Genomic DNA, 72,089 nt, shown 5'->3' with positions numbered 1-72,089 from the left:
CGGGGCACACAGCAGAGCAGAGAAGACAGTGAACCAGGTGAAGTACTCAAGTTGAGAACAACTACACTCATTATTTTACTGTAAGTGCAATAGAAGGTTCACAAGTAAAAAGCCAAGAAGAGTAATTTATTAATGAACCCCGGGAAAAAGATGGACTGACAGACCAGAAAACGGTACTTAGAAAAATTATGAAATTTCATCGCACAGCCTATTGTATGGTAGGTCTCACATACAGTATTCCATAAAGAGAATAGGTAAACATACAACAGGAATATGTATGCCAGGTAATGAATTGGAGACAGTAGAACACTGTTTTTCAAACCTTTTTTCCCCAAATCTTTTTGAAAATTGCAACTTACATGCTTGTAGAAATAAATCCTACTTAATTTCATCTTAGTAAAAGTTGTTGTTTTTTTCATCTGGAGGAAATAGCAAACATTAAGCTTAATTCATGTGAATGCTAAAGAAGAATAAATGATCATCAGTTAGCATGTACATGACTTTCTTGAAGACATTACAAGCTTACATTATATGTTGCATACCTAAGTTAGGAAATACCTGGTTAATTTTCTCTAGCCAGTTAGTTGGCACAGCATCCACTGTGTTGGTGTCCAGGAATTTCACAACCGCAAATTGATTGTCAGCGCTCTGGAAGAAGAAAAATGAAATGATGTCACATTATAGTCTTCCTTCCATTGAAACTGCTTATATTTATATATACTCCCATATACTTACAGCTTGGACGTGTGGGATTTGATAGTGATTTATTTCCACACATTGGAAAACAGGAGCAAAAAGTATATTTGAGGAAATAAGGCATTACATGGAAATCTGGGGTGGCTTTCAACAAAAAAAAAAGTTGTAAGCCACACAGCCAAATGTGTCCTCTGAAACCACACTCCCTACTAATATTAAACAGAAAGCAATTACTCAAAAAATTTGAATAATGATACATAAACAGTAATATTAACACTATGTAACTATGTATTTACAGTTATATGAAGTCAGGGAACTCCTTAGAATGAATGGAGCAAGGTAACTACAATCCTCAAACCATTGTCTGCCTCAGTCATAAATACCCTCCTGCCCAAATGTCTCTCAGATAGTGTTTTCATGCGAGTGTGACTGTCTTTGGCTGTGTAGAAACCAATCAATCTTGAGTCACAAGGATGCATGAAGTATGGCTCAAGTCGATCATAGACACGACAGAGCAACATCTTTTCCCCATGCTCTGTCCCACCAGAGACTGCAACAACCTCACAGCACTCTAGTTCACTTAGAGTGAAGACATTGTTGGGTTTTTTAATTTCTACACTCTTTTTTAGTACAGGTTGCATCTTTCTCACTTTGTCTGCTTCCCCAAGCCGCCTCACAATCTGTGAGAGAGGATTTCGCCCAGAACAAACCAATCTTTTCAGCTGATGCAAGTAATTCTCAAAAGAGAAAGCACTGCACTCATCAAGACTGCCATAAAATTTTGCATCTGGTGTACCAAACTGTGGACATTGCAGACAAGGAACTCATCCCCATACAAATGCCTTCCCTGTGCAATGAAGTACACCAACAACTCCTTTGCACTGTGATTGTACTGTTTTGCCAGTCTTGGACACACAAGAATGGATAATGCCACACTAAAAACCAGGAAGTGCTCATAGAGTTGCTCTGCAATAATGCCTTTAAGCACAATTTTTCCTGTGTAGAGGGCAAACTGTCTCAGTTCTGTGGCTTTCCATCTGTCGATATGTTCCAAGCCTCTTGGTTTCCTTGCAAACACATTTGGAATGCATGTTCTAAGCTTCAGAAGCTGAAAGCTGACCTGCTTAACATGTCCAGATGACAATCTGACTCCCCGTGGTCCCCTCAGCCACAAAAGGATCATTTTGCGCATGACCCCAAGACAACACTGGTGCATATAATCTGCAGGGAATTGCTCTATCATGTTTATCGGGAGCTGGCAAAATGGGGACACAACTGAATGCAGGTGATGCTCCTCCTGAGACTGATCTCAGAATGTTTTATCAGTTCTCAGTGTTACATCAGTGATTTCAGGATAGATCATCCGATGGCCATCCCACAGTCCTTTTTGTGTACATTTGTCACACCCATAATAGCCCGAACATAGCTTTATGGACTTCACAAGAGCTTTGGCTGGGGCATCACAAGTAACACAACGCAGCTTCACCCTAATCAAACCACTGTCTGTCTCTAGTCTATTTTCCATAATACTGCGAAGGTCACCAACAACATCATCAAGAAAGTCAAGATTACTTGGCTTTGATAAACCAAAGCAGAGAGCCAATGGGAAAACTGAGGGAGGAGATAAAGTCAATTGGCACAATACCGGCCACAGAGTCTGGCTGCTGCTTTTGAAAAGTGGCAAGCCATCAATGTTGAGAGAAATGTCAATGATATCTAATCCATAAATTTCCTGTAGAGGATACATTTTCAAATACTTCAGGAGCTGATCTTTGCAGCCAAGGTAGATATACTGCATTCCTGATTTCAACTCAAACTCTACACTTTTGCGGGTGCCAAGCAGTGTTTTTGCTGTCCCTGGCAGCTCTGAGTGTCCATTTTCTATCAAAATCTTTAACAAAGAATCAACTGCATTGTGTTTTATATGAAAGTCATTTGCCCACCTCCTCCTTGAACCGTCACCTTACCGTGGTGGAGGAGTTTGAGAGCCCTAATGACCCTAGAAGCTATGTTGTCGGTGGCATTTTGCCCCTGGTAGGGTCTCCCAAGGCAGATTGGTCCCAGGTGAAGGGCCAGACGAAGAACGGTTCAGAAGATCCTAATGATAAAAAATATCAAGAACCCGAGTACCTGGTCCAGAGGGACACCGGGGCCCCGCCCTGGAGCCAGGCCTGGGGTTGGGGCCCGTGGGCGAGCGCCTGGTGGCCGGGCCTTGGCCCATGGGGCCCGGCCGGGCCCAGCCCGAACCGGCTACATGGGTTTGTCTCCCAGTGAGCTCACCACCTGCAGGAAGAGTCAGCGGGATACGGTGCAGTGTGGATTGGGCAGCAGACCAAGGCGGAGGCCTTGGCGGTCCGATCCTCGGTTACGGAAACTGGTTTTTGGAACATGGAACTTCATCTCTCTGGCGGGGAAGGAGCGGGAGCTTGTGGACCAGGTTGAGCGATACCGGCTAGATATAGTCAGTCTCACCTCAACACGTAGCGTCGGCTCCGGGACCCAAGTCCTTGAGAGGGGCTGGTCTCTCCTTTTTGCTGGAGTTGCTCCGGGTGAGAGGCGGAGGGCCGGGGTGGGCTTTTTGGTATCCCCCAGGCTCTCTGCCTGTATGTTGGAGTTTACCCCAGTGGACGAAAGGGTTGCGTCCCTGCGCCTTCGGGTCGGGGATCGGGTTCTGACTGTTGTCGGTGCCTATGCACCGAACGGGAGTTCAGACTACCCGCCCTTTTTGGAGTCCTTGGGACGGGTGCTGGAAAGTGCCCCGAAAGGGGACTCCATTGTCCTATTGGAAGACTTGAATACTCACTTTGGCAATGACAGCGTGACCTGGAAGGGTGTGGCCTGCCTGATCTGAACCCGAGCGGCGTTCAGTTATTGGACTTCTGTGCTAGTCACAGCTTGGCCATAACTAACACCATGTTCAAGCATAAGGACGTCCATAGGTGCACATGGCACCAGGACACCCTAGGTCACCAGTCTATGATCGACTTTTAATCGTATCATCAGACCTGCAGCCGCATGTTTTGGACACTCGGGTGAAGAGAGGAGCAGAGTTGTCAACCGACCACCACCTGGTGATGAGTTGGATCAGATGGCGGGGGAAGACGCCGTGCAGACCTGGCAGGCCCAAACGGGTTGTGAGGGTCTGCTGGGAAAGCCTGGCGGAAGAACCCGTCAAGATGATTTTCAACGCACACCTCCGGCAGAGTTTCGATCGTGTCCCGAGGGCGGTGGGGGACATTGAGTCCGAATGGGCCTTGTTCCGCTCTGCTGTTGTTGAGGCGGCTGTTGCGAGCTGCGGCCGCAGGGTAGCTGGGGCCAGTCGTGGCGGTAACCCCCGTACCCGCTGGTGGACACCAGACGTGGGGGAAGCTGTCAGGCTGAAGAAGGAGGCCTACAGGGCGTGGTTGGCCTGTGGGTCTCCGGAATCAGCTGACTGGTACCGGCGGGCCAGACGGAGCGCAGCCGCGGCAGTTACTGAGGCAAAAACTCGGGCATGGGAGGAGTTCGGTGAGACAATGGAGGAAGACTATCGATCGGCTCCAAAAAGGTTCTGGCAAACCGTCCGGCGCCTCGGGGGGGGAAGGCGGCAACTCGCTCACACTGTTTACAGTGGGGGCGGGGAGCTGCTGACGTCAACTGAGGATATAGTTGGACGGTGGAAGGAATACTTTGAGGAGCTCCTCAATCCCACCAACACGTATTCCGTGGAGGAAACAGAGTCAAGAGACCGGGGGATGGATGGTCTAATCTCCGGGGCAGAAGTCGCCGAGCGTAGTGGAACACATTTAACTGCGCGGATGGCGGAGCCCCGGGGTTGAATGCGATCGCCCTGGGGTCTCAAGGCTCTGGATGTTGTAGGACTGTCTTGGTTGACATGCCTCTGCAACATTGCGTGGGACATTGGGGGCAGTGCCTCTGAGTGGTCAAACCGGGGTGGTGGTACCCATCTTTAAGAAGGGTGACCAGAGGTGTGTTCCAACTACCGGGATATACACCTCTCAGCCTCCCCTGGTAAGGTCTATGCCAGGGTACTGGAAAAGAGGGTCCGATCGATAGTTAAACCTACGCAATCGAGGAGGAGCAATGTGGTTTTCGTCCTGGGCGTGGAACTGTGGACCAGCTCTTTACCCTCGCTTGAGGTCTGGAGGGAGCATGGGAGTTGCCAATCCAATCCACATTGTTTTGTGGATTTGGAGAAAGCTTACGACCGTGTTCCCAGGGGCTTCCTGGGGGGCGCTCCGGGAGTATGGGTGGGATGGTCCCTTGTTAGCAGCCATTAATCCCTGTACCAAAGGAGTGTCTGGTTCGCGTAGCCGGCAGTAAGTCGGACCTGTTCCCGGTGGGGTTGGACTCCGCCAGGGCTGCCCTTTGTCACCGGTTCTGTTCATAACTTTTATGGACAGAATTTCTAGGTGCCAGCCGGTGGTGGAGGGTTTGGGTTCGGTGGCGGGAGGATCTCGTCTCTGCTTTTTGTGGATGATGTGGTCCTCTTAGCTTCATTGAGCGCCAACCTTCAGCTCTCGCTTGGGCGGTTCGCAGCCGAGTGTGAAGCGGCTGGGATGAAGATCAGCACCTCCAAGTCTGAGGCCATGGTTTCTCAGCCGAAACGGGTGGATTGCCCGCTCCGGGTCGGGGGGGAGGCTCTGCCTCAGGTGGAGGAGTTTAAGCGTCTCGAGATCTTGTTCACGAGTGAGGGTAGGATGAAACGGAGATTGACAGGCGGATTGGGGCGGCGTCAGCAGTGATGCGGGCGCTGAACCGGTCCGTTGTGGGGAAGAGGGAGCTAAGCCGGAAGGCGAAGCTCTCGATTTACCGGTCGATTACGTTCCAATCCTCACCTATGGTCATGAGCTTTGGGTGACCGAATGACCGAAAAGAACGAGATCGCGAATACAAGCGGCCGAATGAGTTTCCTCCGCAGGGTGGCCGGGCTCAGCGTTAGAGATAGGGTGAGGAGCTCGGTCATCCGGGAGGAGCTCGGAGTAGAAACCACTGCTCCTCCATGTCAAGAGGAGCCAGTTGAGGTGGTTCGGGCACCTGGTGAGGATGCCTCCTGGACGCCTCCCCGGGGAGGTGTTTCGGGCATGTCCCACCGGGAGAAGGCCGCGGGGCCGACCAAGGACACACTGGAGGGATTATATTTCTCGACTGGCCTTGGAACGCCTCGGGATTCTCCCGCGAGAGAACTGGTGGAAGTGGCTGGGGAGAAGCTGTCTGGACCTCTTTGCTGAGGCTGCTGCCCCAACGACCCGGATCCGGATGAGCGGGAGACGACGACGATGACGACATTGCCCACTGTGCAATGGAATGTCTGAGTGTGGGGTTAGTTTCCAAATTCACTACTATTGCTCGCTCTGAGACAGTAATTCATCGTCATGTCTTTCATCTGCACAATTCTGTTCCACAGAAAACCTCTCTCTGTATGTTCTTGGAGTTGATAAAGCAGTGAAGGACATGAAGAGGAATGTTTGCCAGTAAAAACTCCAATGCAGCTTTTTGGTCACGTGCACTTTATTCTTCTAATTTTTTGCCGTTTTCCAGCGGGCTGAGTATTTTTTTCTAGACATGGCAACTTTCCAAAATCCTGAACACACCCCAGAAAAAAAAAAAAAATTAATAATAATAAAAAATAAAATAGAATGATCAAGATCAGAGGACAGGATAGGAGAGAATGAAGAAAATGTTATCCAAAAGGACATACCGAGCCCGATGTGAAATCCATGCTTTTTACACTGTAAGGAGAGAAGAACACAAACAATGCCAATATGAGTAACATTCATGTTAAATGAAATATCAGTAAATCATAATCATAATAATCATAATAATAATGGGCAAAACTACACGACACTGAAAAAGCGCATTTTATAGTGGTCACAAGAAGAAGATGGAGTATATGATCTACTTTGTCAAGTAGATTTTTACTTTGTCAAGTAGATTTTAATCCCTGGGGAACACTGATTTCTCTGCCATGTATACGCATAACCAGTTTACAGTTTACACAGTAAACAGTAACAGTTTACATTCAGACACATTCACGCTGTAAGGAAGAACTCCGCTCTGTCTGTCTCTCACTGCAAAACGGAATGCGGCGCAATAATCATTTTATCTCGATAATCTTACTTTCATAATCCTTGGAAGCCAAAATCGTAATAAATTCGATTAATGGCCCAGCCCTACAATCTCTGAAAATTACCGTTTTTAATAGCTTTTCTCCGATTTGAAAAAATTTTTTTGTAAGACCCGTAAAACCCCTGAATGGTGAGCCAACACTCTCTAACGTAAGTAACTTACCAGTACAATAATCAGCATGCGCAGACCTAGAGCTGAGCGCGACATTGAAAAGTTAGAGCGGGAATTATTACCTTTTTATTTATATATTTATTTTTTGGTAACGTTTTTGAATAATGTCAACTATAGCAAGTAATATATGTATTTTAACATGTAACATCGTATCATATTTATCATAGCGAACAAAATGCAGTATAATTTCCAACAATTAGGCCTACTTTTGCCTTCATTTTGTATACACAAGTGACAAGCTACTAAGTAAAACACATCACCCTGAACTAATCCTTTTCGCCCGCTCTCTCCCCGTCTCTCTGTCAGCCTCAAACTTGGACAGGACCCAAATGCACGACTCAAAAAGTTCAACAAAATGATATTTATTAACAAAGTACAAAAGAAAATCACTCTTATGAGGAAACAACAAAGTAACAAACAATAACGTGACTAAGCACAAAGTATCAAAGTAACAAACTAGAGGAGACAAAAGAAAATCACTCTGAGAGGAACAAATGGCAAACGCCAGAGAACCAAAAGACTCTTATGAGGAAAAACTAAACAAAGTAACAAGGAACAAGACCTGAATCAACAATGACATGGAGCGTGGGGCCGGGAGGTTCATGGATACAGAACAGGACGAACTGGCACAGAACAAAAGGAAACGCAGACAGATATACACAAGGTAATGGGGAACAGGTGGAAACAATCAGGGCGGGGAAGACAATCAGACCAACGGGAGACACCAGGAGGAAGGGCAAGTTACCTGAAACGAAAGGAGAGTCAAATGTCAAAATAAAACAGGAAGTGATGAGACAACATAGACACAAGACAGAAAACTAAACACAACCAGACACAGATCATGACACTCTCTGCACTTACTAAAAATTAATACCCCTCAGTCGCTATCACCGCTGTATAAGAGAACCGCTAAGATAAGCATTTCCCAGGCTAATTTACAGTTCACATCAGTGAACTGATAATGCTAATAACACGAAGAGCTGAAGGACAAGCTACTTTAGCTAACATTAGTTATAACGAAACAAGAACGACGGGCCTAGTAATAACTAATGAAAATAATAACTGCTAATAAATATGCGTCATTTCTGAATATTTACTTATATACATTTAAAATGTGGTGAGTTATATCATTATCTTACCGTTACGTAGCACTGTTAGTGTTGTAGCCCGGTAGTGGTCCGCCAGTTTTTTTTTCTTGAGACCGCGAAGTCATGACCCGCCCTACTATGCCTCTGATTGGTCCATGAAAGAAACGAAAAAACATTTGATTGTGTCCTTTTGATTGACATATCGGCGGAACCAATGACAACTTGAAACTGTGCTCAACATCCTCAAAACATCTTTAGAATGTTGCAGGGAAAACATTCTACTTTTGTTAACATATCACATTGTAGGAACATTTTATGAAAAATGTTCATCTCGGGCCTCAATAACATCCTAAAACATTTTCGGAATGTAACCTTGAAAATGTTCTTTCTTTGTTATCATGTAACATTGTGGGAATGTTTTATAAAAGAACATTCTATAATCTGTTACCTCAACAACATCCTCAGAATATTGCAGTTAAAATGTTATGTGTTAGTTAACATTTAACCTTATAGAAACATTATATGAAATGATAAACATCCTTAAAACGTTCTTTGAACATTACATTAAAACATTTTCTTTAAAACATTATTAGAACTTGTAGGTAACGTTAGCCAATGTTGTGGGAACGTTTCCCTACTACATTAACATTATATCCCCCCCCCCGCCATTAACATAACCTTGATGACCTCTACACAATAGGGGGTCATCGATTAAAAATCTTAAAACTTGGTGGTGTATATAACTCTCTCACGGCTGAGCCCCAACTGGCGAACCAGCCCCTCATCGATGATACTGGTGTCAGCTCTGGAGTCGATAAAGGTGGCAAAGGTCTGGGGCCCGTCAGGGAGGAGAAGCTTGACCTGGAATAGGGGTCAATGGTTGAGGGAATTTTGCGCGGAAGTCCGGCTCACCAGAAATTCCCTCTTTACTGGTGAGCCATGCCTTTTGCAGCGGGAGACAAAATGGCCGGCCTGGCCACAGTACATGCACAGGTTACCATTCCGATGAGGCTCCCGCTCCTCTGAAGTGAGACTGGCGCGGCCCAGTTGCATGGGCTCAGGACCTCCAGATAGCGGCCCTGCTGAAGCGCTGGAGTTGGTGGAGGAGAAGGAGACCCGAGGAGTAGCAGATGGGTGACGAGTTGGACCACTCAGCTTCTTTTCTCGTTTCCGTGCCTGGATCTGAAGGTCCAATCTCATCGCCAGCGCGATCAACCCGTCCAGCATAGATGGGAAGTCATGCGGCACCAGTTCATCTTTAATATATTTTGTTAGACCATGAAGAAAAGTGTTGCATATAGCTGCAGAATTCCAATCACTCTGACGAACCTTGGTGCGAAAGTCTATGGAGAAGTCAGCCACCGTCTGGTTGCCCTGATGCATGCTTATCAGACTCCGTGCTGCGTCAGAACCAAAAGCCCCCATGCCAAAAACCTTGCGGAGCTCCCCGGAGAAGAGCTGGAAGGCGGTGCAGGCTGTAGTCTGTCTCTCCCACTCAGCGGTTCCCCAGAGACGAGCCCTTCCCATCAGGTGGTTGATAGCGAAGGCTACCTTAGCCTCCTCAGAATCAAACGTGTGGGGTTGCAGAGAGAACAACAGGGAACAGTTTGTCAGGAAGGAACCACAGGTCTCAGGGTCCCCCGCATACCTTTCTGGGGTTCCCACTCGGGGATCAGGGACGTCTCTGGGCAGTGAGGGTGCAGGAGTCGGTGGAGCTGGGGAAGGATCCGGAACAGGAGCCCGGTTCAAGGCGGTCGTTAGCTGCTGCATCTGGGCGGCTAAAGCTGTTAGCGCCTGCTAATGGACCACTATTGAACGTCTTGCTTCAGCTTGTGAGGTGACAATCATGGCTTAATGCTGCTGGAGGGCGCTCTCAATCCTCTCAAAGCGGTTCGGTGATGAGAAGATGTGTGCTGGGTCCATGACTGGCCAGATTGTACTGTAATGGTGTGTGATAGGACCCAATTGCAGCACAACCAAACAGATGAATAGTTGGTAACGACCTTTATTGATAAACCAGCAGAGAGAACACACACAGGTGGGTATTAGGAGTCGAGGAAGGGGTCCGGGGCTGGAGAGCCAGGCGTCTGGTGAGTGGAGCGAGGTGACTGAGCTCACACACACAATGGAAAGTTCGTGGACCCAAAGGCTGGGGCTGGCGGTGCCGAGCGTTAGGGAGCAGGCTGGAGATGTCGTCGAGGGAGGTGGAGGACGCCAAACACCCACAGGGACAGGCAGACGGGGACCAGGAAGCGCACGGGCAGAACTCCTCGTCGGGGACAGAAGGCTAAGGTGTTTACCGGGCAGAGATGAGGCAGGATGGTCAGGGACGAGCAGAGTTGAAAACAGGAAGTCAGTCTGGAGATAAATGCTGGAAAGTCTAGCATGACACTGAGAACAATCTGGCAAGGAGCGAGTGTACTGGGGATGTATATATATTGGCCCAATTGGAGATTGAGTGTAGCTGGGGGCAACAGGTGAAGACAGTGAGGCTGATTAGGAGGTGTGGCAAAGTGGAGAGTGAGGCATAGGCATAGAAGGCTGTGACATAAAATATAAATATTTTGATAGTCCAGTGTCACGGTATGCAGCAAGGGTGAGCATCTGGGTCTTTCACCCTCACCACTGCCTCATCGGACCCTGACAGAATGATACAATCAACACAGGACTCAGCGGAGGTACCAATGTGCAAGAATTTATTTAAACAAAAAAAACAAAATCCATACATGAGACGATGACGAAACAGACACCAAACCTAACAACCAACAATGATACCACAAAGACAAGACAGAACAAGGGCTTTTTAAAGGAACGGAACTGATTAACAATGGAGAACAGGTTGGGAAGCAGACACAGGTGGGACACATCAGGTATGATTAACAAAAGGAAACAAAACTAGAACTCAGACACTGGGGTGACATGACTATCAAAATAAAACAGGAAGTGCACGCGGAAACAGAGCACAAGACAGGGAAGACTAAACTAAACACCAGAAACACCCAAACCAGAAACACTCAAAACCCAGAACAGAAACCCAAAAACACAGAAAACCAAATCAAGAAAATCCAAAAACCAAAAACCTGGAGCCTCCAGGCTGAGACCATCACACTATTATGACAGTGTGCTCATCTATATTAGTGTTATATATCCCTGCAATAAACAGGCAGCCTCAAGATTCTGAATGGGTTGAAAACATGACTCGATCAGTGGAAAGTAAATTTAATTTCCATCTGAAACAAAAAACACAAAACACTTTAAAGCTGGACTAGGTAATCTGTTTCGGTAACACTTTTTGAGATATTTCTTAAAATTCATCCTGATAGCAATGAACAAATTGAATGCTCTGACAATTAAACAGAAAATCTGTTATCTGTGTCAGTCACATGGCTGTAAAAGCTCCAGCCAATCATTGCATTCAGGCCGAATGACCTGTTTGTCAACCTCTGACTAGCGTGCCTGCGCGTACTCTGGCTGTGCACTCACGCTTACTGCTGCATGACCGAGCTACTTCAGAGTCAGACAAGTGGCAGCCACAGGTGAAGAAGAGGAAGAAGACGCACAGGAATGGCAGAGAAAGTTCAACCAGTTCCACCTAATGCTTTGCCTTCAGCAGCAGCTTCACTCGTCAAAGGAAGGCGGTAGCAGAGAAAGCTGCTACGAAAATAAAATTGGACAGTGCAAGAGGCCGAACAAGAGTCAACACTGACGTTGCTTTACAACGATGGCAACAACTGAGGGAGCAGAGGAGCTAAAAAATGATGCGATGGTGTCTGTATTTCTATTAGACAAGTAATTATCTTGTTTGTTTTGGGAACTGATGTCATTTGTAACATATCAAACTTCAGTCTTGGGTCACAGGGCTCAGACAGCACTGCAGTAAATGACGTGACTGTTCCAAGTCCAGTTCTTGAATTCTGGCCTGTGCAGCAACACATAACAAACACAATTACATATTATTATAGAACAGAGCTTTATTGAATTTTGTATTGAAAAGAAATATTAGCTGTACTAGTAGTATAGCTCATTTAGTATTAGTAGTGTAGCTAACTTTGTTGATGTTTCTAGCTTTGCCTGATATAAAACCTTACCGCAGGTGGCTACTAGCTAGTAGGGATGGGCATGAGTACTCATTGACGTCATTATTTGAGTAGCGTTTCACTACTCACACACCTGCACACGTGTTGTTTTTGGCTACAATAGTTCAACTCTGTTTGCATTACGTGCACCATGGCAGCTGTGACCAGGAAAAGTGATAATGTTGTGATGATACCAGAGCGGAGAAGATTAGCCTACTAATAACAAAAATGGTGACTAGAGATATGCTACCATTAAGTTTTGTGGAAGGAGAAGGGTTCCGCGAGCTACTGGCGTTTGCCACCATCAAGGCAAACAACAGCTACTAGAGTGGTAAAGATGTACGAGGAGAGTACTCTTTGCAGTGTGCAACATCAGCGATGTGTGGTGAATCTGCATCTCCATGGTGCATCCAGTCACCTCCAACCTACTGTCCAGGCATCTAAAGCCACAAGATGGAGAATCAGCCAAGGTGACTGAATTCAAGACCACAGTGGCCACCTCTCTGAGAAAATGTGTGTTCCCCGACAGCACAACTAACCCTGGTAATAATTTGATCCCTTAAACACCCATAAATAACAATTCATTGTAATGTAATGCAATTACGGATCTTTAGATGTACACTGCTACGATTAAAAAGATGTAATGAATCTGATTCTGTCTCATTATTTAACTCCCCAATTCCACGTATTACTGTTGTTCAATAAATGCATTTGAAATTGCACTTGGTTTCCATTGTTGGCTATTTATTTAACTAAAAGTATTAGACAGTAATGTTCTCCGACAGCCAAACAGAAGGCTTGGTCAGGGAGGTCCGTGTCCGACTGGAAAATCAAGGTTAACATTGGTTCCACTTGTGTTTCCAGTCAGACATGGACCTCTTTTTCTTTCTTTTTTTTTTTTCTTTTTTTTTTTTTTTTTTTTACACAAAAAATATATTTATATATAATTAGCGAGTAATCGAGTACATGTTCATAAGGCAATGAGAGTACTCGAATATTGAAATTACTGAAAATGCCCATCCTTTCTAGCTAGCCAGCGATAAGTTATTGCATCTAACTGTATTTCCAACAAGAAATTACCAAACATACTAGCTTGACAGCATTGAGTACAAGTATCATTCATGTTGGTTGATTACATTCATGATGGTATCACCGATACGTTCCGCTCAGCTCTCTCTTGTCCACTCCAGCAGTGCGTGTTTGGGTGTTGTAGGGGAGTGGCCTTGGAGGGATGCCTGAAGGGAGGGGTGGGAGTTTTTCGGTTGAATACTTACAAAATTTTAGCTAACTCAGGCTAACATCTCCCAGATTACCTACTCCAGCTTTAAATTTGTGTCAAACATTTAATGTTCAGTCAGAGTTCACTTCCACTGCTGGTCTGGGATAGGTGTTGAGTAAAATTTATTTATGAGTGAGATGGACCTAAACTGGCCTCAAAGACTGTGTTTTAACATTAATCATCCATTACAGTTGTTTTTACCAATTGAGCAAATAGAATCAAAGGATTCGAGGTCCTGCAGTTCAGCAAAGACTAGAAATATGATGCGTATTTTGGACAGTTTCAGTTCATACAGTACATAGTTGAAGAGCGGCTGGCATGTGAGAAAGTATAATGATAAAAATATGCACACCATGTTGAGTAAACTCACATTAAACCTGCTCTGTAATATTTTAAAGAAATAGCCGAAGGAGAAGTTTATGAGAGAAGCCACCTGAGGTGTGCAGGTACTGACAGCTTTCTCTCTGGTCTGTTTATAACCAGGAAAACACACTTTGAGAATCTTTATATGAGAGCGTGTCTATGTTCCCACAGCCCTATGTTAAGAAATATGGGACCATAGGGTTTCCTTTTGAGAAAAATCTTAGGCCTTGTCCACATTAACCCGGGGAAATATAAATATGCACATTCACAATGAAAATGATCTCCATCCACACTAACACTTTGCATCCACGTTCCACGGCGTCTTTACATTTATCCACCTCAGCGATCGTTTTTGTAAAGCATCGTTTTCAGTTTCGGAATTCACCTTTCTAATGTGGACGGAAGGGCTAACCGGATAAATATTACCCGGGTTAGTGTGGACATGGGCTTATGGGAACATATAAGACTGTGGGAAAATAGAGCCTAATTTTCAAAACATTCTTAGAAATGTGGGAACATAGGGCTGATCCCCTTTATATAAGTGTATTGAATTAAAATTAGAGAAAAGAAGACGACAAGACAAGTGCCAAAAAGTCCATAGATGTTATTCACTCTGGTGTCAGAGCAGGCCAGTTTGATGACAGAGTAGTTGTTACAGAATAATTTGTTAGTAATGTTCCCACACAGCTTTAAAGAGGAACTCAAAGAAATTGTGACAGTAATTGTCAGCAAAGGTTAAAACTTAAATATATATATAACTTAATATTATATAACTTAAAATATTACAGCAAAAGCATGGCGACCTTGTTAAATGTCATACATGTGTTATATTGTAGAGGATAACAGATAGCGAGGTATCTGTCATAAGAGATGATGGCTATATTACTTAATGCCAGGATCTGAACCAGCAGGAATAGAAACAACCCTGTACTACCATACAGTTCATTTACAAACAGGCTGCACAGAAACAGGTACATGGGTTCATGTAAGCTTCTGTTCAGACAGATAACCACAATCAAGAAAATGCAGAGATAATTAGAGCATATAAAGATGTGAGAATCATGAGATATAAATACTTGAAATCGCTGCTGTCAAAATAGCCCTTTAATGTGAAGTATAAAATCTGAGTTGGGTTTATCATCATGTGAGAAACTAAACACACCTAATACTGCATGAATCAGCTGTCCTGCTGAACTGAAGCTCAGACTCTTTAAAACTCTTCAAGTCAGGAGATACCCTCATCATGATTACAGTATCTATACATCAATGATTTGATGATACTTCTGGTTTCTAACTAATGGAAAATCAAAATTTTGAGCCCAACCCTGATCCACATGTTCTTTTGTTCTATTGACAAAACAACTCACTTTCCCACAATTCCTCACTGTTCACACCTGGAGATGACCCTTTCCCAGGGACCTCACTGACCAGTCACATGTGACCCCCTCAGGGTGTCACCAGACAAAACCAGATCCCCCTCTTTGTTCTGCTTCTTCTCTCCTTGGCTTGCTCAAGAGCAGCAGCTCCTCTTCCTTCTCTACTCTTCATGAAGCAACAAGGCTCCCAACCCAGGACAGCCCTACTACCTGCGACAACAGCTCTCTTGCAGGATTGCCTCAGGCAGACTACAACACTCTGCAGTGACGTGAGTGGACAAGTTTACTTCAGTGGGTACGACACAAAGTCTGCCAGTTGATTTTCGGAGCAACCAAAGACACAGCAGCATTGGCGTGGAACAGCGAACTCGGTAAGAAGACAAAGAGGAAACCAGCGGCTTCCTCTGCAACACAGAGACCACACAAAGCCAGACAGGATTTCACTCCACCAGGAAGCCACCCAACTTACTGGACTTTAAAACAACACCGGAAAGTGGTGGTACTTGTATGTTCACACACATACCTGTAGTACATCTCAGTTCTAGAATGTGCATACAGCTAACCTCTCTCCTTCTGACCTGGCACCTTTTTAGACTACATGAGCTAGGCTAACAAAGACACTCATCTTCCTTCTCATCCAGCCACTGAGACTTGGGTGGTCTCAGCGGCCATTTTGAGCAATTTTTTTGTCTACCGCCATCTCGTGTAGTCTTCTTTTCCAGGTCATGTGGTCACAGTGAACATTTTGAATCGGCCATCTTGCCTTTGTTTTTGTATGTTTTACTTTGTTACATTGTAAATAAATGTCTTTAATTATAACTACTGGTGTGTTTATAACAAGTTTGAGTATTGCCAACCTCTACTCAGTAGAACTTCGATCCTTCAACTTTTCCTTACTGTTAATTTTAGATATAGTTATAAAGTAAATCATTTATTGGAGTTCCAGATTAATAGTAATAATTTGAGAATCAATATTGGCTATTCTTGCCTTTTTATGCTGGTGCCCCTGAGGACTTTAATTCATTTTATGATCTAATATTAATGTTAATATTGATATCCTACTAATTTATAATAGCCAATAAATTGATAAACAACGGAAGGCCCAACAAGGAGAAGGCTGATGATGATTGTGCGTCCTACAGGCCTACAGTATAAGACGGTGAATACAGATCTTAAACTGCTTACCAAGACCCTGGCTCTGCGCTTAGAAACAGTCCTGCCTTCTATTATCAATAATGATCAAACAGGATTTATTACTGCCAGATATTCATGCAGTGATATAAGGCTCTGCAATGTTATTCAGCTTTGCCAATCTGGCAAAGTAAACTGTATAGTTATCAGCCTGGACGCAGAGAAAGCTTTTGATCGGGTTGAATGGCCCTATGTCTTTCCCACTCTGGAGATACTCATTAGCTAGCATTCATTAGCCCAGTGAAGTTACTATATAATAACCTGTTATCAGCTGTGTGAACTAACAGCAAGAGATCGCCTTATTTCCAACTGGGCCAGGGGACAAGACAGCGGTGTTCTCTGTCCCCATTATTATTTGCAATCACTATCGTGCCTTTGGTGGAAGCCATTAGACATGTTCCTTCAATTTCAGGTATCTCAGTTGGTAGTAAAATTCACAAAAGTACCCTGTATGCTGATGACGTGCTTTTGTTTCTTACTAACCCAGAAGTCTCAATACCAGGAGTTTTGGATCTGATTGGTTGCTTCAGTCAATTCTCAGGCTACAAAATAATTTGTTCTAAGTCAGAAGCTCTTCCTTTGGGTGGTCTTCATGATACCCACTCCCCCTTATCTTGCCCATTCAGATGGACACTGCAGGGCTTTACATACTTGGGAATAGTGATAACACCATTGCTTCATCAGTTATATGGAGCTAACTTCACACTTCATGCTGAACATATACAGGAGGACCTTGAAAGATGGACTTCCTTACTGCTATCTATGTTAGGAAGGATCTCATTACTTAAGATGAATATGTTGCTGAAACTTCTATATGTATCTCAGATGCTCCCAATCTTACTTCCAAGAAAAGTAATTAAAGAAATAAACAGTCAATTTAGTATGTTTATTTGGAATAGAAAAAAACCTTGTATGAGTATGGCTTATGAAGCCTAAGGAAAGAGTTGGCATATCAGTTCCAGATGTTAGGCTTTACCAGTTGGCTTCACAGCTATGCTACATTGCTGATTGGATTAAAAATTACAGTGAGTCTACATGGCTTGATTTAGAATCTTCTGAAGTTAATCAGTCAAAGTGTTCTCCTACTTTCTTCTAAACAAAAAAAGATTAAAACCTTTGTTGGTAACAATATAATTATAAACACAACTATTAAAGCCTGGCAGGATATAAGAAAATTGGAAGGACTATAGGGACAATTGTCATCCCTTTCACCAGTATGGGGCAACATAGATTTCTCTCCTGGTATCACAGATAGGGGCTTTGAGCTGTGGGATAGTAAAGACATTTGTATTGTTGGGCATAGATATGAAAAGGATGTACTATTTTCATTTGATCAAATATGTAGGAAGTATTGCATATCACAAAATGAGTTTTTTAGATATCTCCAGGTACAAAGTTTTTTTAAATAGCCGAAAACACACTGGGCTTTGTTATCAGCCTTCTCCAGTGAGGAACCTGAAAATAATCTCAACTAGTTGAGGAGGTTCAGTGACACCAGCTGGATAGGCAGTACTTTGTTTTATGTCTAGATACAGCATTGTCCCTGCAATAGATAGATAATAGACAAGCACCCTTTCTAGTTTGTGCAGGCTTCTGCTGAAAAGTAAATCCTGCAAGGTTGGATGGTGGGTCCAGGTGAGTGGGGCTTGGAGCATGACTGAGAGTAGTGACTGCTTTGTTGTGCCATCATAAAGTTGCAGAAGTCCTGACGGCTGGTTTTAAGGCTCAGTTTCTGAATATAGGCTGTGTGCATTTCTCTGTGGACCGAGCATTTTTATACTTTCACAGTATTAATATAGAGCTTAAACCTGCTTTATGATCAAACAACACATGCACATCTACCTTTATACTATATGGACCTTTAACACCAGTTTATGGGCTCATGACGTTTAGTGTTGTCATTGTGACAGTATGAAGAGGTGACATTTGAAACAAATCAAGCAGTCAACATGTCCTACTGACTCCTGACTGAGCTCACTTCATGTTGTCCATGTTTTCAGATTTATTGCTGGGTCTTTTTTTTTAGATCATCACATCATTAACAGTGAGACAACTGCATGTTTTCAGTAATTTCTGTGACATCAAACATTTTAAAACTAGATCATGTTAAATATCACACTTACACAGTATCACTGCAACCAGTCAACATTTTATAACAGAGAACATGTTTACATGTTTGTCTGATTTTGGACATCTGAAGTCCGTACACTACAGGAGTCAGAAGTGGCTGTATTATGAGAAAGTACAGAGAAAGGATGATGCGCAGCACACTGGGAACACTGGTCATATCAAATCTGCTCTGAAGTATCTCAAAGCAGCAGCCAAAAGAAAAATTGAGCAGAGACACAAGGTGAGGTGTGCAGGTACTGACAGCTTTCTGTCTGGTCTGTTTAGAACCAGAAAAACACACTTTGAGAATCTTCATGTAAGAGAAAAGGATTGGAAGCAGAGGAACTACAATGGTGAGAACAACACCAAACAGTCCATAGATGTTATTCACTTTAGTATCAGAACAGGCCAACTTCACTACAAGGTAGTTATGACAATACAAACTGTTGATGGTGTTTTCACAAAGAGGCAAACGGATGTTTAAGGATAAAGTGATTAAGAATTTCACAAAAGAGTACAACCATATTGCAGAGATAAAGAGAACTGCTTTGTTAGATGTCATACGTGTGTTATATTGTAGAGGATAACAGATAGCGAGGTATCTGTCATAAGACATGACGGCTAAATTACAAAACTCTACATGTGCATATGTGTATAAAGAGAAAATCTGCAGGAAACAAAAAGGCACAGAAACAGTGTGAATGTCAGAGAGGATCTGAACCAGCAGGAATGGAAACAACCCTGTACTACCATACAGTTCATTTACAAACAGGCAGCACAGGAACAGGTACATGGGTTCATGTAAGCTTCTGTTCAGACAGATGACCACAATCAGAGAGGAGTTGGCAATAATAATTACAAAGTAAAGCAAAGCAGTTATCATGAAATACAAGTATTTCATAGTTCCTACATGTATATATGTACTAAGAATGAAATAAGATAAAGTTGAATTCATCATCATTCTTGTTTTATGTGACAAAACAACAACAGTTTGCAAATTGTAAAAAAGTTTGCTGCTCATTTTTTAACCCAAACTGAACAATTAGTTTCAATTGAGGACATTATTCTGAATAACACAGACATTATTTTCACTCACAACACTGCTTCACTGGCTGTTAAAAAAAAAGCACAAACATTACACAGAGCTAAACATCTGTCGCTGCTGCAGTAGCTGACTTGAAGCTGACATGAAACCTGCTGCTTTATATCTCTCAACAGAGCAGTCCCATATCATTCATGTGTACCAGGGGACACCACAGATCTCCGTCTAACTTTCCAAAGTCCAGAAAATCAATGCCCTGCTGTTCAAGTGAACAGAAGAAAAATTATAAAGGGAAAATTATTTCTGAGAATTATTTGATTCGAAATGAAGTGGCAGTATAAACGGAAGTTAAAAAGTGAACAAGGAAATACAATTCTGAAGTGATAAGTACTGTAAACTCTATTGTACAGTGCGAGTTCCAACACTGGTTAGACTGAGTTTCATCAGTTTGACCAGTGATAAGAGCAGAATAATGAACACTAATATTAGTGACACAGTACTGTTAAAGCTTGTAATAAAACAGCAGTAGAATTAGTAACATTGCTAATCATGCAAGTTGTATTAATATTGTTTATATTATGAACAGCAGTAGTATTTGTATCAGTGGTGGTCACTCAGCTATTACTGTTAGCATGAGTATTAGCAGTAGTAGCAGTCACACAAGCACTAATGTTAGCGTTAGCAGACGCAGTGTAAGGACTAGTTACTATTGGCACTACACTGGAAAAAACGCCACTCCAAAAATGAGCAAAACAAAATTAATATAAGATATTTTTTGCTTGTAATAAGCAAAAAAATCTGCCAATGGAACAAGTGAAAATTCTCTTGGTAAGATTTCTTGAAATAAGACATTATATTTAATCCTTACAGGATAAGAGTGATCTTGAAATTAGCTGGGAAAACTCACTTTTAGCTATATTTTACTAGTATTCTGATGTTTTGTGTCTAATAATAAGCTTGTGATGTGCAAAAATAGTATTTTCCCCTCAAAAGTTTTTGCCATCCTGTTTGTTTCAAGTGTATTTAACTAATTTGTAATTCTATAATTGTGACACTGTTCTAGATTTAAGTCCAACACCTACTTGAAATAAGATGAGACAAAATGTCTTGAAGTTAGCATTTCTGACTCGTATTAGGCAGTGCTCTTTTGCCATAATAAGCCATAATTTACCATCCTGTCATCATCTCAAGTGCGTTTACCTTATTGTAAACCCTACAAAAGTAATACTGTCCTAGAGTCAAGACATTCAACCTACTAGATTCAAGACATTAACTACTTCTTATAAGACAGAAAAAATGAAAACTAGCATTTTGCATTTAACCAACTTTTCTTTTTTTTTTTCTTTTTTTTTTTTAATTTAAAGTCCCAGAGGACTTCATAAAAGGAAAAAAGCTTCATTTTGGCTCACAGTATGAAAACATAGCAGAACATGCCAAATATGTGAGTGAGTTAAGGTCAGGTCTAAACACCTGACCAATGTGCCCTTCAATACACATACAAAATCAAAATTAAAATTAGTGACTGCATCTGCAGAACAGACAGTTTAATTATTAATATTAACTGAAAAGTGAAAAATGAACATGGACTGTAGTACCCTTGGAAGGAGAGAGGAAATGCTATCCTACACCATATCTGACCACTGGTTTTATTGGCCAATAAAAGCTTTCCACTCAGCCATGCTCTTCTTGTAAGACGATGTGAGATCTTTCTCATGGATTTTGTCTAAGAGGACCTCCGTCTGTATGACTGAAAGCAGAGTGGCTACACACTTTGGATAAGTCAGGTGTAGGGCATAATAGTAGGCCATAAGGTATAAAGCACTCTCGGTAAGGTTGTCTTTTGGAAAGGTGGTTATTGGCACATCTCCTACTGCTAGGAGGCAGTTGGACAGACTGACAATCAGGACTGGGCAGGAGAGAGGGCGTTTCTTCAAGTAGGAATTGGGGTCTTCTTTTTCCTGTAACACAACACAGACATCTTTCTGTCAGGATAATGCATTTTGGTCATTTGGAACCTAGAGTAAAGGGTTGTTTAAAAAAACACATAACTTTACAAAGCAAAATTCTGACAAAAGTTATAGTACTGAGAAAGCTCCATCTGAAAGTGCTGTTTTTAACTATCCCCAATGCATTTACTGTTCACATATGTCTTGCCTTTCAAAAGAACTAAAACCCAAGGGTAGGCTAGTCTTACTTGATCATTAGGGTGATAAAACCTGCTACCATGTAATGCACCCATTTTTGTACATACTGTGACATAGCCAAGACATCTACCCAGTGAAAATCCTCTTTCTAAAAACAAATGTTTTAGGTGTCTTTGAAGGCTTGGAACATACAGTATGTGAATAGGAAATACATTGGGAGTCATCAGAGGCAGCACCTTCAGTTATAATTTTTTATGATACTGCAGTCAAAATGATCCTGCAACATTTTACACAGCTTACCTCAAGGACATGCACCAGAGCCTCACTTGCATCTCGTACCCTCTTTGGAGGAGCAGATGTGGAGGGGAACAGTGATGGCAGCACACGTAGGATCTCAAGAGCCTGTTCAGCTCTACAGGAAAAGATTCATTACTTAAACACTTGGACAAAGTGCACAAGGTCAAATCTGATCAAAAGGTATACAACAGACACAATGCTTAAAAAAAACAAACATTCAGCAAATAATGGGATAGCCATCATAGATGAAAAAGAAGGATGACAAAACACTAGCTCATGTACTTGAAGGTCCACCCTAAACCCTGATCACTAATAACACCAAAATATCATTCCCTACCTTTATCCATTCCCATTGGGGGTTTCAGCGTGTTTTTCCATACACCAAAAAACTGCACCTTCTGGAAGAAGTCATGCCATCTTCCCTTCAGTTCATCAATGAAGTTGGTATTATCCTTATCCAAAATGCGTTGAAGCTCCTCCATCACCTATGAAATATCAAATACACCAATACAGACATTTAAATATATCATTTAAAAGGAAATTGGTATTTTAAACATTGTGTGTGATACCATGGTTTTAATAATGCACAGTCAATAATGACTTACATGTCCAAGGTCCTTGAAACAAGGATATGCTTCTAGAACCTTCTCGTGTCTGTCCTCCTTGCAAATGGTATTTGAATCAATGAATGCTCTTCTGGCTACAAATTCCTAATCCAAGAGATGAGACATCCTGGTGGTTTGGATTTTTTCTTTTATACAACGTTTGTAGGGTCTTGTAGTGCTTGGCCAAGGTTGCTGGACTGTAGGTGTCTGGACTGTCAACATCTGCAGACTCAGCTGTAAGACACAAAAATACATAATTAATATGCCTCAGTTTAAAAAAAGTTCATCTCATGTTGTTGCATGACAAAAAATAGGTAAAAAAAAACACTATAAAAATCATACATTGTCACAACTGTAAGGGTTTGTCAGGGTTTGAGGGGTAAGGGCTGGACCCAAATGCAGCCAACACATGGGAGACGGTGCAGACAGGTTTATTAAACTAACACACGCACAGGGAACCACAGGGGATGACAACAGGTAACACGAACGGACTGAAGACAAACCAGACTTGAACAACTTGAGGAAGATCCAGAAATCAACAGACGTGAACAGGCTAAGGACAAACCCAGAGACAAAAATAACAACAGTGACAAACTGACCCAGACAAAGGGGAGCACAAAGACTACAAAGACAAGGGAGGCAAGGGAGATTGAACACAGGTGAAACACATTAGGGCGGGGCAGACAATCACCACACAGACACAGGACCAAGACAGGAAGCAAAAACACTGACACACAAGGAAACCAATTACAAAATAAAACAGGAAGTGCAAAAAGTCCAAACAAAACAAAAAAAAGGTGTCTGCCATAGCAAACCATGACAACATTAATATTAGATTAAACTTTCATGGAATTAAATCTTTTAACAAATATCAGCCCTGATCCTAACTACCAAATACCTATTCATTTTTGGAATTTTAACCATTTAAATGCCATTTTAAACTATTTGCTCGAAACTGATATGGTCATGCAATCACACACAATTGCATGTAGGCACACAAGTACACCCCTACAAAGATGCGCACGCGCCCACTACACACAGTCATGAGGCAGTTGGACAAACTCACCATCAGGACTGGACAGGGCAGAGGGTGCTTCTTCAGGTAGGCTTTGGGATCTTCTTTTTCCTTCAACACATAACACAGACATTTCTGATAGGATAATGTACTTTAAGGATCATTTCGGTATTTTGGAACCCAAGCCAAAATTACATTCAATTAAAAAGAGCAAAAATGCTGCTAATGAGACACATGGGTTTTAAATAAATAACATTATTTGATATGCTGGAGAGGTTATAGAAAGTAATGTTGCACAGTAGACTGATACTAAAAGGTACTGCTGTACCCAGCTGTTCAAATGATACAATACCAGCTTTTTATTAATACCAGATTTCTGTTAAAACTTAATTTCTACAATAATGTTAATAAATAGATAATAAAACAGTGCAAATGTAGTGTAAATACCTATCCTCTGATGTCCATTTTAAAGCCTTTTACTTCTGTCATGTCAGGACTGTCATCTTGACCAATAAAGTGGGTTTATTAGTTTATCTAAAATATAAACACCTCACAACGGCAAATATGTAAATGCAAAGTTGAACCTCACCTTCTAACTCACTTTCTTTACTGCCTGAGCTACGGCTGCCACTTCCTTCTGTGGACCAATCCAGAATGATTGTTGAGCCACTTGAATCGATTTCATCTGTGTCTGTTGGCTGCTCAAGACAGTGCCTCTTTGTAGAGCTGCAAAGATCATTTAATCTTGAAAATGATTAACAGATGAATCTTTGATGAAAATAATCATTAGTTACAGCCTCACCTCTTTGAATGTCTCCCATCTGGAGTTCTTTTTTGGGGGAATCTCACATTTTGCAATCTTTTGTATAGCTGTTGGTACACAGTGACCTGCACAAGACATTTAATCAATTTTTCAAATCGCTACTAAAAATGTCCAACATGAAACACAGTCATCAACTGGATGCATTTCACTTACCCATGTATGGAGGCCTTGGTCCTGCAGCATGAGGTAGTACAGTACTATTCTCTTTGCCACTGCTGTAATTTCTGGCTTTGATGGGTATCTGTGTGATTCTCCATCCCCCTTTGCCCTCAGGATTGCAATCATACTGGTCATGGTGTTTCGAATGAGCCGGCATCTGAGCTCCTTTGACATCTGGCAGTTGCCTTGTTCGCCTCTCTTCGACAACTCAAAGTACTGTTGTCGGACTTGCTCAAGTTCTGTGTCGGTGTGCAATACATATTCCGGAAAGGATAACTTTACAACCTTTTCAGGGGTTGTGTACTTTGCAGGACTTGCGTTCACAGAAGTGGATGTCTGTTGCATGGGTGACGCATTAAAGGAGGAACTGCCCGATAATTTTGAGTGTTCTTGGCCAGACTCCTGTAAAATAAAAGATAATGAACTACTGCAAAAAGCAACATTTTTGTTTTTTGTGACAACACAAAATGCAATGTAGCATTGACAGCTCTGCACATGTACAAATAAGCAATGTTCAATTTTAGGGGTGAAATCGCTTACATCAAACTGAACACCTATCAATTAATCTCAACTGAATTGAACATACATGTAGACTACCATGCCTGTTCCAAAAACACTGTGCTGTTAGCTCAATGTGCTGCTGCCAACTTAAATAGGTGGTTAGTTTAGGCCACTTAACTGAGAAACTGACCTCCTCCGACACACCATGACAGGCCCGCCAGACCGCTTTTCTCCGTAAAAAGTTCTCTGGGCCTGGGAAAAGATCCCACAAGTCTTCACGAGACAGGGTGCTCATCATTGTCTCTGTGATGTTTGCAGCTATGAAAACATTGGAAGACAAACATAGCAAGATGAAACAGTGCCCTAGAAATGAAACTGCATGAAACTATTAGAAGTTGACACTAGCTAGTTTAGCTAGTTAGCTAGTGCTAACCGGCTTGGTATAGAAATGTAGATACCTCATTGGCTGCTGTTGTGTCATATAGGTGTCAGTATAACTAGAGCTGCCACCAACTAAGAATTTTCCTGGTTAACAACAATTGTCATTTGTCACCATTAGTTGACTAGTCTCCACAGTTTATGAATTTAACAGGAACAAAATGGTGGGAGTAACGGGAGGCAAAATTCACTTTGCTTAGCGGGTCACATGTGGGGCAGCGCCAGGAAGCAATTAGTTTCTTTTTTTAGCTTCAATTAAGTATAAACTAATTTCATTTACACATCTCTGCAATTATACATACATATATGATAAAGAATAATATTTGCATACATTACCCCTTAAAATGGACACTGCGACATCATCCAATTCTTCCATGCTCATAGCTGACCTAGCTAGCTAGTTAGCTCCACTAATGTTAGTTCGCCTCACTGTCTCTGTTTGGCTGCAACGATACACAATAAACACTGAAAACACATTGAAACGTCGATAACATTGAAATTATTATTATCATTTAAATTATTATTATTACATTCAAAGGGTGTGCAATGTGAACTACAAAGAATGAGCACTCGATGCAGCACTTACTTGAAACACGTCAATCCAAGTTCAAATCAGTGGTGGGCGGATCGATCCAAATATCGATAGTATCGATACCAAGTCAGTATCGGTATCGGATCGATACTAGCCTGGTGAGATCGATTCTTTACTTTAAGTTCTGCTCTTGTTTGCAATGCTGCGGTTTCGGCAAAGAGGAAACAGCCAGGTCGCCAGACCACACTTTGCCCCCCCCCCTTGTGTTTAGATGTTGCGCCATCACGTGACGTGACTTAGACGCGCAAAGCAAACAATCAAGCAAGTTGCCGGCTCAGGTTCATCAGCACTCGCACAGAGAAAATACAACAGAAGAATGGCAGAGAGGAAGAGGAGCGCCGTGTGGCTGTATTTTCAAGCCGAAAACGAGACAACAGCAAAATGTGGGATTTGTAAAAAGCTAGTCAGGTATAGTGGAAACACTACCAATTTATATAAACATATAAAAAACCATCCAAAAGAAAACATTATTTATTTATTTAAGATTTTTCTGAAAAAAAATTGATAATAGAGCATTTTCTATTTAATTATAAACTTTGTCCTAATTCTGTCCTGGGTTTTAACTATTTAATAATAAAAAAGGAAACATCACAAAAAACAAAAATTAATTGAGGTTTAGCAATTCAATGACACATCCACCTTATTTATTGAAAAGTATCAGTATCGGTATCGGCGATACTGGCCCGTATTTGATTGGTATCGGATCGATACCAAAATATGCAGTATCGCACACCACTAGTTCAAATCCAAGTCGGTCCCATATAACGGTAGTTTAAGCCAGAGGACTTTGTTTACGCCCACATTCTCATTTGCTGCAGCTAGCTAGTGGGTGTAACCATAGTAACGAGTTTTTACGGCAGTATTGCTTTACCTACTAGGGATGGGCGTTACCACACTTTTAGGATTCGATGATACTTTTTCTTGCATTTTCATCGATACAGATACTGATAATTTCTTATTGGCAATTCTTTTCATTCAAAATATTATAACATTTAAGACAAATCACATGACAAATACAGGATCGATACGCCCATCCCTATTACCTACCTGTGACCAATTTACCGCCCTCCTGCCTGTGACATCTTTGCTTCCAACATGATTTCGCGTTGCTTCATATGCTACATATTTGTAGCATTGACTCTGAAACAACTTTTGAGTCACATTAACACCATGCACAGTTGCAGCCCTGACTTTCGCATCGTGTGCGGGATTGATGGCTGTCCAAGTGAGTACAGGGTGTATAACTCCTTTTACTATCACATGAAGCGGACACACGTGCATCATCTTCTCCAAGTTGAAGCGGCGGAGGAGGAAGGACCGACTCGCCACGGTTTACCTGGAGCAGGTGAAAGGACAGCCGCAAACGACCAAACTAATGCAAGCCCTGTGTCTGAAGCGGAGGGCTCAAGCATCGTCATTCCAGCGGTAAGTCTTTACACTACGCAAATACAACTAGCCTACTGAGATTTAAATCGGCTAGTTAATGGTTACATTTATGTTGACAAACGCAGCCTACCGCCCCACAGATTGTCCAATTTATGATCTAATGTCACCTGACATTACATTACAGCGAACATCAATTAACCTGTATTTGATTGCAAACATGAGACTCAGTCGTGATAAACTCACCTGGGTTGAAAAGTGTAGTGGAGTGCATATAGATATACTGGACTGTAGCTTTGTGTCTCTGCCTCCTCCTGCTGCTGCAGCAGTCCAGTCTGACAGTTTTTTACTCATCCATCCGCTGGTAAATACATTCAAACTAAGTACCAAGTCCCGTTAGTTAAAAATAGTAATCCAGTGTTGAAATACGTGTTGAAATCAGCAGTGTGAAAGCTAGTTAGCTGACAGAAGGAGGTTTACATATGATGTGTTCACGGTGAGCTCAGTAAAATGACTATTGGGCAAAGTTAAATAAAATGTCATCATGATGTGTTCAAATGTGTAACGTCAAGAAAAAGAAATTATTAATTTATTGGCAAGAGAGCAAGTGAAGGGATACAATTTAGTATGTGTACGGTTTTATTTAACTAACTACATTAATATAATAACTCCCACCGTAAAGGGTGTTTTGAACTGAAGAAACAGTGTCACACTCAAGCTCGGACATCCGTTTACCGTCTTCCACGTGTTTATTTTCGCATAAGCATTCCAGTATCACATATGCTATGCTAACTAGCACCTAAACAGTAACTGTGCCGTTCGCCAGGTAATCAACTGAAATGACACAAAATAAAACCAAAACCACAATATTAATGACACGGACATATTATCTACTGTAATCCGCATACATGAACATATAGTATTCAACATAAATTGTAATCACATTGTATACATCTCTTAACTCACCAGCTCAGCTTCACCAGTCAAAACAATGGCATCCATATAAAAGAAGATCTGGCAGGTTAATAGGCTACACGCACCCCAAATAACTTATAGGGGGATTACTACCACAAGAGGTCGCTATGAAATTACAGAATGTGGGATAACTTAACAGTATGTGTGTCAATCTTAACACTCATTAAGTACAGATTTTTTCTGATGCTGTCAATGTCATTGTTTTTTTGTAGTACTGTTTTGTTTTGTTTTTATTAGTTGTTGTTTTTGTTGTTATTTTATATACTCAAAATAAAGACACCAACCAGTAAAAATATACCCATCTTGTACCTTTTTATTGGAAGAAATCTAGCTAGCTAGCTTACTCAGGTAGTTATTGTCAGATTGTCTGGTGGTGCTACCTACAAATGCCAATATTTTCCCTGTTTTAGTAGATATGTTTGCTGTTAACCTCTTTCAGAGTGGATTTCAAGAAGATGGAGAGGGTTGCATGAATGTTGACCTTTCTAAACATGCAACTGCATTTCTTCTTCAAGCCAGAGAAACCCATCGATTGACACAGGTAATTTATGCCATTGATTTTCCAATTAATTGTATTTTAGTAGCAAGCTTAAAAGCAATAAGCTTAAACTGTAGAATGACTTAGCCACTGTTCACACCTGGCATCTTGGTTGATCCGATCACAGGTGGACAGCTAAAGGTATGTCAGAGAAACACCTGACATTAGAATGTGTCTCCACATGCTTCTTCAGTGACCACTTGTGATCGGATCGCACTTCCCCGCTATATATGCAAATGGACACATACTTTGCTTACAAAATCTGCCCATCCACTCTATTTGTTGAGCATGACCTAAGAATAGAGACAACATAATACAACCAACACTTACACTTTTATTTAGCACTGTCCACTTGTGATCCTATTGCTCAAAACACATTTTAAGACCTAGTGTAAACAAAGTCTTAGAGCTGCAGAAAGCAATATTATTTCATGATAGTTTTGCTGGAAATAGCCTATTTTGATCATTGCATGTCACTAACAATATGTAATTGAAGGGTTACTTTAAAAAAAAAAAAAGTGTCTGAGTTTGCATGTTGACTGCATTTTTATATGAATTTTCTAATGTAGTATTTTTTTTTGTTTGTTTGTTTTCTACTCCCCAGAGAGCTGTTAACCAAATGGTGAGTGGAGTCCAGCAATATCAGGCCGCATTATTGGAGCACCTAAAACAGCAAATGAGCGACATGATTGAGAGACATTCTGGGGACCTGGATCAACTAAAGAGTAATGCAATGGGGATATTTGACCAGTTTGACCCTTTCAGTCAAATTGCTTCCACCCATTTGCAGGATAAGACCATCAAAGAACTATTAAAACCAGTTGAACCAGAGATTGTTGTCGCAAAACAACAGTATGTTATGTGAAACATGGAGACTCCAGAGTTCTTACCATTAAGGACCATTGTTTTCATTATATACCGTTGGTGAAAAGTTTGGAGCAGCTGCTATCACATCCAAGAATTATTGCAATGATTGATGAGAGGCCACAGACATGCAAGGATGGATTTTTTCATGATTTCATTGATGGAGACATTTTTAAGTCGCACCCACTGTTTTAGAAATTTCCCACAGCGTTGCAGTTGGTTTTATATACAGATGAAATTGAGCTATGCAATCCTCTTGGATCTCGGGCAAACAAAAACAAATTGTTATTGATTTATTACACCTTAGGTAACATCAACCCTAAATACAGATCAAGACTTGCTGCCATTCATCTGCTTGCCATGGTAAAATCAAAAGATCTTTCTCATTGTGGTATTAATGAGATATTTGAGAGGATTAACCGTGACTTAACTGAGCTGTGTGATGGTGTCCAGGTTGTCACTGCAAATGGTGAGAGAACAATTTATGGGGCACTTATGTCTGTGTGCGGAGACACTCTAGCTCAGCATGAAGTGGCTGGATTTAAGACAGGAGTGGGGTTTGCCTACAGTAAATGCAGGCACTGTGAATGCAACTTTGAAGACATGCAGGAGCAATTTAATGAAGATGTGTTTGTTAAAAGGACAATGGCAAGTCATAACAGGCAATACAATGACATTGAAAAGGCAAATACTGACTTTCTGAAAGACAATCTAAAAATGACATATGGCATAAACAGGAGAAGCAAATTAACAGAATTTCCTCACTTTGATATAATCAATCAAACCCCACAAGACAGCATGCATGTCATTCTTGAAGGTGTTGCCCCATATGAACTCAAATGTGTTTTTAAGCATCTTGTGCTTTCGGGGCATATGGACTTAGACGCATTCAACAGTGCAATTATTTGTTTCCCTTATTCTCCTGTGGATGCAAGGGATAAGCCTTGCCCCATATCTGTCAATACACTGTCATCAAATGACAATAAATTTTAACAGTCCGCTGGGCAGATGCTGGTTTTGTTAAAGATCCTGCCATTTCTCATTGACAAAATTGGAGAAAATGATTACACACAAATGCTACTTAAGTTGTTAGAGATAGTCAAAATTCTGTTTTCACCTATTATTGCTCTCTCAACTCTTTCAAGGCTNTTAAGCATCTTGTGCTTTCGGGGCATATGGACTTAGACGCATTCAACAGTGCAATTATTTGTTTCCCTTATTCTCCTGTGGATGCAAGGGATAAGCCTTGCCCCATATCTGTCAATACACTGTCATCAAATGACAATAAATTTTAACAGTCCGCTGGGCAGATGCTGGTTTTGTTAAAGATCCTGCCATTTCTCATTGACAAAATTGGAGAAAATGATTACACACAAATGCTACTTAAGTTGTTAGAGATAGTCAAAATTCTGTTTTCACCTATTATTGCTCTCTCAACTCTTTCAAGGCTAAAGCTTTTAATAGAGCAACATTTAAAACATTTCAAACAACTGTTTCCAGATGCAAATATTATACCTAAACAGCATTACTTGCTGCATCTTCCTTCTCAGATTAAGGCACTTGGTCCCACAGTGAGGCATATGTGTATGCGCTTTGAGTCAAAGTATTGCTTTTTTAAGCAGTGGGCTTTGAAAAGTAGTTTTAAAAATATCTGTAAGTCTCTTGTGAAGCACAACCAACTTTATGAATGTAGTCAGAATGTGCACGAGAAACATCCAATTTGTTCAAGTGAAGTTGACATGGGCCCAGCCTCTGAGGTGAAAAATGTTAACTGTGTAGAAGGAAAGATTAAAGACTTCTTAGGAATAGAGCAAGTTGAACATATAGTTTTGGTACAGTGGATTATGCAACATGGAAATAAGCATACATGTGGAAAATCTTTGGTTATTTCTAATGTCATCAATGATACTCCAGTTTGCACTTGTGAAAAACATTTATATTTTAAATGCGTCAGTGTATTGTTTTGAATGCCAACCTCTCTCTACAGTTGGGTGGAATGATCATTATTTAGCTTACGAGGTAGAAGTTCCCGACTTAGCTCAAGCCAATATTTTCATGGATGCTGAAAAGCTTGTTGATTATACCCCATACTACTATGTAAACTTCAATAATAGCAAGTACATTCCACTGAAGTATGATCTCACAGACATCATTAAACATCATTCTTGAGTCTGTATTGAGTGTGGGTATTTGGGCTGATTTTTTTTTAAGCACTGACAAACACTGTAATTGATGACAGCATTTATTTTTACTTATTACTTTTGGAATAATGTGGTGCAGTATGTCCAGATGTCCAGAGTGCAACAGAACAGAGAAGGAAACATAATTCCAGCTTTTGCCTCTGTCTTTTTTACATATCACATGGACATGGTTTGATGGAAATGTAAGAAAAATAGCCACACTGTACTGTGCATTTTGAGTTGTTGTGAGTTGGGCATGTTGACCATGCAGTTTTCAATAAAGCAGATTTGTTGTCTCAATTCAAGTTAAGTCTGTTTCTTGAAACAAGACGATTCATCTTTTACAAATAACACAGCAGCTTAAAAACCTTATGACATGTCAAAAAAGCTTGTTTCATCTGAGATATGACTCAAAACAAGATGTTTTCAAGACTGTTTCACTTAACAAGATATTCAAGATGCACTGTCTAAAAACAAGCTCCTTTATCTCACTTAAATCTTACTCTTTAGGTGATTTTGTCTTATATTAAGTGTGATGAGATATTTTGACTAGAAATTAGAAAAATATACTTGGTAAGATTTTGAGTTTTTGCAGTGTAATAAACAGTGGACCTGAGAGCTCAACACACAGCAACTTGTAGCGTCTTAAGTGCTAACCAGAAGTAGTAATAAGACACTAACATCTAACTAGGTCTACAATGACCATATTTTAACAACTGGTATTTTTAACATGAAGAATTTACCATGAATTTCTTTAAAACAGATGTTTTTTTTTAACTTTAACAATACATTTTTTACAACGAATTTTCCCTCTGTCACATCAACATTTGTATTCTAACAGTAAAAGATTGCTTATTATGAATTTCTTATGTAAAAAAATATTAGTATTTCAACATTTATATGAATTATTTGCTGTATTGTTACATTTTTATGCACCATTTTAATATACTGTTAACTTAATCATGAAAATGAACTAAATGATCCTTTATGATTAACTTTACATGTATATTTAGCAACCAAAATCAGTTAAATTACCATTTAATGGCATTAAAAAAAAATAAAAGTGCATAACTTCATTAAAACATAACGATTTTAATGTTAAAAAAAACAGTGCAATGGTCCTTTAAAGTTTTGACACGGTATCATTCACTCTGTTAGCCGGAGTTAGAAATTAGCTTAGCCATTAACCCTTAGCAGTTAGCGAATAGCAGCTAGTGATCTTTTCAGACTATAAATACAATGATACAGTTGCACCAAAGCATGTAATAAACATTAAACCACATTTTCACAATCACTGGTTGGTTTTTATGAAAAGTATCTTGACTCAACAGTAAGTTTAATGCAGCCTCCTTTCACAGTGGCTATTAACAACAGACTAGCAGACAACGTGGTCACTCACTGGAGTTTCTCAACATTAATAACGCGACAGAAGTTATCTCCCTCTTGCTCACAGTTGGACTTCTTTTAAAAGAGCAACTTATAAGCATTGTAACATGGACATTAATCGGATTTTTATTACTATTTTGCGGTGTTTCCTACCAGGAAATGCTTGTTTTTTTCACATGCTCACACTTGTCTGCTGTTTTGGGAGTGCTGCTGAGGTAACAAGAAGAACTCATGTAGCCCTCTCAACATTACAGGTGTACAGTGTATATGCGCCCCCCATGCAAATTCATTGATTTGAAAACATGTGTGCTGCAAATAAACAAAAAACAAGGGAACTGTTTCCAAGGGAAACAAAAAATTGATGAACCTGCCTGGGACTTGTTCAAAGCCCAATTGTGACTTTTGAAGTTGAAAGCATTGAATAACAAGTGCATCTAAGCCAGGTTCATCACTTTTTTCTTTTAAAGTTATTTTTTGCCTTAATTCTGATGGCCAGAGTGAGAGAGAGAGGGAGAGAGAGAGAGAGCATAATATGGTGCTAAGGGCCACGGGTTGGACTCGAACCCGGGCCGCTGCGGTTAGAATTACCCCTTCATGGTATTTGTGTGTTTGCATGTGAAGTCAGTATTTGCAGTTCCTGTGTTGTCAAATTGATGAAGATGTTTTCAGAAGCTGTTTGTGTTTTGTCTATTTACATCACCTAAAAGTCAGTTTTTTGCATGAGATGTGTGTCCCATTTATTACCCCCTACTACAAAAACTATGTCTCACTGCTGCATACCCAATTGTCACACTAGGACAAGTAAAATGATTGATTGATTGATTGATTGATTGATTGATTGATTGATTGATTGCATTCATTACCATTTAACTATAAAGCAGACAACTTGGTAATACCATTCAACCCTTGCAGGTTTTCAGCCAGGTAACTCTAGGTCAACAGTGAGTTCTGGGTAGAAATACTTTAATTGTACATGTAGTCTGACTGACTACACTATCAGTGACATAATGACGAGAGATTGAACCTTTTCCATTATCTTTCATTGTATAATGGCCAGTCTGAATAAATGTTTATTTTATCATATTTTTAAGGTTGGTGTGTTTGTGTGGTGTAAATATTTTGACTTCTAACACACTTATCTCATTTCTTAAAATGATTTTTCTGGGTTTCAGAGTTTTAAGGTGCATTTCAGAGTTGTATTGTTATAAGCTGCTTGAATATTTTATTACATAAAGTGCAATTTTAAAAATTCATAAATTTCCATACACCTGTCTTGTCTCAGGTTAACGTTTGCCACGTTTTGTTACCACATTGCAGGTTATGATAAACTGAGCAAACATTTCAGTGCAAGTTATGATAAATGATTTACTGATATTTTTATTATATCAACATTAAATCTCTTTGACCAGTCAACATTTTATAGCAGAAGAGATGTTTACATGTATTTCGTATTTTAGACATTTGCAGTCCGAACATGACAGGATTCAACAGTGGTTGGAGAATCACAAAGTACAGAGAAAGGATGATGCGCACAACACTGGAAACACTGGTCATATCAAATCTGCTCTGAAGTATCTGAAATAAACAACCAATAGAGAAGTTTAACAGGGAAGCAAGGTGAGGTGTGCAGGTACTGACAGCTTTCTGTCTTGTCTGTTTAGAACCAGAAAAACACATTTTAAGAATCTTCATGTAAGAGAAAAGAATTGGAAGCAGAGGAACTACGATGGAGAGAACAACACCAAACAGTCCATAGATGTTATTCACTTTAGTGTCAGAACAAGCTAACCTCACTATAAGGTAGTTTCTGCAATACAAACTGTTGATGGTGTTTCCACACAGTGTCAACCGGATGTTTAAGGATAAAGTGATTAAGACTTTCACAAGAGAGTACAACCATATTGCAGAGATAAAGAGAACTGCTTTGTTAGATGTCATACGTGTGTTATATTGTAGAGGATAACAGATAGCGAGGTATCTGTCATAAGACATGACGGCTAAATTACATAACTCTATATTTGCATATGTGTACAAACAATAAATCTGCAGGAAACAAAAAGGCACAGAAACAGTGTGAATGTCAGAGAGGATCTGAACCAGCAGGAATGGAAACAACCCTGTACTACCATACAGTTCATTTACAAACAGGCTGCACAGAAACAGGTACATGGGTTCATGTAAGCTTCTGTTCAGACAGATAACCACAATCAGAGAGGAGTTGGCAATAATAATTACAAAGTAAAGCAGAGCAGTTATCATGAAGTAAAAATGTCTCAGTGTTCCTACGTATATATACACTTCAAGAATGAAATAAGATGAAGTTGAATTCAACATCATTATTTAAAGTTGCAAAATATTTTAACCTATTAATTAATTAGCTGTTTGCTTCAAAAATAACACTTTTGAAAAACAGTGACATTATAATATTTCCCTGGTTTTACACTGGCACCTTATTAACACAGTGTCACAGGGTGTTTCCTCTCAGCAGCAGCAAAACTTCCTGTATACTTCTGTCCTCACACGACCTGTAAGTCTGTTAATGACATGTGATCACAGTTCAGCCTCTGTCAGTTGATGTGCAGCTGATGTGCAGCAGCTGATGTGCAGCGGACTATTGCTGGTGTTGTTTTATATCCTCCCCCAGAACAGAAGGATACCAACCAGTAGTTCCCATCTCATCGTCAAGGCCCATACCTGTTAATCACCAGTTCTGGGGAGTTGAAACATTTATATATCTTTCTTACCTGTAATTTTAAAAATTACAATATATTTCATATAATTATGCCTGGGAATCTTTTATTACGATTTCACACACCCCTAAAGTGGACCGTACCATTTCTAAACCTTGATGTTAGCTGGATGTCTCATCTTCCTCCCTCACTCCCATCAATTGAGACACTGTAGGTAATTGTAAATAGCAGTAGCTATCTACCTGTTTAATGCACTTTACTTTCTTACCTTCAGAGTTTCTTAATTAGACTGTGTCAAATATCTATGGATCTTCTAAATTTAGCCTTAAAGAGGACATGAAACACTTAGTGAAGTTCACATAATTTACAAGCCATATAACCCCTCTAATCATCCTCACATGTTTAACACCTGTCAGTTTAACTGGATTAAAAATAATAATAATCTAAATTACAGTTTTCTGACATGTGTAGCGCCATCTTGTCCTGGCGTAGAGCTTGACGTCATTTGGTTGGTTCCGGTGAACATGCTAACGTGTATACATATGGTAATCAGTGACAGGATGAGTGACAGTGCTCGTATGACAGACTCAATGGAGAGTAAGAAAAGCCAAACTAAAAAGCAAATTGGGGGGAGCACTTCTGTATTGCCCCTGGATGCAGCAATGAATTTTATGGAGTTCAAAACAAAGGAAAGATTGTCTATTTTCATTCTTTACCACTTAAACGGCAAGTGCTGTTTCGTCGTTGGCTAGCTGCACTGAAACGAGTGAATCCTCCGGTTAGCCGTAATGCTAGGGTTTGCAGTAAGCACTTTGTAAACGAGGACTATGTGGAGAAGATGAGTTTTGAATCCAGTGTCCTAGTCGCTTGCCGCACCAACAGGTTGAAACCCGAGGCTGTGCCGTCTGTGTTTAACTTCTCTTCTTACAAGACAGGCTGTACAGACATTCCCACCCCCTGTACTAGCTAGGATGTAGCTGTGCGCCGTAAGGAAAGGGCTCAACGGCGCAGGCATCTGGCAGAACAGAGAGAGGTGCGCACAATTATGAATGATGACAGGGGAAACAGCTTAAAAAAACAGATCCTCGAATTTTAATTGAATAAAGGTCATCATGATATGAAAAAACTTTTTCTTTTTTTTTTTTTTTTTTTGCCTCTACAGAGATCGTACTCATTCTTCTTAGTTTTACTACTTTTCCACTTGTCATCCAGCTCTGATATTGCACAGTGCATTATTTATATGGACTAAACTATGAATTTTTTTTTAAGTCTGTCAGTGTGATGAGCCACAAAGGCAAAAAACATGTCATCTCAAGCACCACGTTGTGTTGCCGGCCCGCACCTCCTGGAACCACTTGCTGCTGCTGCTCCTCCTCCTCCTCCTCTAAATGATTAAAGTGGCTTTGTGCACTTTCTCTGCTTCTCCTCCTCACCGGCTCGAAAGCATATGCCATAGGGTTTCGATTAATGTCAGTGAAAGTCCGCTCTGCTTCGTCTTCGGCCATTTTTCGTCGCTTTTCACCGTAGCTGAATGCATGGAATCCCCACACACCAACCTAATGACGTAGCGTGTGACGTAAAGGCAATATGGTGGCAAACCAGAGTGAAGGCATAAGTTAACATGGATAATAAATCTTTAATAACTTAGCGTGTAATTGTTTTATATGCAAAAAAATTTCAAAATATATTCTAGCACACTTTATTATGTATAAAAACTTGTAAAATTAGAATGTTTCATGTCCTCTTTAAGTTAAAGTTTAGCTAACTAATGTTATCTAGTTTATAACTATTGATTTAAGTTACAGTTAGGCTAACTATTGTTAGCTAGTTTCTAACTTTAGCCTTAAGTTACAGTTTAGCCAACCAATGTTAGCTAGCTAGTGGTATGCCCTTTCACTTTGTGTTAGCTTGTCATTTCCTCACCAATGTAAAACGTCATATATGATCTAATGTTAGCAAACACATGGTGCTCAGTCATTAACAGTGAGACAATGGTGGATTAGTTGTTATAGAGAAACGTTTTGACATCAGTTTATTATTTCATGTTAATGGTCTTTGTGTGTCTGTGGTGGTTTAGTTAGTATTTTACCTTTTTAATATCAGCTTCTATAATTGTCATCCCCTTTGTTTTCATTTGTGAATTCAGGAGTTTTACCTGTTGGGTCATGGAACAATATTAAAATACCGGTGTGCTGAAGTCTCAGTAATTGTATTAGAAGTGGTAGAAAGTAATTAAGTACATTTATTCCAAGTACTGTACAATTATTATACAATTTTGAGGTATCTATACTTTACTCTACAGTGTTCACTGGAAATATTGTACTTTCTACTCCACTACATTTATTTGACAGCTTGAGTTAAACAAGCGAGATACTGTAAAGACTGCTACACTTCAGTTCACTGAGGCATGCGCCTACAATTTACAAGGTTCCCTTTTGATCTGGAGAAAAAGCTAAATTCAATTTAGAAGAGATGTCCACTCTCCTCATTAATCTTTACTCCTCTCACAGCTGACATGTGCCAAAACATTAAAACACTTTTATACCAAGAACCTTCCTGCACCTTCTAAAGTCACAGACACTCACACCATCCAGTCAACTGGTCCTCGCACTAAGAACTAAGAAGTTATTTTCTACTGTAACCTCAGACTGGCCGAGGAACCTCAGGTACCTTTGTACTGATATTTCCACCAGTCTGTCAGACTTATTTATGTTTTGCCTGATTTCTTCTATAAACTTACATCAAAAACAGAAGATGGTTTTCAATTTTAACATTAAATCTTTCTCTCACTCAGCTGTATGTTTTAATGAGCACATTTCAAGGTGTGATATTAATACTTTATTTACCTACACAGTATCTCTATAACCAGTCAACATTTTATTACAGAAGAGATGTTTGAATGTTTGTCTTATTTTGGACATCTGCAGTCCGTACATGAAAGGAGTCAGAAGTGGCTGCATGATGAGAAAGTACAGAGACAGGATGATCCGCAGCACACTGGGAACACTAGTCATATCAAACCTGCTCCGCAGGATTTCAAAGCAGCAGCCAAAAGAAAAGTTGAGCAGAGACACAAGGTGAGGTGTGCAGGTACTGACAGCTTTCTGTCTGGTCTGTTTAGAACCAGAAAAACACACTTTGAGAATCTTCATGTAAGAGAAAAGGATTGGAAGCAGAGGAACTACAATGGTGAGAACAACACCAAACAGTCCATAGATGTTATTCACTTTAGTATCAGAACAGGCCAACTTCACTACAAGGTAGTTATGACAATACAAACTGTTGATGGTGTTTTCACAAAGAGGCAAACGGATGTTTAAGGATAAAGTGATTAAGAATTTCACAAAAGAGTACAACCATACAAAAATAATGAAGACAGCTACATGGTTAAATGTCATACGTGTGTTATATTGTAGAGGATAACAGATAGCGAGGTATCTGTCATAAGACATGATGGCTAGGTTTAAAAACTCGACACTGGCGTAAGTGTAAACACAGAAAATCTGCAGGAAACAAAAAGGCACAGAAACAGTGTGAATGTCAGAGAGGATCTGAATCAGCAGGAATGGAAACAACCCTGTACTACCATATAGTTCATTTACAAACAGGCTGCACAGGAACAGGTACATGGGTTCATGTAAGCTTCTGTTCAGACAGATAACTACAATCAGAGAGGAGTTGGCAATAATAATTACAAAGTAAAGCAGAGCAGTTATCATGAAATACAAGTATCTTAAGTTTCCAATGTCAAAATAAGCTCCAAGGATGAAGTAAGTTAAAGATGATAAAGTTGAATTCAGCATCGTTCTTCTTTAAAGTGACAAAACAACAGTGAAAAAAACAAGTTTCCCCGCCCAAAAACAAATCATTCATTTTACTGAAAGACATCCCATTGAAACAGTGACAGCTTCATGGACATTTTATTTTAAATAAAAAAAAAAATACACACTATCACATGCCATATGAACTTACCCAGCCATCAAACCCGGGACCCCCCCCCCACTGACTGTTGAAGGACCTGTCACCTGCTGAGCTGTAGACTCCTGTACCTGTCCCTGCATCAGCTGCTCCTTTATACCCCGTCACGAGAAACGCAGACCAGTCCTACATTATGACTGTCATCAACACAACAACAGTGAGGACTCACTTCACTCACTGCGTTACCACATAGCTGATGGTAAATTAGCTTCATTTAGGTTAGGGTTAGGGCTGAACAATTGTGACAGGAAAACAAATAATTACTGCTCCATAAAATATAATGTTTTTTTTCTTTTGCTTTGCTCTTGTGAAATACTAGATAGTTTTATCTTTTGAAAAGGACTTTAAAAACCACTACAATTACACAGTCTGAAGAGAAACATCAGTGTCTGGTTAACAGTTAGGACCAAAGAGTTTCCTGCTCGACTGTTGACTGTTTGTTGCAAATTTAAAAAAGAAATTAACTTAATTAATTAAGCAGCCATGCTAAGTGGCTAACACTAGGCTACTCACATGTTTCAAATGATGAGTCATGTTTGATGTTGATGACTGACAGGTGAATGTTTGCCTGTTGTTCTTTACCCTCCGGAAACAATCCACACTTCGATTTCCTGCCTGACGTACCGGTGTGTAATTATTGTAATTACTGTAATTACTGCTACTGTTCATCATTCTATGTCTCTATGTCTTGTTTAGTATTTTATTGCTAAATATGTTCAGTTAGACAAACACAAGATGCAAAGAGTGACAGAGTGTAGCCACTTCCTGTGAGAGTGATGTTTATTTTCATGCCGTGAACCAACCAATCAAACCTTGGTCAACTAAAGACCAGTTCATACTTCCTCAAGGGTCTGCTTTGATCATGACATCTGTGTCCACAGACCCCTATGTGGACATCTGATCATACACAGCAGTGCACCAACTATGCATGCTCCAGAGAACGAAAGGAATTCTTTTTTTTGAAGAGAGGTTGTGTGATGAGATCTGGTGTTCATATGATTCTTCTTTGATGGTGTTGAACTCCTGACCCTGTTCTCTTGTTAGTGCCACGGGTGCTCAGCTCCGAGGCACTCCTCTACAGCTAGAATAGCTATTAATATTCTCCTTCGAGTTTATTATTCTTCCGCCAAATTTTGGCGCGTAACTCGTCCTGCAGCTTTGAGAAAACCCCAGTAATATATACATCAAAACGTGCGTCTTGATCCCGAAAGAGGTGCTATGACTTTTGGTGTTAAAATTCCAATTTTTCCCAAAGTTATTCCCAAAATACTGGGAATAAATAATGCATTAGGAATGCATTGGAATTTTCTTTAGAAACCCTAAACCCCATTGAGACTCTATGGGGTATTCTCAAGAGGAAAATGAGGGGCACCAGACCCAACAACAAAGAAGAGCTGACAGCAAGCATCAAGGAAATCTGGGCTTCCATAACTCCCAGGCAATGCCACAGGCTGATTGCCTCAATGCCACGTCGCATCGAGGCAGTGATTAAGGCAAAGGGATTCCCAACCAAGTATTGAAGATTGACATATCGTTTTGAAAGTACCATATTTTGATTGATTTGATGTGATCCTAATTTCTTTCTTTTTTTCTGCAAAAACTTTGAAGTAAATGGTGATTTCTTCACAGTATTCTAATTTTTTGAATTCCTGTTTTCATGGGTTTTATGAGCTGGAAGCCCAAATTATGTAAAAATAAACAAATAAATACTTGAAATTGTTTAAATTGTGGGCCCTGAATCTATAATCTATGAAAGTTTAACTTTTTGAATGGAATTATGGAAATTAAACAACTTTTCATTGATATTCTAATTTATTTTGGAAAGGGTCTGTATATATATATGAGAGAGTCATATACATATATTTATTTCTCACTACACACACACACACACACACACACACACACACACAGTATATACATATATATATATATATATATATATATGTGTAGTGAGAGAAGGAAGAGGTGCTGGTGGACAATGTGCTGCAGTGGCGGTTCCAGCTTGTATGGCACTCTGGGCCAATAACCCCTTCAGCCCCTCCTCCTGCATCTGCAACCACGGACACACTATCCTGCACAAACTGGAACTTTTTATTAAACAAATAAAAAAAGCTGAAGACCCAAGCTTGAAGAAGACACACCACCAACCAACCAGAGGCCTGGGAGTTTGAGGGTTCTGCACAGTATCTTAGCTGTTCCTAGGTTTGCGCTCTCATGTGCAGACACCTCAGATGTTGTACCTGGAATCTGCTCGAGCCACTCTCCCAGTTTGTGGGTCACAGCCCCCAGTGTGATGACCACTGGCACCACTGTTGCCTTTACTCCCCGCATCCTTTCTAGCTCCTCTTTCAGCCCTTGGTATTTTTCCTGATGTTGCTGTGGCTCAAGATTGCTACATCTATCACCACTGCCTTCTTCTGTTGTTTGTCTATCAACTCGTTTGGTTAGCAATTACCAGTTTGTCAGTCTGGATCTGGAAGTCCAACAGGATCTTAGCTCGGTCATTCTTAACCACATTAGTCTTCGTTTCTGACCGTGGGACTTCCAGCCCATACTCAGTGCAGATGTTCCTGTACACTATGGCAGCCACTTGGTTATGACATCCCATGTAAGCTGTTCCTGCCTGCATCTTACACCCTGCTATAATGTGCTGGACTGTCTCAGGAGCATCTTTGCACAGCCTGCACCTGGGGTCCTGCCTGGTGTGGTAGACCCCACCTCTATTGATCTTGTACTAAGTGCCTGCTCTTGTGCTGCCATGATTAGTGCTTCTGTGCTTGTCTTTCAATCCTTTTCCAGCCACAGAAAGGATTTCTTTCATCTATCTGTCAGTGGTACATACAGTGTAGGGGCTTGTCTCTCCATGATGGTTCATCCTCCCCCTCTGAATTATCGGGTTTCTGCTGCCTGAGGTATTCACTTATAGCTCATCTTCAGGGGGCATCTTCCTGATGTATTCCTGGATCTTGGTTTTTTCATCCTGGACAGTGGCTCTGACGCTCACCAGTCTCGGCCTCCCTCGCTCCGCTTAGTGTACAGTCACAGGGTGTCGGACTTGGGATGACACCCTACATGCACTGTGAGGAGCTTCCTTGTCTTGATATTAGTGGCCTCTGTCTCCTCCTTTGGCCAGCTTATATATATATATATATATAAATGTCAGGAAGAGGCTGTGGTAGATGGAAGATATACTAAGTGCAGGACTGTCCAGGTTCACATCCAGGCTCACAGGTTCACATCCAGAGACCAGACAACAACAGCTCTTTGGTTCAAGTCAGTACAGATGGACGTTTATGTTAAATGTAAATAAACAGGTTGAACCATTTCTGTATTAAACCAGACCAGCATCTTAAACCTGAACAAAAATCTGAGAGAGTCTGAACTGAACCAGAAACAGTTTAATAAAGCTGGAGTCACTACAGGAGGAGATTAAACTGTGAGATCAGATATTTAGGAGGAAAACAAACAGCTTGTCTGTGAAGATTTTACTGACACATTCTGTGGTTTTCCAAATACATGAAGTAACCTGCACATTGAAGAATGACACTGAAGCTGTGTTACAAAGAGACACCAAGGATCCTGACCAAGCATCCATATACAGTATATGATTGATAGATATATAGTGCAGATTGCAAATGCAATGTAACGTGCATTGATATACATATCACATGATATACATATATGTACTGTATATGTGATAGCAGCCCCTGATTAAGAAAGTCATGTAGAGTCACTAATGACAGACAGTGTGTGTGTGTGTGTGTGTGTGTGTGTGTGTGTGTGTGTGTGTGTGTGTGTGTGTGTATTCTAACTATTCATGTACAGTTTTTTACTGACCGTTAAATTAATGTTTTAAAACTAATGTGAGGCTGACTCACTTGATGCTGTTGCTGGGGGGGGGGGGGGGTTGGGGGGGGGGTGTTTAGAGGGAGAGTCATTACAGTCCTCTGTGGACCAGTCACACCAGTACTGAGGTCTGCTCGGGCTGTCTTGTCTCACTGGTAAACAGCTCTGTAATTGCTTCTGAGGGAATTAGTGGAAACAGTGTCTGATGTGAAGACGCCTCAGGGACAAACATGTTGACAGGCTGAAATGACCTTTGACTTGAGGGACTTTATTATAAAAAGTCTAACCTTAACGAAGTGATCTAACTTTCCCCAGCAGCTGAGGACCTGAGGCCACTGAGAGGTTCACTGTAGTCACAGTTAGTTTGAGAGACAGTTCTTATTTGTGATGAATTCAGATCATTGATCAGATTAAAGCTTCAATAATCAATGTTTTCATGTTGATGAATCCACAGAGGATTTCAGCTCCTGTGGATTTTCTCCTCATCACATGTGCAGTCTGAGCTTTCAGGTCAGATCAGTAGAAAATACCTTATTGTAATTTATCTGATCAATATTAGAATTTGAAAATAGGCACAAATATTCTGATTAATTAGATAGGGGGGGGGGGGGGTTAAAGTGGTCTCTGTGAGAGACCTCAGACCACTGCTGAGATCTGGACTCTGTTTTACAAACCCTCTTCATATAATAACATTTTGTTTTTAGCCAAAGCACAAGAAGAATGAATGAATTAATGTTTGACTAATGAAACTAAAGGAAACTAAAGTTCATATCAAAGAACCACCTGCAGCTAAAGTCAGTTCACCTTCATCGGTCAGATCTCGGTCCTTCAAATATTTTATATGTCTAGCTTCATGTTTGATGACAGACTGGATCCTCTTGACCTGGATGATCCCAGACTGACCTGAGGAGAGACTGAAGGCACAGACAGACTTGACCAGGTCATAGTTTTCACTGCTGCAGGAAGCTGCTAACAGCTCCTCCCAGTCTTTTTGCTGAATCTTAAAAACTGATTTTGACAGATTTCAATGGTTTGAAACTAATTTATGAATAGAAGTGGTGACAAAGTAGAAAAGGAGGGAAACAACAAAGACTGAATACAACCAAAACAAATTAACTTGTCAGAGCAACGTAACATGACGTGGCTGGATACAGAACAGCAGCTGTTCAGAGCAGTTCTCTGAAGAATCACTGATAATAGTTGAAATCATTATCAGGCTAGAATCAACCACTCCACAAACCAATCTAGTGTCACAGTGGTCACAGCCTCCTCCTCCTGAGTTAGTGTTGAATAATGACAGAACATTATGATGTCAAAGGGAAGTTGACCTTTGACCTTTTGGATATAAAATGTTGTGACTTAATTTTATCCTGTTAGACATTTGTGTTAAATTGTGTTATAATTAATGAATTAAGTCTTGCGTTATGGTCAAGAATGTGTTTTCTGAGATCACAGCGACCTTGACCATTGAACTTTGTCCACCAAAATCTAATCAGTTCATCCTTGAGTCCAAATGAACATTTGTACCAAATCTGAAGATATTCCGTCGAGGTGTTACTTAGATTGTTCACAGGGTCAAAATAGAGTTTGGTGAGGTAACTTTGACCTATGATCTTTGACCACCACACTTGCTGGGGCATAAAAATATACATTAGGATGTTAAACAATATCACTATAGTGTGCACATGTTCAAAATCCCCAATAAAATAATCAACAAGATATTTAAAGTGAAGGAAACAGCCTAGGTCTGTCCAGAGGTAACATGAGTCAAAAAGTCTAAATCATCTTTCTATGAAGGAGAGTTCATAAGGATTCAGGTAAATAATCTGACACACACTTAGCCCTTTTTTTAAAATAATTTTATTCATAACACATGGAGGATAAATCCTCCTTTCACCACAGAAACAAAACAACCAGGACTGAAATGTTGAAATAATAATTAGAAAACTAGAAAATTTCTGGAGAAATTTTGAATGTGCCTGATGCTTGGTGCGTGTACTTCACTCCTCTCCTTTCAATCTGTACAAAGGACGTTACTTTCAGTTTCATTCATGTCATAGAGACTAATCCTGACACTTACCTCAGTCACTGCAGGTGCCCTTCACAAAGCCTTTTGAAGCTGTCACGACTGGCCAAAGTAACCTCACACTGATGGTTTTACAACCAAATTTGTCCCCACAACCAAAGCAAGATATGTATACACACATGTACATGACCTAACAGAAGTTGATCTACAATAAAGCTATACCACTATATCCCCATACGATAGCTTCTAAGATCAAACTTTTACCTTACCTCTTTACAGAACATCTTTAGGTTACCAGATATATCAGTTCCCAGGTGAGAACTGCAACGAAATCAACCAATTAATTGGGGGAGTCCAATTGAGTCCAATTGAGTGCAATTAGCCAATAAGAATCAGCTTTGTCCATTTCTGCCTGGATACTGTGTTAGTAGCACCTGCTGAGACCTGAGACCTGCTGTTTGCTATCAGCTTCTGAATTTGTATTGCAGTCTATGGGAGATCTACTATGATGGTTGAACAGTTCCTGTAGCTCAAAGCTCAAAGTAAGTTCAAAATGTCTGCTGCTGTTTTTACTGTTGCACTGTCCAGTCTGAACTGTAATCTCTCTCTATGAGCACTAACTTGTAAATAGCTTTCTGCTTCTGTGTGTGTGTGTATGTGTATGTGTGTGTGTGTGTGTGTGGCTCATGTTCAAATTCTGTAAGAGTCTGTGCGAAGGTAGACACATTCTGTGAAACAGGACAAACTTTTCTGCTATTGAGGAAGCCGTGATGTGTGAAGACTGAAATATGTGGCCGTGAGGATGAGTTAAACAAAATTTTTTCAGAGGAGTTCTAGAGGTTCTCCCACTCTAGCGATAATGTCATATACTCTAGCTCATTTGACAAAACGTAAACTGCAATTTTGCGTAAACTGATCTTGTGACCCATTTAATGTTTCATCCATTTTTCTACGTTGAAGTAGGACGCAGCAGTAGAGCTCCAAAGTTGATCATTTTGAAGACATCATCGCCATTTACGTCACCATTTACATTGCCATTTACGTCGCCATGGTTACTCAAATTGCTTAGAAAAGTCACAGCCCACCATTTCCAATCGAGCTGCACGCATTGAAATATATAAAATCTGGGTTTTCTCAAAGCTGCGGGACTAGTTAGGTGCCAAAATTTCAATACAGAAGAGGAATAAGACAATCTTGAAAAAGCATTTCCTGCTGAAAATGCATGTGTATGCTGAGAGCTGAATGAGATTCGTAAAGCAATGCTGAAGAAGCTGAAGCATTGCTGAAGTAGCTGAAGTAACTGCTGAAGTAGCTGAAGTAACTGCTGAAGAAGCTGAAGTATTGCTGAAGTAACTAAAGTAGCTGAAGATTAAAAGCAGAATTTGAAAGCTGGAGGTTGAATGTCCTGAAATAGTTGAAAAAGGCTTGAATAGTTGATGTGAGGTGTAACAAACAACACAAAACTGTACAAAACATACAAAATGTAAAAAACAGGTTATTTGAAAGCTGAATGGCCTAAATTGGTTGAAAATAAAAACCAAAGAAGAAATTTAGAATCAAAACTTGTAATGTTACACGTGAAGGAGATTACTGACACAATGCTAAAATAGTTGAAAAAGTAGCTCATATTAACTAATGAACAGTGTTTTGAAAAGTTAGATGCCAAAATGTTAAACTGGAGGAGCTGAACTCCATTAACTGCAAAAGTTGAGAACTGAAACATGTTGTCATGTTGTCTCCCTCTATGAGTCCTAACTTGTAAACAGCTTTCTGTGTGTGTGTGTGTGTGTGTGTGTGTGTGTGTGTGTGTGTGTGTGTGTGTGTGTGTGTGTGTGTCTCCGGTTCGTGTGTGTGTATGTGTGTGTGTCTGTGTGTGTCTGCATCTGTTAGTGTGCGTGTGTCTGTGTGTGTCTGTATCTGTTTGTGTGTTCGTGTGTCTGTCTACCTGTCTCTCTGCTTGTCTGTATTCATGTGTGTTTCTTTGTCAGTTAGAATGACAAACTGAAATTAACTGCCAAATGCTTCCTGATTACAACTGGACTGAAACATATTTCTAGTGAAAACAGTTAAGAGGTGTGTAAATCATTTTCTGTATTTAGTGTTGGAGCAGTCTGTAGCGGGATAGAAATGTCAATAAAGTGGTTGATAAACACCAGAGGTATCAGAGGAGTTTCTAATCAGTTAATTTGACCTAGCTGTGTATCCCCTCCTGGCAAACAGAGGTTGCCATGGTGATAATGCTGTCTGTCTGTCTGTCTGTCTGCCTACCTTTCTTTATCTCTGAAAAAGGTAGCACCTGAAAAACACTGGTTAAAGGTACACCACCAATCAGAATGAGCTCCAAAGGTAATCCTGGCTGCAGAGTCCACTTCATCTATATGATAAAAGCACTCCAGTAGTTAGGGGCAGGGCAGGAGCCCGTTTCCAGTTTCCCCTTTTGGATTTTGGTGAAGATAATCAACAGAGTCAGGCTGTTGTTCAACCTGAAGCCAGCAGTAATGCCTAGCCACAGCCACAACCAACCTCAGTGCCCCCCGTCATACCCCCAGCCCAAAACAAAGTCAATTCTGTCACAAGGGCAAATCCCTCCTATGTCCAGCTCAACACAGGAAAACCACATGAACAAAATACTGGAGAATCAAAACAGCTTGACAAGGATTCTTGTGAAACAGCAGCTTCTGTCTACACTACCACAAGGAAACATTCCACTGTTTGATGGGCAAATTCTGGAGTACAAGTCCTTCATTCACTTCTTTGAAGGTATGGTTGAAAGTAAAACAGACAACAACAGAGACAAGTTGCAGTTCCTTATACAGTTTACAAAAGGCCAAGCTTGGAGGAACTAGACAGTGTCCAACATGAGAAGCATTGTGCTTAAGCTACCGTACAAGCTCAGAGAGAAATGGCGTAGCAAAGCTTACGAACTGCAAGAGGAGCGCAGTCATAGGGTTAGGATTTTGGACCTTGTCTGTTTCACTGAAAAACAAGCTCGCATAGCAGCCAATCCAGTTTTTAACGACCTTCAAGATCAGTCAACAGTTAAAGGAAAGGTGGCTGTAAAGGCTAGATCTCCTGTCAAATTACAGATCTCAAAGTCATCTGGCAGCAATTTTGCCAGAGGTGTTGCTATTGCCCCAAAAGAAAAACAGTCTGAACCCTACTGTCCCTTCTGCAGCTGTAAACACACATTGGAGCTGTGTAAACCATTCATGGAGGAAACACACAGAAACAAGCTCAACTTTTTATAGACCAAAGGTATATGCTTTGGATGTCTCTCCACAGGACACATTAGCAGAGACTGCAAAAGACGTCTCACCTGCAGATTGTGCAAGCAAGCCCACCCAAGTGTCCTGCACATTAATGTTAAAGAGGGTGCAACTAAAGAGACTGAAAGGCTCTCCGGTGCGGTAGGCAGAGCATCAGCAGAGTTATGTGGCCATATAGGGGCCGGAGAACAAGAGAATGCGTTATCCATTGTCCCAGTTCAAGTTAAGGCAGCAAAAGGCAGCCAGGTCTTGCAGGTCTATGCCCTCTTGGATCCTGGATCCACCACTACCTTCGGCTCCGAGGCACTCATGTCTCAACTCAACCTGAAAGGCAGAACAGAACTGGACAGCGACAACTTCATACCTCTCCCTGATGTTTTCACCCAGAATGAAATGCCAGTCACCCTAAGCAGCATTCCTAAGCAAAATGACTTAGCGCCGTGGGCGTACCTGAACAAAGTCAAACTTCCCAGTATTGATGCTAAAGTGGAATTATTAATTGGCACACATGCTCCAAAGATATTAGAGCCCTGGGAGGTTATTAATAGCCAAGGTGAGGGCCCCTATGCAGTACAAACTCTCCTGGGTTGTAAATGGGCCACTCAGAAATAGGGGTGATGGCAGTACAGTGTTTGTGAACAGGATATCAGTCGTAAGTTTGGAGGAGCTTCTGATCTCACAATATAATCAGGACTTTAATGAGGTATCATCCCAGGAAAAGGCTGAGATGTCAATTGAGGACAAGAAGTTTTTGGAAATAGCCAGTGAGGCTGTCCTACAGGACGGATATTACAACCTGAAGTTACCTTTCAGGAGAGTCAACGTCAGCATGCCAAACAACCGTCAAATTGCTGAACAGCGCCCGCAGAGCCTAAAAAGGAAGATGAAAATGGACCAACAGTACAAGCAGGAATATATTACATTCCCCAATGACATCTTTGAGAACAACTACGCAGAGGAGGTCCCACAGGAAGAACTGACACAGTCTTCAGGACAAGTCTGGTACACACCATGGGGTGTACCACCCCAAAAAGAAGAAACTTAGAGTGGTTTTTGACTGTGCAGCCTCTTACCAAGGTGTGTCTCGCAACACAGAACTACTGCAGGGTCCTGACCAGACTAACTCTCTTGTAGGAGTCATTATGAGATTTCACAGAGAGCCCATTGGATTTATGGCCAATATCAGGAGCATGTCCAGACGTTGTCGGGAGTGCATACAGCCACGCTGTATATAAACACCTCAGTTAGTTAAAGTGAGTTGTGTGTTTGGTTTTTCTGATATAGGACAGACTGGGACCTCAGACTGATCTGTGATCTGAGATATACATGAAATGAACTGGACAGAAACTCAGCTGTCTGACTGCAGAAAGGAACAGTGAGTTTCTGATGCTGTTAAAAGTTTTACTGTCTCAAGGTTTGTTCTGCTGCATAAGAAAATCAAACTTCAATATAATAAAGACTTAGTCAGAAACATGATGACATTAAATGTAATGATTTGTTTAATAAAAGGTAAAGGCAGAGTGTCTGTGACCACAACAGATAAGCAGGCCTGTTGAATAAACTGTTGATGACCTGGACAGAGGTCCAGTTATTTAGTTCTGTGGAAACAGTGAATTATATTTGTGATTTATTAAAGTTCGCATCAGAGAAACTTTCATAAACAGTTTTGAGCATGTTCACAGTTCATTTTTGATCTTCTGATGAACTGAACTGAAGTCAAAGTAAATTCAGTGATGTTGCTTCACTGATGTGGTAAAAGCACAGAGCTTCCCAGGTGCATGCTGGGAGGATTTCACTACCAACAACAGAATGCCTTCCTGTCATTTCATTATAAATAAATTAGACTGTTAATCATTATTCCTGCAGATTTAAAGACTTTTAAACTGTTTAAAAGCTAAACAAATAATCTACAGGAGTTTTGAATTTCTCTGATTAATTATTGAGTCTCCGATTAGTCATGTGATCAGCTCATCGGCATCTGTGAGCAGGAGGAAGTCACTGAGTTTCTGTTCTGTTCCATTAGTTAACTGTGAGAAAACAGCTCCTCCTGCTGGTCACAGAGACTCATTACACATCCACGTCATAAACTCGTTTCAGAAAGTACAGCGAGGAGTTACTGCTGTTTCTGTGTGAATTTGTTCAGTAAAACCAGAACTTGTGAGCTCAGGTTCAGGTCATATGACCTTCTCTCACTCTGATTTAAACATGTGTCAGCCTCTGACCTCATAGCAGCACTGAGGACTGATTTATTCATGTTTTCTAATTGTTTATAAATTATTGCGAACAACAGAGAGATTGTCTGACCTCTGAATGAAATTTTCCCACTGATAAAGCAGAGCAGGCGGACTAGTTAATCATCATTTTAAATATCAGCTCCTCCATGTCTTTACTGTTTAGAGGACCTGAGCTGAGACTCTGATCCTGTTCTCTATTGTGTCAAGACTATCTCTCCACCCTCAAATTCCATATGTACGGGGACTGACCCCCACGGCGGCAGCTGATGTGGATACTCTTTAAGACACATCATGCAGTGATTAGCAGTACGTGGTTATACAGGTATAAGCACCACGCATGCGTGGTCTCTGTGAGTCCTTGATTTCCACGGAGTTGAGCAAACTTGTGTATAGAAGCTTGACATTTGAGTAGAAGAGAGTGAATGTAGCAGTTGTGTTTGACTTCAGTATGGTCCACTTACCTTGTGAGTAGGAGAGCTGGTCTACAGGCCCCTTTCTGGATTGCTGCATTGTCTGGCAAACACAGGCTGGTGAAAGCGTGGTAGCTTGTTGCACCGGGTTTTTCTGGTCTGCTGCTTGCTAGCCATTTCCCATGTGAGATCTGCATGGCCAGCCAGAACCCAGCATCCTGCATGAATTATTTTATTCTGCCAGCTAGAGTCAGCGAACCTAGGGCTCTAGTTTTTGCTCACAACTGTCCTGTCTCATTCACTGAGCAGCTGCAGCAGGTGAAGCAGCCAAGAGTGGTGCTTTGGAATGACCAAGTGGGGGTGAAGCCTCAATCGGTCAATATCCTGGGTGCAGCTATCGGGGAAGGGTTGGCAATGCCCTCCCCTGTGTCAGCACCGTTTACTATACAGCACCCTCCTCTGCCCATGTGAGGCAGGGGGAACTTGATCTAGTGTGTTCCACATCTGATGCATCGCATTAAAGGGAGATTGACATCATGGGGAGTCAGAGGTTGAAGACCTCCCCCCTGGTCAGATGTGTGTGGAGAGAAGGCAGGTAGAGGAGGCAAAGGAGCATCCACCTCCCCTCTATTGCCAACTCATTACTCTGTCCGCTCAAGCATTGGGAATTGAAATACCAGCTGAGATAGGCCAGGCAGCCTCCCATTTTCATGATGAGGTGAATCAATCACACTCTTTCTCTGTACCGCTCCCTGACTAGGGAGATGTCAGGAATGCTCCAACAGTGCTGTGAACATCAGGTCCTGACAGCTCCATGGCCGCGGCCACCCCAGCTGGACTCTGTGGCTTCAGGTGACCTACGGGTCTGTTTGAGGCAACCGGCGTGTTAGAGCTAAACGTGGTCAGCGGAGGGGGCAGGGCCATGGCCAGGGACCCCCCAAAGCCCCCACCGCAGTCCTGATGGCTCTGGGAACCCAGCCTCCCCTTGCTGCCTCTCAGGACTGTCTCTCCTGTGCTGGGAGACACTTGGGGTGGACCCCTGGGTAGTTTTTACCATGACTCAGGGTTATCGCTTGCAGTTTCTGCATCCACCCACACTGATGAGGTCACCCACCTTTTCAGTACTGGCAGAGCCACAGTGCAGGAGGGTTGTGCCTACAGAGATCGACACTCTCTTGGCGAAGAAGGCCATCAGAGAGGTGACACAGGTAAATCTGCAGGCTGGGTTCTATTCCCAATATTTTCCCAAAAGAAGATGGGAGGTTGAGACCAATATTGGAATTTAGAGGGCTCGACAAGTTTTTGAGACCCCTACGATGCAAGATGTAGACTGTGCCAAAGGTCTGACAGGCTATCCTCCAAGGCAACTGGTTTGCCACGATCGACCTACAGGATGCATATTTTCAGATCCCAATATGGGAGGGATACAGACGCTACCTCAGGTTTGCCTTCGATGGCAGAACCTTCGCATTCTGTGTCCTCCCATTCGGGATATCACTGGCCCCTCATGCATTCACAAGGTGCATGGATGCAGTCCTGGGACCCTTGCGTTGGGAAGGTCTTCGCATCCTCAATTACCTGGACGACTGGCTGGTGTGTGCTCACTCGGAGGAGCACTGTCACAACAATGTGGCCTGGCTCCTGCAGCACTTAGAGCACCTGGGCCTGCACCTCAACAGGAAGAAAAGCAGGCTCCAGCCCTCACAGACTTAGAATTCCTGGGCATGTGTTTGGATGCCAAAGCAGGAACTCCTGGAAGACAGGCCGCCCTCAGAGCTTGCTTGTCCCAATTCCGTTTGGGAGCGAAGGTAACTTGGAGGTTATGCCTCCACCTTCTGGGGTTGATGGCAGCCACGGTCCACATTCTGCCCCTAGCTCTCCTGAACATGCACCCAGTGCAGCACTGCTTCCTGCACCTTGAACTTTGCCCACAGAGGGATCTGCAAGCCACAGAGTGGGTGATACGTACACTCCATGTAGCTATCTGGTGGTGGGAGCAGCCAGCCAACTTGGCACAGAGCAATGTACTCGGGACAGTGTTGTGTCACCAGGTGGTGTCATCCGATGCCTCCCTAGTAGGCTGCGGAGCTGTCCACGAGGGCAGGGGCAGAGGCATCAGCGGCCGGTAGCACGGGTCCTGGTTGGCACAGCACATCAATCTTCTGGAGCTACAGGCTTTCTACCTAATTTTTCTGCACTTCCAGCCAGAGCTAAGGGATTGCCAAGTGCTGGTGATGACCGACAGTACAGTGGCAGCAGCTTATGTAAACAGACAGGCTGCATCCAGTGGTTGTACACCAGATCTGGGACCACTTTGGTACTGCCATAGCAGATCTCTTTGCCTCCAGGGAGATGCCTCACTGTCCAATCTTCCTCTTCATAGGGAGTGATGATCCTCCCTTGGGCACAGATGCGATGGCACATCAGTGGCCACAGGGCCTCCTGTATGCCTTCCCTCCCTTCCTCCTCCTGCAGCCGCTCCTACAGAGAGTCCAAGTAGAGGAGGTGAGCCTCATCCTGGTGGCCCCCAATTGGCCCCAGATAGTTTTCAGAAATAGCACCCCTCATTCAAGGAATGCCCTGGGAGCTCCCTGTTTGGCGGGACCTCTTGTCTTAGGCTCACAGGACTCTTTTTCATCCCTCTCCCCAGGAGGAGAGAGTGCAGAGTTCTTAGCCATGGGATTGCCCCAGTCAGTGGTTAGCACTCTGCAAGGAGCCCAGGCTCCATCAACAAGGACGGCATATTCATACTGTTGGGGAGTGTTTCAATCATGGTGTGACTTCGGACAGGTGGACCCATTCTCCTGCATGGCCTGTGATATTCTCCAGTTCCTCCAAGAAATGTTGGAGTTGGGCAAGTCTCCCTAAACTTTGAGGGGAATGGTGGCAGCCATAAAGGCAGTTCATGTTGGTCAAGGGTTGCTGTGACCTTATTGCTCAGTTTCTTAGAGGTGTCGCAGGATTACTCCTTACCAAAGACGGCCAGCTGTCCCCCCATGGGATTTGGAGTTGGCACCATGAGCCTTTTGAGCCACTGGAAACAGTTTTGCTGAATTGGCTTTTTCTTAAGTCAGCATTCTTGTTGGCGGTTATGTCAGCAAAGAGAATGGGAGAGCTTCATGCCCTTTCGATACATGAGGAATGCTCCTGCTTCTTGCCGGGTGATGCTGGGGTGATGCTGCGCCCAAACCCTGCATTCCACCCTAAGATCTGGTCTGAGCTACATCTTCTCCACCCTCCTCAAGATGGTGTTGTGTGGGTGAGTGAGACATCACTGATGTGCCCTGTCAGGGCCTTGACAGTGTATATTCACCGGACATGTGCCCTCAGGACAACAGACCAGCTCTTTGTCTACTACAAACCTAACTGCCTTGGGCGACCAGTCTCCAAGGCAAGACTCTCTCATTGGATTGTGGATACAATCCAAGAGGCATACAAGGCAGTGGGAAAGTCAGCCCCAGGAGGGGTGCATGCCTATTCTACAGAGGGCCTCTCTACCTCATGGGCATTATGGCAAGGTGCTTCTCTATCTGAGATTTGTGCGACAACCTCTTGGTTGACCCCATCCACTTTTATCAGGTTCTACTGCATGAATGTGGAAGCTAGTACCCCATTTGCTCAGCGTGTGCTGGGTGCAGTGCGGCAGGACAACACCTGACAATCCATGCCCATGTGACCAAGGCTAATGCAAAGATCCTTGGCTTGGGGTGATGTAATTTTCTAAGATGGCTTGCAATCTGGAAGGCTGGGTGGCCTTCCATCCATTAACAGCTGATCTTAGTGTCTGGCAGGGCCAGCTAAGCCTTGGTGGAGTCTTGCATCTAGGTCATGGGTGTGTACATATTGTATATTTGTAAATAGTTCTTTTTTTTGGAGCACATGGGTGAGCACTCTGGTGGCAGTGATGTCTCATTCAAACTCAACTGTCATCTCAGTCTCCCGCAAGAGCAGTGAGGTCTGCTCGGTTTCCTCGCTGTGTGTCTTAAAGAGTCCCCATACATATGGAATATGTAGGGTGGAGAGATAGTCTTGACATGATAGAGAACAGAAGGTTACATATGTCACCCAGGTTCTCTGAGTGGAGAGAGAATCTCTCCAGCTAGTAGCCACTTTGAAATGGTTCCAATCAAGGTTATCGAAAGAGGCCACACATGCGTGGTGCTTATATAACCACGTGTTGCTAATCAGTGTGTGGCCACCACAGGTGATGTGTCTTAAAGAGTATCCACATCAGCTGCCATTGTGGGGGTCAGTCATGCAAAACCATTCCCTTTTTGGGGGTTGTCTGACAGCTGATTTCATCACATTAAACTTTAACTACAGCAGCAACATTTCTCGCAGCTTTTATTTTGGTAGGAACTCTGTCACTAGTGTAAAATGTTGGGGTGGGCTTGTTTCTCACTTCCTCTGTGCGCTGCCACAGGAACAGGTGGTGGTTTGTGTCTCCGTTCAACTCCGTCTGATAGTCCTTCTCACACTTCCTGTCCTGAATGGCCTTCACCAATCTGACCATCTGGTCACCGTACTCTCCAAACGCCACCTCCATCACTGTGGAAGAGGAGCAGCAGTGAGTCGCAGAACCTCAGGGATGACCAGCTTCAGTTAGTCTGGGTCTTACCGAAGTCATCAGGGTTGTGGTATGCGGGGCAGTTAAGTTCAAGGTCTCTCAGGTAGGGAACCAGACTGGAGACCCTCCCTCTTCAAGAGAGAGGACACCCACAGCACCGTGTTCTCATTATGAAAAGTATCGCTCATTGATCCTTGGATTTAATTAATGTCAGCAAAAAAAGTCAAGCCTTCTTTTTAGGTTTTTTAAGGGACAGTTTAGTAAGAATATATAGGAATGCAGTTCTTTTAAATTTAGCCATCCATTAATCTATTATCATCTACATCCACTTATCATGTTCAGGGTTGTCAGCGACGTTCAGCGAAGAACAAGTGAATTATTAACTAATAATGGATTATTATAATTAAAATGATTAATATTAATTAATAATACAGGGCACCCCTAAAGTTAAGTTTGAGCTCTGACTATCTCAATCAGCCACAGGTCACAATAAACATGCAGAATAAGGACTAAAAGACTTCTCAGCAAAATGGCAGATGTGATCTGAAAGATGACGTCACGCAAGACAGACCCAAGATGGTGGATGTGACTTTGTGGGGGGTCTCGTCACATGAGCCAAATTGGTGGACATGGTTTGTCTTGCTAGATGGCAACAAGAAGTGCTGACTAGCGGTCGGCACTCTTATGCTCACCCAACTTAAAATCCTCACCACCTGTGTCTAGTGGTGAAGGATGTTCTCCGCAGTCTGCTTTTATACACTCATTCACAGTATAATTGCTGGGACACCTGTAGTACATATGTCACTACTCTCAACATGCCTATCTTGTATGGCACTAAGCCAAGTTAAAAGTGGACATGAACAGAAGAATGAGAACGCACAAACCAGCAGTGTAGGCACCTCAAGTTATGTGACTGTGATTTAAATAGAATTTTAGGACCCTCACAGAATTTGCTATATTTTCCTAATACAGATGTCTAGTGTGTATGTGAAGATCTGAATGTGTGTGTTGGTGGAGAGAGAGAAAGAGGGGAAGGAGAGAAAAGGTGACTCGCGGTGGAGTCGGCGACCGTGAGAGGAGAGCGGCAGACACTAGAACCGCAGAGACCGCACGTATGGCTGGGAGGCTGAATGCTCATCGTCTGGTTTATTACAGACTGAGCGGCTCTTTCCACCCGCAGTGGCACACACAAGACATTTCTGCAGCTGTTCCAGGGTATGTTATATATGAACAGTTGTATTTTTGGCATGATCAACTGTGTCATGCATTTGGGTTCCTCCTTAATCTATCTTTGGTCAAGTGTGGAGGGAGGCGAATGTGGTTGCAATACACAGCCCAAGGTTCTAGTCAAACTTAAATTCGATGTAGATTCTATCACAGGGCGATACCGGTTGGAAGGCTGAGGTCAACCACCTCAGTGGGCACAGCTACTTGCAAGCAGAGGAGAATGCTAAGAACTCAAGGGAGTCTCATCATGGAACAGAGCAGAGTTTCAATTACTTGTAGTGAGGGAAAGTGGGGTTAGGTGTTAGTGCATGCCGGCGGGTAAGGTTTGGGCATGCATCTGTCTCTGTGGAACTACTACATGTTCCCTTCCCTCCTTTGGGGTTTGGATGGCTCCACCATTTCTGGTGAGGAGGCTACCTCTCCCTTTGGGAGTGAGAATAGTTGAAAGAGTTTGATTTGGTTTGCATGAACCCACTTGTACATTGGTGCTTGACTGGGAGTGTCCTATTGGGTTGGCAAATTGAAAATAGAGCACTTTGTTGCCTACATGGTACTCATGCTGGGACGCTTTCCAGTCATGGTAAGCCTTGGCTGCTTTGATGCTGGCTTCCGGGTTGTTTTGGGCCCATGTGAATGTGACCTGAAGATGTTTGCTCAGATCTGTCACATATTGGTGGGCCTTATAGGCTGTTGCAACACTCACATCTTCTGGGCAGTACAGAAGTTGCAGCGGCAGAGTCATTTCCCTCCCAGTCGTCATCTCAAAGGGGGTCAGTCCCTTGGAGCGGTGACCGGAGGGCCATCAGCACCAGGAGAAGTTTTACATCCCAGTCTTTGCCACTGGTCAGCAAACCAGACATCGTTGGACATATACAGTATATATATATATATATATATGGCTGCACACATTTACACTTCATGGTTTATGTGTGACGTTTGATGTGTCATCATATCGACACATCAGTAAATGTCCACATGGAGGTGCTATCACAACACTTTTTGACTGTGTGAATCATTTGGGCAGTGACCAGCTGCTTGCAAAGTTTCAGCTCTGTAGCCTTAAGTTTCTGAGATATTAAGGATTTCATGCTCTCTTGAATTAATGACTTGTTAATTATTATATTATAATCAAGAGATATTATACTGCAGTTAATTCCGACCAAGTAATTTGTTTGGACGAGAGGCATTCCATGAGTGCTGATATAGATTAAATGGGCAATGGGACTTTAAACTACATGTTGTACAGGTGTTCTATTAACTGTTAATTAGCATTACATTAACAGTTGTTAGCTGTCTTAGAGTGTAACAAACTTTGCAAAGCTCAAAATATTTTCAGAAATAACATTTGAATTAATTGATGTCTGGTCGTCAGAAGACGATGACGAGAGGAAGCCTGGATACTTCAGCGCACATCCCCAAGTACAGTGTGCAGGGCAGGAAAATGTTTATGTGTTGCTTAGCAACAGTCCAGTACCAGGGAACTACTTGCGTTGTTGTAGCCAAATAAATTATAAAATAAACAAACTAATCATAATGTGTTGTTGCTTGTTACTGTTAATTAATATGACGCTCCTAAAACTGTTGTATAAAAACCATATCACTCTCGGTGCTCGGCCTGCCGCCTCACAACATCAAACCTTGAGTGTGATATCGTTTAATCAACACGCTGCTTACAGGCTGATATCATAGGCCTCATCAGGTCTGACATTTTTAAAGTGGAATTATGTTTCCAGCCTGGGGGACATGTGACAGGGGAACCAGTAACTATTCGTTGTGGGTCTAAGTTTCATGTGAGATGGGACACTCAGCCCAGGGTGAACCCTGCTGGTTGTGTTGTTGTGGACAGTGTCACGCGGTGAGGTCAAGTTGGGGTTTTTGTCCTGTCTCCATGTCTTGTCATTTCCTGTTTTATTTTGAAAGGTTAACTCTCCTCTCGTTTCAGGTCACTTGCCCTTCCTCATGTGTCACCTGTCTGAGTGTCTTCCCTGATTCCTGATTGTGTCCATCTGTTTTCCATTTGCCCTAATGTGTCTTATAGTCTGTGTCTCCCTTTGTCTTGTGCCAGAGTGTCTCGTTCCAGTTGTGCACCCCAGCCAAGTTATCACAGTTCTTGCCTTGCCTTGTCTCTGCTTTCTCGTACTTATTCTTTACCTCCAAGTGAGTGATTTTCTGTTTGTATTTTCATAGTCTAGAGTTTTCTGTTTGTCAAGCTTGTAGCAGTTTTTGTAGCCTCCTTTTGGAGTGATTTTCTGTTTGTGTTTTCATAGTCTAGAGTTTTCTGTTTGTCAAGTTTGTAGCAACTTTTGTAGCCTCCTTGTAGAGTGATTTTCTGTTGGTTTATTCCTTTTTGTTTTAGCAGTTTTGTCCCTCCATTTGGAGTGGTTTTTGTTTATTAGATTTTTCTTCATAGCATAATTTTCATAGCTGTTTTTATTTGTCACTCTCTCTTGAGGTTGGAATAGTTAAATAAAGTCTGCCTAATTGTTACTCTGGATCTGAGTCCTCTTTCAAGTCCAGACCTGACAGACAGACTCTGTAAATGTTTCTGTACGGACTATTGTTGGTTGACAGACTGAAGGTCTGCTTCATTGAACCAGGTGGAGAGTTAGTGGAATGAATTGGTCATTGTCAAATTTATAGTTAAGTCAGAGTCAATGTCAAAGTCGCTCAAATCCATTTCTCCTGCTTCCAACACATCACCCTCAAGAACTGATTGTTCACTTGCTGCCTAATATTTCCCTCCCCCTTAAGGGGTTTTAACATCACAAATGTTCAGTGTATTCTGTTCAGTATTTCTTCGAATCTTTTAATAATACAACAGCTGTACCACACTGGTCAATATAAGTTGACTTTAAAGCCAAGATACCAGATTATCTTAGACTCAGAGTGTTGTCAGACCATCCAGTTTTCCATGAACCAAAAAGCAAGTGATGTAGGACCTGGGACCCACTTGCATGGATCTATAATACATATGTTATAATAGATCTATGCATACTTGTTGTTCAATGCTTTTAACTTAAAAAGTCAAGTGTTGAACAACAAGTGCATCCCAGCCAGGCTCATCACTTTTTGTGTCCCCTGGAAACACGTCTGTTGTGTAGTGAGTATTTGCAGCATGTGTTGTCAAACTGATGAAGATATTTTCTGAGTTTGTTTGTGATTTGTATGCATGTGTTTTTTGCAATGTGTTTTTTGCAGTGTAGTTTTTTATTTGTTAAAGTCTTGTTCCTGTTTGTCCGTTAAAGGATGTCATCTGGAAAATGTTGCATTTTTTATTTGGTTATCATAAAATTTAATAATGGCTATCAGGATACTGCATACTGATAAAACAGGAGATTAAAATAAATTTGTTTCCTGGAAGTGTGAAGCCATGAAGGGAGGCCAAGTTTTCTGGATGGGGGCAGGAAGAAACACATTTTTAAAAATTTAAATCATAATAGAGTAAATAGTAACTGGGTAGGATTGTATCTTAGTCTAAGTCTAGAGTCACATCCAGTGTTTCCCCTACACGCACTGAACAGCAGCCTATCAATACTGATTTGGAAAATGTATTAGTTATTTCAGACTCTGGTAGTAGACGCTTAACAGTAATGGGGAAACAATCAAGTTACTAATGTCTGTGTCCCTAGTCTTCATTTTTTCTCACCACTTTGCCTGAATCAATCTAAGCCTAAACCTGATCAACAACAGGCTCAGATCCAGGTCGTCAAACATGGATATACAATAATCCATCCACAGAGATTTTGTTCCCAAACATCAGCAGCTTATTTCTCACTGATTCATCAGTTTGATTCTTTTCTTGCCTTGGACCCTTCAACTGTCACATGGATATAAATATTCATCCAGACTGTGTTATTCCATATATTAATCATGGAGCTCAACATCACACACATGCCTTTAAATCCTTCCCCTTTGCAAATTCAAACCACTTCAGATATCCTGGGGTCAATATTACTAAATTATTCAAACAAAGCTTTCTGGAAATATGTAGTCAAACAGAACTGAATTTTGATAGATGAAGAAAACTTCCTCTGTCTCTGGCTGAATTAATATCATGGAGATGAATATTTTTCCCAATTCAATTTCAGTGTATTCCTATTTTCATGAATGAGGTATTTTTAAACCTAAATATTTTAGACCAGAATTCATGGACATGAACATTTGGCTGATTGGTCAATGATGGAAAATCTAAGTTGCTCCCCTTCCTCGTTGTATTTCCATTCCCCATTTAAATTCAGCAGACCTGATGATACCAGATCCACTCAGAATGTGATCCCAGGTCATGTCACATCATGTGTTCAGTCTATAACTCTTTGATCCCACAGTTGGCATTTGAAAGACATACTCATTCATATTTACTAATGAAAAAAAATACAGAAAACTTTTTCTCTGACTCATGTTTCTTCAGGTGTCTGTAAAACCACGCTTACTCTTCATCTAGATCCTCCACCTACAGAGAATTTGAAACATTTCACTGAACTTTGTTGAACATTATGATGCTCACCTAAACAGTTAGTGAAGCTTTGAATGGTTACGGTCAGTGAAACAGCTGAATCTCCACTAATAACCTGTTGAAATGTTACAAACACGCTGAACTCATTAAATAAACAGCTCTCTGGTCAAAGCAGGATCTTTTCAAATGCATCATTTATTGCAGCTTAACAAAAGTGACATTATTTAAAATTAAAAGTTTACATTTTACCAAAGATCAGACTTTTACACAAACTACGTATTTTGGACAGTTTCAGTCCATATATTACAGGGTTAAAGAGTGGCTGACAAGTGAGAAAGTATAATGACAAAAAGATGCGCAGTATGTTGGGCACACTGTTCATATTAAACCTGCTCTGCAGTACTTCAAAGAAACCACCAGAGCAGAAGTTGAGCAGAGAAGCAAGGTGAGGTGTGCAGGTTTTGACAGCTTTCCGTCTGGTCTGTTTACAACCAGAAAAACACACTTTAAGAATCTTCAGGTAAGTGTAAAGGATTAAAGTTACAACACAAACTATTATGGCAACTGTGTAAGTAAGCCCATGGATGTTGTTGACTGTTGTGTCAGAGCAAGACAGTTTGACAACAGAGTGGTTGTCACAATAAACTTTGTGGATGATATTTCCACACAGCTGTAATGGAGCACTCAGAGAAACCATGACAGCAACTTCAATAAAAGGAAATAACCATGTCACAGCAATAAGCATGGCAACTTTTTTAGATGTCATGCGTGTATTATACTGTAGAGGATAACAGATAGCCAGGTATCTGTCATAAGACATAACGGCTAAGTTACAAAATTGAACATTTATATAAGAGTACAAACAATAAATCTGCAGGAAACAAAAAGGCACAGAAACAGTGTGAATGTCAGAGAGGATCTGAACCAGCAGGAATGGAAACAACCCTGTACTACCATATAGTTCATTTACAAACAGGCTGCACAGGAACAGGTACATGGGTTCATGTAAGCTTCTGTTCAGACAGATAACTACAATCAGCAGAACATTGGCACAGACTATGAAAATATATAAAGACATAACAATAGTAAAATATAAATATTTTAACAGTCCAGTGTCACGGTATGCAGCAAGGGTGAAAAATGAAACATGTGTAGAGTTGATCATGATCCTCTTTCAGTTCACATCAGTTAAACTCAGGATGGAACAGTTCAAATCATTACTTACACTCTGCTGCACGAGTCATAAAGTGTCAACAGCACATCAACAAACAAACAGGATCCACTCTGTCTTAAGCTAAGAAATGAAATCTCACAGAAACAGGACTGAACTTATCCTTCTGTCACAGTCTGTCCCTCCCAGCACAACTGAAACTCAGCCTCAGCTGCTTTTAACTGTTGAACTGTAGCAGCATCATCATCATCATCATCCTCATCATCCTCAGAGGACACACTGACTGATACTGCTGTCAGATTTGAGGATGTCAGCTCATTACTACACATTAGTGAAAAGATGAAACAGTTTTAGACTCTTTCTCTTTCTTGGTGTCACACACAGAACCATGGACGATGGACCATGCTTCTGTGATTTAAATATTCATGTATCATTGATGCAATACAAATTATCTTTGAAAAGATATAAAAGGCTAATTACAACTAGACAGGAGCTACAGCAGGTTGAGAAATACAGGAACAGATTTATCACAATTATGTAGTTTTTGTTTCATTAACCTAGAAAAAATATTTGACTTGTGGTTAGTCTCTAAGCTAATCAAACAGAAAATGATCAGCCATCATATTAATGTCTCATTGATACCTGTGTAACTGTTCAGGTAGAGCTACACTGAGGCACTTTGCTGCACCTGCCTAGAGTGACTTATTTTTCTCTGGCCTATGTATGGTGTGTAAAAGACGTGAATAAAAACATGCCACAAAACAAGAGGTAAGGTCCACATTTCATCACATTCTGATGTGGAGTGTCTGATTTATTGTCAAAAGAGGGGGCGCCCCAGTGGCTCACCTGGTAGAGCACATATCATGAAGGCTTAGTCCTTACTGCAGCACCCCAGATTCAAGTCCATCCTGGGGCCCCATAGCTGCATCTCATCCCCCCTCTCTCCCTGACTTTCCAGTCTTTCTCTCATTAGAATGGCCCACCGAACCCCTTCTGTCCCAATAAGCGCACAATCCTATGGGCCAGTCAATCAAGGCACATACCAATTGATTTTCAAACCACCTGACACTGCTATGGACTATAATAGAAGGCTCCAGGACCACCTGGAGACTGCTCATGAGTTTACCAGAGTGTAACACTTATAAGAGGTTAAAGAAAGTGATGTAGAAATATGGATGATATGGAATGGGCTAGTGTAGGTTCGTCTATGGAGCTGTAGTTGAAAATTAATAAAACACAGGAGACTGAATGGATTAAGTTAAACCGGTTGTATTAAATATTTCAACAAAAAACACTTGAATAATATCAAGAATAACAACAAACAAAAAAAACAACACTAAAATTAAGTATTCAGTTATTCACAGAATAGTCAGTTTTTCCCAGGAAAGTTCAAATGTCCATGTTCATATGTCCATACATCAAAATCATCAATAAACCACTCAAAAATAATCATCAATAATCATCATCAAATCCAAAATGTGTGTTCACAGAGCTTCACAGAGCAGAGTTCAATCAGCAGTGCATGTAGTGAGTGAAGGCAATCAATGCAGGTGAGGCAAATCACACAGAGGAAAAGGCGGGACAAACTCAAGGAAAAGGGACTTCTGATTGGCCCACATGACAGAACAAGATGTCAATCAGAGTTTCACACTACCTGGGTTACAAGAGGCCAACTGCGAAGTGCAGGAACAAGACGGAAGCAGAACTATGATATGTGCCAGAGCATGACATTTTGAAGTCAGAGAGCTAATCTGGGTATATAACCCCCACAGGAAGAAGGGCAAGTGTCCAAAGCTCTGCAATGGGTGGGTGGGATCCTACAGCAACACTTTCAAGAGCTCCTGAACCTAGTTAACATATCCTCCATGGTGGGGGAAGTCTCACCCATAGCCCTGTGCAGAGGTTGGTACAGTAATCAAAAAGCTCCTTTGTGGCAAGATGCCTGGTGTGGTCATTGTTGGGCTATAATGGCAGTACCTGTGGAGTAACAGACTGGGGTGGTGGTTCCCATTTTTGAAAAACGGGAATGGAGGGTGTGCCCCAAGTGAGCTGAGCAGAAGGCAAAGCACTCAATTTAACAGTTAATCTTTGTTCCAACCCTCACCTATGCTCATGAGCTCTGGGCAGTGACCGGGAGAATGAGATTGTAGATACAAGAGGCTGAAATGGGTTTCCTCTGTAGAGTGTCTGGGCTCAGCCTAAGAGATAGTGTGAGGACATCTGGAGACAGCTCGGAGGACAGTCGCTGCTCCTTTGCATTGAAAGAAGCCAGTTGAGGTGGTTTGGGCATCTGATTAGGATGCTTTCTAGGCGCTTTCCATTGGAAGATCTCCGGGTACGTCCAGGACCCCAGGTAGACCCAGAACACGCAGGAGGGAGTACATATCCCATCTGGCTGGAGGAGCTGGAAAGCGTTGCTGCAGAGAGGGATGTCTGGAATACCCTGCTAAGCCTGTTGCCACCGTTACCAATCCCCGGATAAGCAGAAGAAAATGGATGGATAGATGGATGGATGGATGGATGGATGGATGGTTTATGAATTATCAAACTAGGTTTTGCTTTCACTGTCAAACTGATCAACAATGTTTGCTTTGTTGACTAGGGGCCATGGATCTAAAAACCAACCATACACAGTGGCTGGCCTGACCTACCACCTGAGCTATGGAGTCACTTTAAAGTTCCCATATAGTATAAAGGTAGATGTCCATGTGTTGATTGATTATAAAGCAGGTCTAGGTTTTATATTAATTCTGGACTTCTGGAACTTTGTGATACCACAACAAAGCAGTCACTGCTCTCAGCCACGCCTGAAGTCCCACCCACCTGGACCCACCTTCCAACCTTGGAGGATTTGGTTTCTGTGAGTATTTAGCTGAAATCCACTATATTTTTATTGGATCACTCAGAAAACAGTCAGCCAATCAGAAGAGAGGCTCAAAGGCTCCTCTCCTCTGATTGGCTCACCAACCTGTTGTCACTAGAGCTCCAGAGAGAAGCCTGGGAGAGGAGATGTAAAACTACACTGACATGGTTTTTGGTTCTTATAACCACAAATATATCTGCTTATGGATCAACACTTCAAATAAAACACAGGAGAAAATAGAGAAGCCTGGGAGAGGAGATGTAAAACTACACTGACATGGTTTTTGGTTCTTATAACCACAAATATATCTGCTTATGGATCAACACTTCAAATAAAACACAGGAGAAAATGGACTGTTAAAAGATGCAATGATCTATTATGAGAAATTATACATGTGGTGTTTTTTATGCAGGGATCAACACTGCACTACATCCAGTTTGTATTTCAGAGTTTAAGGGTATGTCTATTGTAGAGGATTTTATATTAATCTGTTGTTTGCTTTTAATAAAACAATGTGTGCATTGTTGATGTAATCATAATATGCTTATAACTAAGTGACTTTTTCATAAAATTTGCTGTGCAACATTACAGAAGAACAGACTGAACTTATGATAGTGTTTGAAGGCCACCCGGGAAAAAACAACTCCTTATATGGTAGACATCCCGGAACAGAAGTAAGACAAAAAACGAGGAATAGAGTAGGGTATTGTCTCTCTTTGTGTGAATCTCTCACAGATCCACCACCACGAGGGCTGTCCCGCGTAGGAGGGTCAGATAACACGAGGTGAAACAAAACAGAGAACACATGGAGGAGCAAAACAAGAAGACAGCGGCATGGACCGATAAGAGAATCAACCCACATTGTATTATTTTTTTCTGTGTAAGAATATGAAAAGACTGGGTCAGGAAGAGGTAGGCAGTCAGACTTCATGAACTGGCACAACTGCATGTTGTTGTCAGGGAGAGATAGTTTGGCCCAGAGCTCTGTAACGATCTCCTTTTTCTAATGCTATATTGCTGTTAGCTTTAATAAATACTGAGATTTGAAGTTTGAATGAGTGTCCTGTTTCCTTCATCAAACCAACACGCGAGTTCAGGTGACGAACTCAACACTATAATATTTTTAGTAAGGAAAACTTGATTAATATTATGACATTTACAATGTAAATCATCAAAAATCACGTACCAGGGTCGAAATACAGAATGAGTAAATGAACAGCTCTTATTATGACAATGTGATCATCTATATTAGTGTTATATATCCCTGCAATTCACAGGCAGCATCAACATTCAGAATGGGTTGAAAACATGACTTGATCAGTGGAAAGAAAATTTAATTTCCGCCTGAAACAAAAAACACAAGAAACACTTTTTGAGATACTTCTTTAAATTCTCTCAAAACCTGATAGCAATGAACAAATTGAATGCTCTGACCCACTGTAGGCACACAGTTATCCTTGAAGACTCTTCAGCCTCACATCAGAAGTACAGGTCTGTAGCGTCTGAAGTGCATCTACTTTTGATAAACCTAACAGTCATTTATCAGTCTTGGAATGCTGAGCAGGTAAATGAAGCTGTGGTTACTTAGAACTTGTGAGAGTGTGAAGGCTAAGGTTTCTGTCAACATTAACATCTTTGATTTTCTCTTTACTGTACCTCCAGACTCTACCTGGCTGCCATGTACTACAATGAAAATGCTGACCGACCACAAGCCCAAACAAAAGAAGGTGAACCACTGTTCAAGGTCCAATTTCCAAAGGCCATGAAGGGAGAATGCAGAGCTACACCAGTTAAGACTGAGCCGACATTCTATAAGTGTTATATTATTTTATTTTTCAACCAAAAAATGTTTTGTACACATTGTATCAAGTATTGCACATATAATATTATGACCACCAACAACAAAATACAGAAAAGAAATTGTCAGGAGGTAGTTAGAAACAGACTTTCAGTCATTGTTTTGTAAAAAAACAACAAAAAAGTGAAAAATGTAAACAAAATCTTTTGTGTTTTATCAAACAGGGTATGTTTTGGACCTCATGTTTGAAAAAGTCTTTGTTGACCTGGGACCATACACAGAAGCTGCTTTGGCCATCCCCATCCCAGAGGACCTCACTGCACAGTTCGAGTGGCCTGAGAAGGAGTAGGTCACATCCAGCTATGTGTCCCGGTTCTATCATGGGCCAGTCTGAAACCCACGTACTGGGGCCTGTGGCATCAGGAAACACGGCACTGATGCGTAGGACCAGGCAGGCTGGAATGACGACCCAGATTCTGCAACCATGGAAGCCCCAGCACCAGCTCACAAAGCTCCTATAGGCGAGATACCTGTACCGACTAAAACAACTGGACAGGGCATTTAGTCTTGCAAACATATCTATGATGTGTCTCACAATTTTTTTTTATGGATCCAGTGAATCCTACAGCTTTTTTATCATCACTGATTATAAGTGCTTCATTTGATGTAAATAAATGCTTGATCGTTACTAAAGAAATGACTCCTCTGAATTCATATATTATATGCACACTATCTGCTGATAGAAGAACTTTACAAATCAAAGAGCAGCTAAACTAATTTATTTGAGGGTGTGTTACTCCATTTGTGGTGTGTTATTACCATTGTATGCACTGAAGTAAAACAAGACTGCCTAACATCTTTTATTTAGATTGAAACTATATGTTTTTGCACAGAAACAGCCTGTTCTGAACAAGGTTGAAAAAGGGGTTTACAGGCATGCTGAAATATAGGATCGGAGTGGATTTTTTAGCAAGAAACTTCAAAGACATGTTTTGGGGACCTCTGAGACTTATTTAAACTTGTTGAAAAGGAGCATAATATGTCCCCTTTAAATTTGTGCCAAACATTTTATGTTCAGTCAGAGTTCACTTCCATCGCCTTCTGGGATAAGTGTTGATTAAAATTTATTTATGAGTGAGATGGACCTAAACTGGCCTCAAAGACTGTTTTAACATTAATCATCCATTACAGTTGTTTTTACCAATTGAGCAAATAGAATCAAAGGATTCGAGGTCCTGCAGTTCAGCAAAGACTAGAAATATGATGCGTATTTTGGACAGTTTCAGTTCATACAGTACATAGTTGAAGAGCGGCTGGCATGTGAGAAAGTATAATGATAAAAATATGCACACCATGTTGAGTAAACTCACATTAAACCTGCTCTGTAATATTTTAAAGAAATAGCCGAAGGAGAAGTTTATGAGAGAAGCCACCTGAGGTGTGCAGGTACTGACAGCTTTCTCTCTGGTCTGTTTATAACCAGGAAAACACACTTTGAGAATCTTTATATAAGTATATTGAATTAAAATTAGAGAAAAGCAGATGACAAGTGCCAAAAAGTCCATAGATGTTATTCTCTCTGGTGTCAGAGCAGGCCAGTTTGATGACAGAATAGTTGTTACAGAATAATTTGTTATTAATGTTCCCACACAGCTTTAAAGAGGAACTCAAAGAAATTGTGACAGTAATTGTCAGCAAAGGCATGGTGACCTTGTTAAATGTCATACATGTGTTATATTGTAGAGGATAACAGATAGCGAGGTATCTGTCATAAGAGATGATGGCTATATTACTTAATGCCAGGATCTGAACCAGCAGGAATGGAAACAACCCTGTACTACCATACAGTTCATTTACAAACAGGCTGCACAGAAACAGGTACATGGGTTCATGTAAGCTTCTGTTCAGACAGATAACTACAATCAGAGAGGAGTTGACAATAATAATTACAAAGTAAAGCAGAGCAGTTATCATGAAATACAAGTATCTTAAGTTTCCAATGTCAAAATAAGCTCCAAGGATGAAGTAAGTTAAAGATGATAAAGTTGAATTCAGCATCGTTCTTCTTTAAAGTGACAAAACAACAGTGAAAAAAACAAGTTTCCCCGCCCAAAAACAAATCATTCATTTTACTGAAAGACATCCCATTGAAACAGTGACAGCTTCATGGACATTTTATTTTAAATAAAAAAAAAAATACACACTATCACATGCCATATGAACTTACCCAGCCATCAAACCCGGGACCCCCCCCCCCCCGACTGTTGAAGGACCTGTCACCTGCTGAGCTGTAGACTCCTGTACCTCACAAGAGAGAAACGCAGACCAGTCCTACATTATGACTGTCATCAACACAACAACAGTGAGGACTCACTTCACTCACTGCGTTACCACATAGCTGATGGTAAATTAGCTTCATTTAGGTTAGGGTTAGGGCTGAACAATTGTGACAGGAAAACAAATAATTACTGCTCCATAAAATATAATGTTTTTTTTCTTTTGCTTTGCTCTTGTGAAATACTAGATAGTTTTATCTTTTGAAAAGGACTTTAAAAACCACTACAATTACACAGTCTGAAGAGAAACATCAGTGTCTGGTTAACAGTTAGGACCAAAGAGTTTCCTGCTCGACGGTTGACTATTTGTTGCAAATTTAAAAAAGAAATTAATTAATTAAACATATATTTCTGAGGGGCATCAGAAAATGGTTTGAGAAAGAATGTTATGTCACTAACAACTAACTAAAGAGTCTGAACATTAGAGCAAGCAGCCATGCTAAGTGGCTAACACTAGGCTACTCACATGTTTCAAATGATGAGTCATGTTTGATGTTGATGACTGACAGGTGAATGTTTGCCTGTTGTTCTTTACCCTCCGGAAACAATCCACACTTTGATTTCCTGCCTGACGTACCGGTGTGTAATTATTGTAATTACTGTAATTACTGCTACTGTTCATCATTCTATGTCTCTATGTCTTGTTTACTATTTTATTGCTAAATATGTTCAGTTAGACAAACACAAGATGCAAAGAGTGACAGAGTGTAGCCACTTCCTGTGAGAGTGATGTTTATTTTCATGCCGTGAACCAACCAATCAAACCTTGGTCAACTAAAGACCAGTTCATACTTCCTCAAGGGTCTGCTTTGATCATGACATCTGTGTCCACAGACCCCTATGTGGACATCTGATCATACACAGCAGTGCACCAACTATGCATGCTCCAGAGAACGAAAGGAATTCTTTTTTTTGAAGAGAGGTTGTGTGATGAGTTTTGGTGTTTATATGATTCTTCTTTGGTGTTGAACTCCTGACCTTGTTCTCCTGTTCTCATTATACTTTCTCTTCTTGTTCTCTTCTTCTACATCTTGATTTTTACAGCGGTCAGCAAACAATGTTGTGGTGCATTACCAGCACCAGCTGGAATGGAATGGACCAATGTGGACCCCATATGAAGTGTGAATGGAACTGTGCAGCTGTCCATGGATGTGTAATGAAAAGTGGCAGTGGACATTTTCAGGGTCTGAACGGTCACAAGACAAAAACCTCCCACATTTCCCTGTCAGGGGTATTCGACACCGAAGCTGAGGCCATAATAGTGATAATACATGAAAATGTCCAATAAACAGACCCTGGGATAATATATACAAAGAAAATGACAAGGCCAATAACAGACCCATGAGGTCCTCCAAATTAAGCCACATCACTGAATATACTGTTTGATAATCAAGATATAAACCTACTGAATATTTCATCTGATGGAACAGGTACACTTCTAGTTCAGTATCAGCTGACTGTCAGTGAATGAATGGAAGGCAACAATTAACAATTAAAGTTCAAATAAACCATGTTAAATAAAAATTATTGCTGGACGTGATGGTCGCTGCCTGAAAGGGGATCAGGTCAGATCAGTCAGGAGGGGCCGTTATTCTGTGGACTGGTGAGGGGCGTTGACCACATGCAGCTTGTTGTACAAATGATTTGGATGTGACTACCTTTAGAAGAGAGCAATACAGTGTGTTCTGTTTTGTTTTGTTTTGTTTTGTTTTTGTCACGGTGCGGGTAAGGCTGGACCCAAACGCAGCCAACACAGGGGAATGAGGTGCAAACATGTTTATTAACTACAGAACTTACAAAACGG

General features: G+C 41.3%; 5 protein-coding genes and 1 pseudogene across 5 annotated transcripts; all 6 read right to left on the bottom strand.

The window, feature by feature from the left end:
- Positions 1-10,662: 10,662 nt before the first annotated feature.
- On the bottom strand, positions 10,663-15,878 carry LOC111216812 (olfactory receptor 52B2-like). Its single transcript, XM_022738423.1, is given in 5 exon segments — positions 10,663-10,724; positions 13,641-13,949; positions 14,342-14,514; positions 14,559-14,887; positions 15,873-15,878. Coding segments are annotated over 5 exon segments (879 nt in total).
- Positions 15,879-18,488: 2,610 nt separating this feature from the next.
- Positions 18,489-19,439, bottom strand: LOC111216811 (olfactory receptor 11A1-like). Its single transcript, XM_022738422.1, has one exon. It carries the CDS (start codon positions 19,437-19,439, stop codon positions 18,489-18,491), a length of 951 nt encoding a protein of 316 aa, XP_022594143.1.
- Positions 19,440-21,166: 1,727 nt separating this feature from the next.
- Positions 21,167-35,760, bottom strand: LOC111216809 (olfactory receptor 11A1-like). Its single transcript, XM_022738421.1, has 6 exons — positions 34,827-35,760; positions 24,558-24,802; positions 23,633-23,692; positions 22,299-22,446; positions 21,965-22,074; positions 21,167-21,478 (listed from the first exon to the last, which is right to left on the bottom strand). The coding sequence occupies exons 1-6, from the start codon at positions 35,755-35,757 to the stop codon at positions 21,167-21,169; spliced, it is 1,806 nt and encodes a 601-aa protein (XP_022594142.1). The 5' UTR covers positions 35,758-35,760.
- A 3,196-nt stretch (positions 35,761-38,956) lies between these two features.
- LOC111216808 (olfactory receptor 10A3-like) lies at positions 38,957-39,913 on the bottom strand. Its single transcript, XM_022738420.1, has one exon. The coding sequence runs from the start codon at positions 39,911-39,913 to the stop codon at positions 38,957-38,959; it is 957 nt and encodes a 318-aa protein (XP_022594141.1).
- A 22,442-nt stretch (positions 39,914-62,355) lies between these two features.
- LOC111216974 (olfactory receptor 11A1-like) lies at positions 62,356-63,535 on the bottom strand. The gene is made up of 2 exons (XM_022738649.1): positions 63,528-63,535; positions 62,356-63,286 (listed from the first exon to the last, which is right to left on the bottom strand). Exons 1-2 carry the CDS (start codon positions 63,533-63,535, stop codon positions 62,356-62,358), a joined length of 939 nt encoding a protein of 312 aa, XP_022594370.1.
- A 5,592-nt stretch (positions 63,536-69,127) lies between these two features.
- LOC111216807 lies at positions 69,128-69,923 on the bottom strand (annotated as a pseudogene).
- Between the last annotated feature and the right edge of the window lie 2,166 nt (positions 69,924-72,089).

This window comes from Seriola dumerili, unplaced genomic scaffold (genome assembly GCF_002260705.1).
Source record: "Seriola dumerili isolate Sdu_G_001 unplaced genomic scaffold, Sdu_1.0 BDQW01000036.1, whole genome shotgun sequence".
Taxonomy (NCBI): Eukaryota; Metazoa; Chordata; class Actinopteri; order Carangiformes; family Carangidae; genus Seriola; species Seriola dumerili.
This window is presented reverse-complemented; position numbering and strand designations above follow the sequence as displayed.

What these genes read in the sequence shown, in the direction of transcription:
- LOC111216811 (XM_022738422.1), bottom strand. Translation starts at nt 19,439, where the DNA reads ATGATGATGAATTCAACTTTATCTTATTTCATTCTTAGTACATATATA.
- LOC111216809 (XM_022738421.1), bottom strand. Translation starts at nt 35,757, where the DNA reads ATGATGTTGAATTCAACTTCATCTTATTTCATTCTTGAAGTGTATATA. An exon ending in ACCAAGGCCTCCATACATGG is followed by an intron (nt 23,693 to 24,557) that starts GTAAGTGAAATG and finishes TATGTGTTGAAG; the next exon opens with GAAAAAGAAGATCCCAAAGC. An exon ending in TGCCCTGTCCAGTCCTGATG is followed by an intron (nt 22,447 to 23,632) that starts GTGAGTTTGTCC and finishes GATATTTCATAG; the next exon opens with GTGATGGAGGAGCTTCAACG.
- LOC111216808 (XM_022738420.1), bottom strand. Translation starts at nt 39,913, where the DNA reads ATGCTGAATTCAACTTTATCATCTTTAACTTACTTCATCCTTGGAGCT.